This window comes from Nannobrachium achirus (assembly GCF_963921795.1).
Source record: "Nannobrachium achirus genome assembly, chromosome: 8".
In the NCBI taxonomy this organism is placed as follows: Eukaryota; Metazoa; Chordata; class Actinopteri; order Myctophiformes; family Myctophidae; genus Nannobrachium; species Nannobrachium achirus.
The window spans coordinates 8,081,839-8,153,927 of record NC_137817.1 but is presented as its reverse complement, the minus strand read 5'-3'; the positions used below and the strand labels follow the sequence as shown (position 1 = coordinate 8,153,927).

Here is a 72,089-nt window from a genome sequence, read left to right as displayed (position 1 = left end):
TGTGGGGGTTATATCATTTTCTTTCTTTTCCTGTTGGTAGTCATGGTTGCCAGTTCCCACCTGATGTCATGTGGGAGTCCAGACTGCTCCAGACCATGCTGAGTGACTGCTAGCTTGCATAACATCTTCAGGCTGGGATTTAAGTCTAGGATGTACAGATCACCAGAAGTGAGGTTGTTTACTGTGTCTCCTCCATGGATGATGATACAATCTTCCACCATGCAACAGCACATCCCATACATCCTACAGGGGTCTTTCCCTTTGGGTTCAACCTGCTTCCAGGAAAAGGTCTCTGGACGGAATTTCCACAGATCATTGAAGCACTGGTTCCCGTTGTAGCCACCAAATATGTACATCTCTCCATTGTAGGCAAAGGCTGAATGACTCCAACGTTCTTCTGGGAGAAGGTGTCCAGAAGGCGTGCTCAGCCAGCAGTTGGTCTCTGTTTCAAACACTCTGATGATGCTGTTGTAGTAGCCGTCACAATGGCCCCCAAATACAAACATCTTTGTCCCGATGATGGTGGCAGAGTGTCCTTCTGTAGCAGGTAGTGGAGTTCCTCTGGTGTTAATTAAAGACCAGACCATTATGCTGGTGTCCAACTTGTAGATGTCATTAGTATATCCAGTCAGCTGGGTGCATCCACCGTACACATACATGGCCTTCTCCAGGACAGAGGCTGAGTGGAGGACCTTTGCTCTTGGAATAGACCCAGAAATATTGGGTTTGAACCAGCTGTGGGTGTCAACATCAAAGGCATAAAGCACATTGCAGTAAGGATAGTATCCTCCCCAGGTGTATGGTCCAATAAATCATTTCACACAGCAGCACCACCTTGAATTAGTGCAACTAATTTACAGGATAAGTTATCCTGTAAATTAGTTGCACTAATTCAAGGTGGTGCTGCTGTGTGAAATGATTTATTGGACCATACATCTGAAAGATTAGGGGGCGGGGCAGACACATTAGCTTGGCTAGGGGGAGGGGCAGCACTTTGTAAAGCGGTACTGAAAAGCACATTGGCATGGGCAGGTGAAGGGGAAACACTGTTTAAAGGGGTACTGGCAGATGGGCTGAGGTGAGAAATAATGTCCTGTGCCACTCTCTGGCTGACCTGCTGAATCAACACGTCACCCATCTGATTCACAATACTGGCAGCAATAACATCAGGGGCGGGGGTAGAACTTTGGAAGGCTGGGGTGGGGGAATATGTGCTTTGACTCACAGGGGCAGGGGGACCTGTGTTCTGAATGGCCTGGGCAGGGGGCGCTGTGATCTGGTTGGGGGGAGGGGCAACATTCGTACTGTGTAAAGGGGCCCCTGGTGTACTCTGATCACCCAACATCACAATACCACCACCCCCCCGAACTGGACTGTTAAACTCTAATGTCACAGGAGGCTTAAAACCTCTACCTCTGCCAACACCAAAAGGAGTCACAAAATATCCCCCCTTAGAATCACTCATGTTAAAAAAATAAATCAAATCAATTGATTAGCATACAACAGTATCACAAAATAATGTAATACTGAAACCATAAAAGGCTAATTGCTCGGTTAACTGGAAAGAACAAATAAAACTAGAAAATATTGTTCCTTCGAAACAATTGTGGGCTTGCTTCAAGCCAAAACTACAATGCAAACAAGCAGTGTTATTACATTAACTTAACGGTATGATTTGAGGCATTTTGTTCCAAAAATGTGTTATGCTAAAGTTGACCCACTGGTGGTGCTATAACAGGCCAATGTGAGAAGGGTGGCATCTGTTCCTTGACCAAGGGGGAATGTATGTGCAAAGTTTCACACACATCGCAGGCTGTGTTCATGACTTGAGGTGTTTTTGGCCACTTTATCACTGCTTGCAGCTATATTTATTTATATTATTATTATAAAAAGGCATGTTAGATAAAGGTCCTTAGATTGCGTGTATAATGTTCATGCAAATTTCTCAAAAATTCTAGGATAATAAACAGGTTTAAGCGTTTTACAAACTGTTCAAAATGATATAGCGCCGCCCTTTGGCCAATTGGGGTAAGATTGGTTTTAGTGATATTTGGACTAACCCTCTACAGTATTTCATCATGAAAATGTGACTTTGCATGTATGTTTTAAAGGCAGGAGAATAATTTGCATAAAACTAAAACATTCATTGGATTATTAAAAAAGAATGTTTAAATTTAAGAAGAACCTGCAAAAAAGGTTCTGTACACGTGACACGAAAATCCCAGGATAAAAACGTGTTTAATTGTTTTACAAACTGCTCAAAAGGGTGTCAAATCTAAGGGCGGAGCTTACTTGACAAAGACACAGATGTGTTCCTCTTGAGTCAAGGCATGCGTGTAAGCAAGTTGCATGTCTTCAAGCCAAACGAGGCATGACTTATGCCCATTTAAAGTTTGAATTTTCAAACGCTTCGTATAGCGCCCCCCCTTTGGCCAAATGGAATGAGATTGGTTTCAGTGCCCTCTACATATTTGCAAAATGTCATGAACACGTGACTTTGCATGTATGATTTAGAGGCAGAAGAATAATTTGCATAAAACCGCAATATTCATGGCCATGGGTGGATTTTATAGCTGCTATGTCTCCCCTTAAATGGCCTGTCTTGGTTTAAAGCCCACTCACCACGACAAGGTGCAGGCCGAGAGTGGGGGACACACAGGGGAGGGGGGGACACAGGACAGAACACATGGGGAGGGGTGAAAAGACAAGACAAACTCTGACGAGACAACATGAAACAGATAATATAAATATAGATGTGTATACAACATGGTTACAATAAGATCAATATTTCATATTTACACACATCCATCCAAACATTCATGTACATGAGATTTCAAGGAAGCTGACAAACAATAAAAACAATGAACTTAAGAGGCTGTCTCACAGATGAGGCACACCTTGTCCACAGATTTCTCCAGTGTGGTTTGTCTTTGTATTGTCCTGTGCACATCTGAGACACCCCTTTGCATCAGGTATCATCTGTGTGACTACTACTCCATCTCTTCCAAAACAAGTCAGCAAGACACTTCACTTGCTTCCAACTTTAGTGTGCATCCTTTGAGAACTGTCCAAGTGGCATGACAGTCTGTTCCTTCATTAGCAATATCGGTCATTTAATATTGAATCCACTGCACAAAACAATGTTAATAAACATTCAATGTTGACGGTTTGCTCCTTCAGAACAGACTATTATTTTCCTCAAAGAACAAATCTGTCTCTCCCAGATCGCTCCAAAGTGATACCTGGCAGGTGGATTGAACACAGTGAGACCTGACAGGAGGATTGAACAGCCACTGTATTGCTTTTTGCATCATGAGTGCGTCCCAGATCTTCCGCTGGTTCCACTGATGAAGGGTTTTTTGCAGCTCACACTTGGCCGTGTTCGATTAGTTTGATTATCGGAACGCATGATGGATACCTCGTCTGCACAGAAAGTGACGGACAGCGTTCGGTCAAGAATCAGTGTCCAATGTGTGTGCTACTTCCAGATGTACTGCTCTGGTCGAGAGGCATGTGAACAGAACTCTGCACCCTTTCACTGTACCGCGACGCTGCTTCACATCTAATGGTCCAAAATAGTCCAAAATAGTCCACGTCCATGTTTGTGAACGGTGGCATGCAGGTAATAGCGTGTCTTTAGGAAGGTTTGCCATGTTCAATCCTAGTGCCTTGCCTTTGATTATTCTCCAGGTACTAGATCCTGGTTGCCGGAACCTCCTCACTACAGAGTTTGCTGAAGGGGACATATATCTCTGACGCTGTTGTGCAAGTGTTTCAGAATATTGGCTGGATGCTTTCCATGTTGGCATGGCATATGGATGGAGAGTCTCCAACTCTTAAGAATCCATCTTGGATTATTAGACCAAGCTCCGTCAATGGATAACTCTTCGCATGACTTCCTCTTTTCGAACTTGAGTCAAACACTCAGTGTAAGAGCATTTCTTCAGGGCTGACTGGTCACGTCTTTTCTGCATCTGAGTTGTCGTTTGAAAGCTGGGATCTGTCTGAATATCTCCATGATTTGTTCTGCAACATCGTAGAAGCAGACTCTAGACACAGAATCCAGGCCACAGCTCTCAACAGGCACCAACTGGAGTAATGGTTGATGAGATTGCTCACAACATCCGTCTTCAGCTGCATGTGCGACATGCATGTAGGCCTATTGTCTCACCTCGCGGTCAACTTCAATTTGAACTTGTCAGGTCTATTTGGCCACCAACTCTTGTTCCTGCAGGAGAGGTGGACGTTGTAATCAGCTCAGGATATTCATTGACTTAGAAAGCATCAGTCCTCTTGGTGCACAGTCAGATGGTCAGAAGCTCGGGGGCTCTTTTGGGTCAAACAGCCTCTAGAAGCCCATTGGCTCTGTGTCTCTACATTTTCTGATGTTTGGCTGAATCACAAATCCAGTTGAAGTCCCCTGCATAGATGGCAGTTGCATGTACCAGTGGGAGTGGCGAGTTCACATTGTCATGCGTCTTCTAAAGACAATCTTCCACCACCTCCTTCTAAGACCTCATGGTAAGAGGTGGTTTTAGGAGGTGGTGTTAGGTGGTGTTAGAAAGAGGTGTTAGAAGGAGGTGGTGTTAGAAAGAAGTGTTAGAAGGTGGTGTTAGAAAGAGATGTTAGAAGGAGATGGTGTTAGAACGAGGTGTTAGAAGGTGGTGGTGGAAGCTGATCTGTAGAAGACGCATGACAATTTCAGCCAAACATCAGCAAATGTAGAGATAACAAAATAGCATTATCTATTCAATCTTCCCACTCCCACTCCTGCTTCCAGGCTGCTGCCAACCATGCATCTCTGGAGATGTCCTCAGAGGTGGATTTGAGCATCTCATGTCAAATGATCATTACAGAATGACACACAAACAACATTCATCATGAAAACCTTGGTTCGAAGTGGAGCGGTGAATCAGATGACATATCTTGTCCACGGGTCTTTCCAGTGTGGTTTTGACTGTCCAGCACACATCTGACACGCCCCTTTGCATCAGGTATCATCTGTGTGACTACACCATCTCTTCCAAAACAAGTCAGCAAGACACTTCACTTGCTTCCAACTTCAGCGTGCATCATTTTTGAACGTTCCAAGTGGTGTGACTGTCCGTTCCTTCATTAGCAATAGTTGTTAGAAGTCAATGGCTCAAGATCTGTTGGATCATCTGATGACTTGGTAAGTGGTCTGTCATTTAATATTGATTCCACTACACAAAACCATGTTCATAAACGTTCATCATCGACAGTTTTCTCCTTCAGAACAGACTATTATTTTCCTCACAGAACAAATCTGTCTCTCCCAGATCCCTCCAAAGTGAGACCTGGCAGGTGGATTGAACACAGTGATACATGGCAGGAGGATTGAACAGCCACTGTATTGCTTTTTCATCATGAGTGCGTCCCGGATCTTCCACTGGTTCCACTGATGAAGAGTTTCTCGCGGCTCACACTCAGCCACGTTCGATTAGTTTGATTATCGAAATGCATGATGGATACTTACCTCGTCTCCAAGAAAGTGACGGATAGTGTGAATCTGTGTCCAATGTATGTGCTACTTCCAGATGTACTGCTCTGGTCGAGAGGCATGTTTAAAGAACTCTGATCCCTTTCACAGTACCGCAACGCTGCTTCACATCCAAAGGTCCAAAATAGTCCACCTCCATGTTTGTGAATGGTGGCATACAAGTAATAATGCGTCGTGAGGTAAGTTTGCCATTTTCAATCCTAGTGCCTTGCCTTTGATTATTTTCCAGGTAATACATCCTGGTTGCCGGAACCTCCTCACAACAGAGTTTGCTGAGGGGGACATATATCTCTGACGCAGTTGTGAGAGCATAATGGTTGTCATCTCTTCTTTTGTGAACAGTCAAGTTCCATGATTGGCTTCTTCTTCAAGTCCGTAGCAATTGCAGATTTCGTGCTGTCAATATTGGGCACAAGCCACAGCTGATGGAGTAGGTTCAGCCAGGTATTCTTGACTGCACATTCCAGTAGGTGGGTCCACAGCTGCACGTGTTGTATGGTTCCAGACTTTCATGGGTTGCACCTCCCTTGTTCACACACAGTCTATTAAGTGACTTCCAGACTGTCCAGCCAAGGTTGTGGCCACTATAGAGAGGCTTTCTGTTGGGGTGATTCCCCTGTCCAACCATTCAGGAGCTTGCGTGTCCTTGATTTGCCATTCATCTTCCCAGATGTTGTCCCTTGCTTCTTTGGTTGTGTGGAGGGTAGGACTGTCTGCATTAAGTGAGGGCGAGGGCTAACAGTTAAATGACCTCAGCTACAAAAATTATTTCCTTTGCTGACACACGGCATAGGCCATTCTGCGTTGGTATGGGTGTTGCATTGTGCAGTGAAGAAGCTTGGGGGCATCTTTTGGGTCAAACAACAGCCGCTAGAGGCCCATGGACTCTGTATCTCTACATTTGATGTTTAGCTGTAACCCCAATCCTTGTGTTAGCAGTTGAAGTCCCCTGCATAGATGGCAAGTGCAAGTACCAGTGGGAGAAGCAAGTTCACATTGTCATGCATCTTCTACAGATCAGCTTCCATCACCACCACTAAGACCTCACGGAAAGAGGTGTTGTTAGGAGGTGGTGTTAGAAGGTGGTGTTAGAAAGAGTTGTTAGAAGGGTTAGAAAGAGGTGTTAGAAGGAGGTGGTGGAAGCCGATCTGTTGAAGACACATGACAATGTGAACTCACCAATCCCACTGGTACCTGCACCTGCCGTCTATGCAGGGAACTTCAATTGCTAACACAAAGATTGGGGTTACAGCTAAACATCAAATGTATTAATACAAAGCCCATGGGCCTCTAGAGGCTGTTGTTTGACCCAGAAGAGCCACACAGACTTCTTCACTGCACAATGTAACACCCATATCAAAGACTAATATGCCAGTAAAGTATTGTTTGATATTATTTGCGATTTAAGCTTAACATAAAGCCTATTCTGGACTGCACATTCCAGTAGGTGGGACCTTGTGTGCACTGATCCACAGCTGCATGTGTCTTCTGTTGTGTAGTTCCAGACTTTCATGCGTTGCACCTCCCTTGTTCACATGCAGTCTATTACGTGACTTCCAGACTGCCCAGCCAAGGTTGTTGGCCACTAAAGCAAGGCTTTCTGTTGGAATGATTCTCTTGTCCAACCATTCAGGAGCTTGTGTGTCATTGATTTGACACTCATCTTCCCAGATGTTGGCCATTGCCTCTTCTTTGGTTGTCTGGAGGGCAGGAGTGTCTGCATAAAACCGAGCCTGCATGGGGGTGCTACCTGGCAATGCAAGAGGGATTTAATGTCCCTCTCCTGTGTTCTCTGTTCATCTTGAGTGATATGCAGTCTTCTGATGTGTAGGGGTTTTGTGACCCTGCGCATACAGACAGATGTGAGCCAATCAGCTGCTCCGAGTCTCGGGACAAACAGACAAAGCCAGATGTGGGGAAAAAAATGAAATCTTGGTTCGAAGTAGAGCGGTGAATCAGATGAGAAACATCTTGTCCACAGGCCTTTCCAGTGTGGTTTTTTCTTTGTATTGTCCAGCACACATCTTACACGCCCCTTTGCATCAGGCATCATCTGTGTGACTACTCCATGTCTTCCAAAACAAGTCAGCAAGACACTTCACTTGCTTCCAACTTCAGCGTGCATCCTTTGTGAACGGTCCAAGTGATAAGACTATCCGTTCCTTCATTAGCAATAGTTGTTAGAAGTCAATGGCTCAAGATCTGTTGGATCATCTGATGACTTGGTAAGTGGTTGTCATTAAATATTGATTCCACTACACAAAACCATGTTCATAAACGTTCATCATCGACAGTTTTCTCCTTCAGAACAGACTATTATTTTCCTCATAGAACAAATATGTCTCCCAGATCCCTCCAAAGTGAGACCTGGCAGGTGGATTGAACACAGTGATACATGGCAGGAGGATTGAACAGCCACTGTATTGTTTTTTCATCATGAGTGCGTCCCGGATCTTACGCTGGTTCCACTGATGAAGAGTTTCTCGCGGCTCACACTCAGCCACGTTCGATTAGTTTGATTATCGAAATGCATGATGGATACTTACCTCGTCTCCAAGAAAGTGACGGATAGTGTGAATCTGTGTCCAATGTGTGTGCTACTTCCAGATGTACTGCTCTGGTCGAGAGGCATGTTTAAAGAACTCTGATCCCTTTCACAGTACCGCAACGCTGCTTCACATCCAAAGGTCCAAAATAGTCCACCTCCATGTTTGTGAATGGTGGCATGCAAGTAATAATGCGTCGTGAGGTAAGTTTGCCATTTTCAATCCTAGTGCCTTGCCTTTGATTATTTTCCAGGTAATACATCCTGGTTGCCGGAACCTCCTCACAACAGAGTTTGCTGAGGGGGACATATATCTCTGACGCAGTTGTGAGAGCATAATGGTTGTCATCTCTTCTTTTGTGAACAGTCAAGTTCCATGATTGGCTTCTTCTTCAAGTCCGTAGCAATTGCAGATGTCGTGCTGTCAATATTGGGCACAAGCCACAGCTGATGGAGTAGGTTCAGCCAGGTATTCTTGACTGCACATTCCAGTAGGTGGGTCCACAGCTGCACGTGTTGTATGGTTCCAGACTTTCATGGGTTGCACCTCCCTTGTTCACACACAATCTATTAAGTGACTTCCAGACTGTCCAGCCAAGGTTGTGGCCACTATAGAGAGGCTTTCTGTTGGGGTGATTCCCCTGTCCAACCATTCAGGAGCTTGCGTGTCGTTGATTTGCCATTCATCTTCCCAGATGTTGTCCCTTGCTTCTTCTTTGGTTGTGTGGAGGGTAGGACTGTCTGCATTAAGTGAGGGCGAGGGCTAACAGTTAAATGACCTCAGCTACAAAAATTATTTCCTTTGCTGACACACGGCATAGGCCATTCTGCGTTGGCATGGGTGTTGCATTGTGCAGTGAAGAAGCTTGGGGGCTCTTTTGGGTCAAACAACAGCCGCTAGAGGCCCATGGGCTCTGTATCTCTACATTTGATGTTTAGCTGTAACCCCAATCCTTGTGTTAGCAGTTGAAGTCCCCTGCATAGATGGCAAGTGCAAGTACCAGTGGGAGAAGCAAGTTCACATTGTCATGCATCTTCTACAGATCAGCTTCCATCACCACCACTAAGACCTCACGGAAAGAGGTGTTGTTAGGAGGTGGTGTTAGAAGGTGGTGTTAGAAAGAGTTGTTAGAAGGGTTAGAAAGAGGTGTTAGAAGGAGGTGGTGGAAGCCGATCTGTTGAAGACACATGACAATGTGAACTCGCCAATCCCACTGGTACCTGCACCTGCCGTCTATGCAGGGAACTTCAATTGCTAACACAAAGATTGGGGTTACAGCTAAACATCAAATGTATTAATACAAAGACCATGGGCCTCTAGAGGCTGTTGTTTGACCCAGAAGAGCCACACAGACTTCTTCACTGCACAATGTAACACCCATATCAAAGACTAATATGCCAGTAAAGTATTGTTTGATATTATTTGCGATTTAAGCTTAACATAAAGCCTATTCTGGACTGCACATTCCAGTAGGTGGGACCTTGTGTGCACTGATCCACAGCTGCATGTGTCTTCTGTTGTGTAGTTCCAGACTTTCATGCGTTGCACCTCCCTTGTTCACATGCAGTCTATTACGTGACTTCCAGACTGCCCAGCCAAGGTTGTTGGCCACTAAAGCAAGGCTTTCTGTTGGAATGATTCTCTTGTCCAACCATTCAGGAGCTTGTGTGTCATTGATTTGACACTCATCTTCCCAGATGTTGGCCATTGCCTCTTCTTTGGTTGTCTGGAGGGCAGGAGTGTCTGCATAAAACTGAGCCTGCGTGGGGGTGCTACCTGGCAATGCAAGAGGGATTTAATGTCCCTCTCCTGTGTTCTCTGTTCATCTTGAGTGATATGCAGTCTTCTGATGTGTGGGGGTTTTGTGACCCTGCGCATACAGATAGATGGCGCGGACCACTCCTGACGCCGTCAGGTTGCTCTAAGAGATAGTGTTTTTAAGTGACAACTGGCCAAAAGGCTTTTAAGTTTAAGTTTTAGGTTTAGTTTTTAAAGTTTAGGTTTAGTTTTTTTAAAGTTTATTGTTCAAGTTGCATCGCAGAAATGGCATATGATCGACAAACATTGGTGGACATTGGGACTCACCACTACTCCCATGATCTACCACTCGACTCCTCTTCATGGCCAGCTGAACTTCTGAGAAGACCCAGAACGAGAAGGAAACATCGAGGCAGTCGTGGAGGTGTAAAACAGAGTGTGAGGAAGCGGGCACACAGGCTTTCTCTGCCCTCCATTCTACTTGCAAACGTTCGGTCCTTGAAGAATGAGATTCAGCTGAATGATCTCCGGGGACGAGTAAAATATCAGAGAGACATTAGGAATTGTAACATCCTCTGTTTCGTGGAGACTTTCCTGACATCTGATAATCTGGATCATGAGATTAGGCCCTCGGATGCTTTTACTGTGTATCGCCAGGACAGAACAGCAGAATCGGAAAGAGAGACGGGAGGGGGTGTCTGCTGTATGATCAACAAGGAATGGTGTGACTCTAGAAGTGTCACAACGCTTGCCAGCTCTTGCTCACCCGATCTGGAACAATTGTCAATTAAATGTAGACCCTTTTTTCTCCCACGGGAATTCTCCTCGGTGATATTTACAGCTGTTTATATTCCACCACACGCGAGAAAGGAGACCGCTCTGTCGTTACTCCATAACAGCCTAAGTGGTCTACAGACAAAGAACCCCGATTCTGTTTGTATCGTAGCGGGCGATTTCAACCACGCTAATTTAAAGAAAGTGTTGCCTAACTTTTATCAACACATTGATTTCGCCACGCGAGGTAAAAATACCTTGGATCATTGTTATTCTCTCGTAAAGGGAGGGTATAAACCACAGTCTCTTCCTGCTATCGGGGGGAGTGACCACGCTGCCATCATGCTGAGACCAGCGTATGTAAACAAACGACGGGGGCGCGCACCGGAGACGCGCACTGTCGCACGCTGGACAGAACAGTCCGCAGCTGCTCTCCAGGTCGCTCTGCATGATGCGGTCTGGAGTGAATATAGCAGCTCAACCCCCATAAGTGACATTAATGACTTTACTGTGACTTTAGTAGACACCATTAATAAAACAACAGAAGCTGTAATTCCCAAGTCCACCATCAGGGTATTTTCTAATCAGAAACCATGGATAAATACAAATATCCGTGAGGCTCTGAAAAAGAGAGCAGCAGCTTACAAGTTAGGGCTGAGGACAGGCGACATGGGTGTCTATAAAGCAGCATGTTATGATGTGAGGAGAGCAGTGAGAGATGCCAAAAGGCAATATGGAGAGAAGGTGGAGCTACAGTTTCAACAGGGAGACTCTAGGAGTTTGTGGAAAGGGCTGAGGGAGATGACAGATTATAAAACACCTCCCCCCTCCTTAGAGAGTGCTGACATGTCTCTCGCAAATGAACTTAACAACTTTTATGCTCGCTTTGAGGCTCCTGGTAGCAGGCAGCACAGCGCAGACAGAGCGGAGATGGACAGAGACGAAGAGGATAGTCCTCTCACATTATCTGAGCACTCTGTGAGGAGGATGTTCAACAAGGTGAACATCAGGAAGGCTGCAGGACCAGATGGTATTGCCGGTCGAGTGCTCAAAACATGTGCCGACCAACTTGCACCAGTATTCACCGCAATATTCAACCAATCACTGGCCCAGTCTGTCATTCCCACATGCTTTAAGGAGTCCATTATTATACCGGTACCCAAGATCCCAAAACCTAGTGGCCTAAATGACTATCGCCCAGTAGCACTAACATCAGTAGTGATGAAGTGCTTTGAAAAGTTGATCAAAGGCCACATTTCCTCCTTACTGCCTGGGTCATTTGACAACCTACAGTTTGCCTATCGTCCCAATAGATCCACTGATGATGCCATTGCACATATTCTTCACACTACTCTTGCCCATCTAGGCGACAAGAAGAAGAAGAATACTTACGTGAGGCTATTATTCATTGATTATAGCTCCGCATTTAACACCATCATTCCATCCAGGCTCATCAGTAAACTTAGGGACATAGGAATCAGCAGTACACTGTGTCGATGGATTTATGACTTCCTGTCTGGTAGACCTCAAGCTGTAAAAGCCGGAAGACATACTTCATCCACCATCACTCTCAACACAGGTGCACCACAAGGCTGTGTATTGAGTCCACTGCTGTACTCGCTGTATACATACGACTGCATAGCTACCCAGGCATCCAACTCCATCATCAAGTTTGCTGATGATACGGCTGTGATTGGACTGATTACTGGTGAGGACGAGTCCCGCTATCTGGAGGAAGTGGAGAGACTGACTCACTGGTGTCAGGACAATAGCCTCCTCCTGAACACCAGCAAGACCAAGGAGATGATAGTGGACTTCCGGTTAAAGGGCAATAAGAACTACGCCCCCCTCAACATCAGTGGGACCACGGTGGAGAGGGTAACCGGGTTCAAATATCTCGGTGTCCATCTGACTGAAGACCTGTCATGGTCTATACACACAGACGCTCTGGTGAAGAAGTCCCGACAGAGGTTGTACCATCTCAGACGCCTGAGGACCTTTGGAGTGTCTCCTCTTGCACTAAAGAACTTCTACTCATGCACCATAGAGAGCGTCCTGACAGGAAGCATGACAGCCTGGTATGGGAACTGCACTGTGCAAGACCAGGAAGCCTTGCAGAGAGTAGTCAGGACAGCAGGGCGGATCACAGGAGGTGCCCTCCCGGCCATCCAGGACATCTATACCAGGCGGTGCAGGTCAAAGACCAAGCGGATACTGGAGGACAATAGCCACCCGGCACATGGGCTGTTCGAGCTGCTGAAGTCCGGGAAAAGATACAGTATACTCACGGCTACTCTGGAGAGACATAGAAAAAGTTTCTATCCTTACGCCATTCGGCTCCTGAATGACGATATGGACAGAGACAGACGTCAGAGACTGGGCTACCCTTCACGCGCTTAGGAATGCGCGGGAGGAGGGGCAGTCGCACAGGCGCACGCATGCACGTGTGCACACGCACACCTATACATGGACATGACGTTAGTTATACGTTAGCTATATGGACACCTAAATGGTTTTCTCATGTGGACTGAAGTAACTTTAGTGGTTGATTATTTTTATATTTTTATTATCTTATCTTCCTAGTCTAGTCCTATTGTCTTTTTATTGATTACTATCTCTGAGCTAACCTGAATACATTTCACTGCTTTTTAGAACTTGTTTTTAAATTGTATGTGACAAATAAAGGTTGATTGATTCTGATGTGTGGGGGTTTTGTGACCCTGCGCATACAGACAGATGTGAGCCAATCAGCTGCTCCGAGTCTTGGGACAAACAGACAAAGCCAGATGTGGGGAAAAAAATGAAATCTTGGTTCGAAGTAGAGCGGTGAATCAGATGAGAAACATCTTGTCCACAGGCCTTTCCAGTGTGGTTTGTCTTTGTATTGTCCAGCACACATCTTACACGCCCCTTTGCATCAGGCATCATCTGTGTGACTACTCCATGTCTTCCAAAACAAGTCAGCAAGACACTTCACTTGCTTCCAACTTCAGCGTGCATCCTTTGTGAACGGTCCAAGTGGTAAGACTGTCCGTTCCTTCATTAGCAATAGTTGTTAGAAGTCAATGGCTCAAGATCTGTTGGATCATCTGATGACTTGGTAAGTGGTTGTCATATATTGATTCCACTACACAAAACCATGTTCATAAACGTTCATCATCGACAGTTTTCTCCTTCAGAACAGACTATTATTTTCCTCATAGAACAAATATCTCTCCCAGATCCCTCCAAAGTGAGACCTGGCAGGTGGATTGAACACAGTGATACATGGCAGGAGGATTGAACAGCCACTGTATTGTTTTTTCATCATGAGTGCGTCCCGGATCTTACGCTGGTTCCACTGATGAAGAGTTTCTCGCGGCTCACACTCAGCCACGTTCGATTAGTTTGATTATCGAAATGCATGATGGATACTTACCTCGTCTCCAAGAAAGTGACGGATAGTGTGAATCTGTGTCCAATGTGTGTGCTACTTCCAGATGTACTGCTCTGGTCGAGAGGCATGTTTAAAGAACTCTGATCCCTTTCACAGTACCGCAACGCTGCTTCACATCCAAAGGTCCAAAATAGTCAACCTCCATGTTTGTGAATGGTGGCATGCAAGTAATAATGCGTCGTGAGGTAAGTTTGCCATTTTCAATCCTAGTGCCTTGCCTTTGATTATTTTCCAGGTAATACATCCTGGTTGCCGGAACCTCCTCACAACAGAGTTTGCTGAGGGGGACATATATCTCTGACGCAGTTGTGAGAGCATAATGGTTGTCATCTCTTCTTTTGTGAACAGTCAAGTTCCATGATTGGCTTCTTCTTCAAGTCCGTAGCAATTGCAGATGTCGTGCTGTCAATATTGGGCACAAGCCACAGCTGATGGAGTAGGTTCAGCCAGGTATTCTTGACTGCACATTCCAGTAGGTGGGTCCACAGCTGCACGTGTTGTATGGTTCCAGACTTTCATGGGTTGCACCTCCCTTGTTCACACACAGTCTATTAAGTGACTTCCAGACTGTCCAGCCAAGGTTGTGGCCACTATAGAGAGGCTTTCTGTTGGGGTGATTCCCCTGTCCAACCATTCAGGAGCTTGCGTGTCGTTGATTTGCCATTCATCTTCCCAGATGTTGTCCCTTGCTTCTTCTTTGGTTGTGTGGAGGGCAGGACTGTCTGCATAAAGTGAGGGCGAGGGCTAACAGTTAAATGACCTCAGCTACACAAATTATTTCCTTTGCTGACACACGGCATAGGCCATTCTGCGTTGGTATGGGTGTTGCATTGTGCAGTGAAGAAGCTTGGGGGCTCTTTTGGGTCAAACAACAGCCGCTAGAGGCCCATGGGCTCTGTATCTCTACATTTGATGTTTAGCTGTAACCCCAATCCTTGTGTTAGCAGTTGAAGTCCCCTGCATAGATGGCAAGTGCAAGTACCAATGGGAGAAGTGAGTTCACATTGTCATGAATCTTCTACAGATCAGCTTCCATCACCACCACTAAGACCTCACGGAAAGAGGTGTTGTTAGGAGGTGGTGTTAGAAGGTGGTGTTAGAAAGAGTTGTTAGAAGGGTTAGAAAGAGGTGTTAGGAGGTGGTGGAAGCCGATCTGTTGAAGACACATGACAATGTGAATCGCCACTCCCACTTGTACCTGCACCTGCCGTCTATGCAGGGAACTTCAATTGCTAACACAAAGATTGGGGTTACAGCTAAACATCAAATGTATTGATAAAAAGCCCACGGGCCTCTAGAGGCTGTTGTTTGACCCAGAAGAGCCACACAGGCTTCTTCACTGCACAATGTAACACCCATATCAAAGACTAATATATGCCAGTAAAGTATTGTTTGATATTATTTGCGATTTAAGCTTAACATAAAGCCTATTCTGGACTGCACATTCCAGTAGGTGGGACCTTGTGTGCACTGATCCACAGCTGCATGTGTCTTCTGTTGTGTAGTTCCAGACTTTCATGCGTTGCACCTCCCTTGTTCACATGCAGTCTATTACGTGACTTCCAGACTGCCCAGCCAAGGTTGTTGGCCACTATAGCAAGGCTTTCTGTTGGAATGATTCTCCTGTCCAACCATTCAGGATTTGTGTGCCATTGATTTGACACTCATCTTCCCAGATGTTGGCCATTGCCTCTTCTTTGGTTGTCTGGAGGGCAGGAGTGTCTGCATAAAACTGAGCCTGCGTGGGGGTGCTACCTGGCAATGCAAGAGGGGTTTAATCTCTGTTCATCTTGAGTGATATGCAGTCTTCTGATGTGTGGGGGTTTTGTGACCCTGCGCGTACAGACAGATGTGAGCCAATCAGCTGCTCCGAGTCTCGGGACAAACAGACAAAGCCAGATGTGGGGGAAAAAAAATGAAATCTTGGTTCGAAGTAGAGCGGTGAATCAGATGAGAAACATCTTGTCCACAGGCCTTTCCAGTGTGGTTTGTCTTTGTATTGTCCAGCACACATCTGACACGCCCCTTTGCATCAGGCATCATCTGTGTGACTACTCCATGTCTTCCAAAACAAGTCAGCAAGACACTTCAATTGCTTCCAACTTCAGCGTGCATCCTTTGTGAACGGTCCAAGTGGCAAGACTGTCCGTTCCTTCATTAGCGATAGTTGTTAGAAGTCAATGGCTCAAGATCTGTTGGATCATCTGATGACTTGGTAAGTGGTCTGTCATTTAATATTGATTCCACTACACAAAACAATGTTCATAAATGTTCACTGTTGACAGTTTGCTCCTTCAGAACAGACTATTATTTTCCTCACAGAATGAACTGTCTCTCCCAGATCCCTCCAAAGTGAGACCTGGCAGGTCGATTGAACACAGTGATACATGGCAGAACGACTGAACTGCCACTGTATTGCTTTTTGCATCATGAGTGTGTCCCGGATCTTACGCTGGTTCCTAGGATGAAGGGTTTCTCACAGCTCACACTCGGCCGCGTTTGATTAGTTTTATTGTCGGAACGCATGATGGATACTTACCTCGTCTGCACAGAAAGGATCAGTGTCCAATGTGTGTGCAACTTCCAGTACTGCTCTGGTCGAGAGGTATGTGAACAGAACTCTGCAGCCTTTCACAGTACCGCGATGCTGCTTCACATCTAATGGTCCAAAATAGTGCACCTCCATGTTTGTGAACAGTGGCATACAGGTAATAATGTGTCTTGAGGTGGTTTGCCATTTTCAATCCTAGTGCCTTGCCTTTGATTATTCTCCAGGTAATACATCCTGGTTGCCGGAACCTCCTCACTACAGTTTGCTGAGGGGGACATATATCTCTGACACAGTTGTGAGAGCATATAGTTCCTTACCCAAAGTCTGATATTCTCATGATTTCTTGCAGACTCATTATTGTGATGTGCAAGTCTTTCGGAATGATAGCTGGATGCTTTCCACGTTGGCATGGCATATGCATGGAGAGTCTCCAACTCTCAATACTCCATCTTGGATTATTAGACCAGGCTCCATCAATGGATGACTCTTCGCATGACTTCCTCTTTTCGAACTCGAGTCAAACACTCAGTGTAAGAGCATTTCTTCAGGGCTGACTCAACAGGCACCAACTGGAGTAATTGTTGATGAGCTTGCTCACAACATCCATCTTCAGCTGCATGTGCAACATGTATGTAGGCCTATTGTCTCACCTCGCGGTCATCTTCAATTTGAACTTGTCAGGTCTATTTGGCCACCAACTCTCTGGTTCCTGCAGGAGAGGTGGACGTTTGAATCAGCTCAGGATATTCATTGACTTAGAAGGCATTAGTCCTCTTGGTGCACAGTCAGATGGATTTTTGGACGTATTTCCGTCTTAGTTTATATGGGTGTTACATTGTGCAGTGAAGAAGCTTGGGGGCTCTTTTGGGTAAAACAGCCTCTAGCAGCCTATTGGTTTTGTATCTCTACATTTGCTGATGTTTGGCTGAAACACAAATCCTTGTGTTGGCAGTTGAAGTCCCCTGCATAGATGGCAGTTGCAGCCAGGTACCAGTGGGAGTGGCGAGTTCACATTGTCATGCGTCTTCTACAGACCATCTTCCACCACCTCCTTCTAAGACCTCATGGAAAGAGGTGGTGTTAAGAGGTAATTTTAGAAGGTGGTGTTAGAAAGAGGTGTTAGAAGGAGGTGGTGTTAGAAAGAGGTGTTAGGTGGTGGTGGTGGAAGCTGATCTTTAGAAGACACATGACAATGACAATTTCAGCCAAACATCAGCAAATGTAGAGATAACAAAATAACAGCATTATATATTCAATCTTCTTTCGTGTAACGTCAGAGGTCCAACTCTGTGTCGCGTAGCCATACCAACATCTCGGGTCCTAGGTTGAAGAGGCTTGTTTCCGAGGGTGGTCATTATAAGGGGCATGTGGTGATCATCTGGTCGGCAGTTTGCTCAGGGTCACCGCACTCGCATGCTGCACTGTCCGCCAGGCCCCACTACTTCATTGATGTTTTAAAGCGACCAACCCCAGTTCCTAGGCGGTTCAGTGTGGTCCATTGCCGGCGTGGTAGGTCGTCTCCTCCAATGGCGCCATCTCCTGGGTCCCGGATGTAGCGATGGATGCGGGAGGGCCTGGCTGGCTCCCACTCCTGCTTCCAAGCTGCTGCCAACCATGCATCTCTGGAGATGTCCTCAGAGGTGGAGTTGAGCATCTCATGTCAGATGATCATTACAGAATGACACACAAACAGCCTTCATCATGAAATCAATCAACTTAAGTGTCTGTCTCACAGATGAGGCATAGCTTGTAAACAAGTCTTTCCAGTGTGCCATCGTTGGCTTGTCCTGCACACATCTGACAAGCTCAGGTTTCATCGGTGTGACTCTACCCCATTTCTTCTTTTGTGAACAGTCCAAGTTCCATGACTGGCTTCTTTTAGTCCGTAGCAATCGCAGATGTCGTGTTGTCAATATTGGGCACAAGCCACAGCTGATGGGGTAGGTTCTGCCAGGTATTCTGGACTGCACATTCCAGTAGGGGGGACCTTGCGTGCAGTGATCCACAGCTGCACGTGTCTTATGTTGGTTAGTTCCAGACTTTCATGCGTTGCACCTCTCTTGTTCACACGCTGTCTATTAAGTGACTTCCAGACTGTCCAGCCAAGGTTGTGGCCAATATAGCGAAGCTTTCTGTTGGGGTGATTCCCCTGTCCAACCATTCAGGAGCCTTGTGTGTCGTTGATTTGCCGTTCATCTTACCAGATGAATGTGTGGGGGAGAGATGCCGGATATTCCCAACCGGCCCTTCTTCACTTTCCTCCTGTTCATTTTACAAAGGGTTTTCACTCCACCCTAACCACCTCTCACACCAGAACCTCCAATCCGGAAAAGAAATAAACAATGCTGATGTGAAATCTCCTCTTGTATCTGTACAAGAAGGGGGTTGCAGGTGATTTGAGACATTTGGGAGGGCAACCATGATGGTTTCCATGTGCACTTCCATAGTGTGGGTCCAGACTTCCTGAAGCTTGAGGTTTGGATTGCTGAAAACAGCTGATCCATCCTGTCTCTGTCGGATATCTATGGCCATGTTCATTCCAGTAGGTCAGTCAGGGTCAAACGTATTCGCTGACAGCTTCCGCATGTGGTTACACCACTCACTTATGAATGAACCCGTCATGCAAATTAATTCCTGAAAGCAAAATCTCATGGATCTCCCCCACCAATCAATATGAACAAACAACTAGAAAGCAACACTTTTGCGCTGCTTTTCATTCCAAATAAAAGCTGCACAACGCACAGCTTACCTCAGCTACACAAATTTAGAACGCAATTGCACAGTTGCACAACCGCAAAACATTGTTCACTAAGTAATGGAGGCCTAAAATTACTAAAATGCCGCTTGCACAGTTGTGCAATGGCTGGTAGGTGAGGGCGAACAGTTAAATTACCTCAGCTACACAAATTATTTCCTTTGCTGACACACGGCATAAGCCATTTCTGGGTTGGTATGGGTGTTACAATGTGCAGTGAAGAAGCTTGGGGGCTCTTTTGGGTCAAACAACAGCCACTAGAGGCCCATGGGCTCTGTATCTCTACATTTGATGTTTAGCTGTAACCCCAATCCTTGTATTAGCAGTTGAAGTCCGCTGCATAGATGGCAAGTACAAGTACCAGTGGGAGTGGCAAGTTCACATTGTCATGCTTCTTCTACAGATCAGCTTCCACCACCACCACTAAGACCTCACGGAAAGAGGTTGTGTTAGGAGGTGGTGTTAGAAGGAGGTGTTGTTAGAAAGAGGTGTTAGAAGGAGGTGGTGTTAGAAGGTGGTGTTAGAAGGAGGTGTTGTTAGAAAGAGGTGTTAGAAGGAGGTGGTGGAAGCCAATCTGTTGAAGACACATAACAATGTGAATCGCCACTCCCACTCGTACCTGCACCTGCCGTCTATGCAGGGAACTTCAACTGCTAACACAAGGACTGGGGTTACAGCTAAACATCAAATGTAGAGATACAGAGCCCATGGGCCTCTAGAGGCTGTTGTTTGACCCAGAAGAGCCACACAAGCTTCTTCACTGCACAATGTAACACCCATACCAAAGAGTAATATATGCCAGTAAAGCATTGTTTGATATTATTTGCGATTTAAGTTTAACGTAAAGCCAGTCCAAGGTCTGTTGTGCCTAATGACATTGCTGGAGTCAAATTGGATTTGATTACAGGTTTGAAAGATAATGCTAATGTATGGAGGCCTAAAAATGCCTCTTGCACAGTTGCGCAATGGCTGGTAGGTGAGGGCTAACAGTTAACAGTTAAATGACCTCAGCTACACAAATTTAGAATGCATTCACACAGTTGCGCAAATGCAAAAATAAAATCCTATAAGCCTAAAGTGACTAAACTTCCTCTTGCACAGTTGCGCAATGGCTGGTACTGGTAGTTGAGGGCTAACAGTTAAATATAATGTACTTATATAATGTAAAAAAGACCGGTCTTCCATTTGTTAAAATTGCATGACGGGCTGAATTCATTCATCCCACGCAGACCAATCCACGGTTGGAGAGAGATCTCCAGATCTCCATCTCTAAGGGCATCCTCGGGTGTAGTGGATACATCTTATTCGCTCTGTAGTGGCACATCCTCCTTGCTCTGGCTGCGGCCACACAGTAAGATTTGTAAAGAGTGGATCTCTGCTTTGTACAGATGCAATTCCTGCCGTACCTTTGAACTTTGACTCTTGAGCGGCTGATGGGAGTCTCAACAAAGTGCCAGTTCTTATACCGGCGTTTAGGTCTGTCCCATTGGTTAGCGTCTATAACTGCAGACTGACAGTGTGACAGTTGAGCTGTGCTGTATTCAACCCTTGTGTATGTGGACCCTGTAACGGCAAAATGACGCTCCGGTCGTCGTCCTAAACCACTTCCGGGTTATCTCCACCGCACAGATGACTTCTTCTTGTCAACTTCATGTTCTGTAAAGAAAAAAAAAGAAGGAAGAACTAAGCGTTTGAGTCGTGTCGGCTTGGACAGGGTGACATTTTGTTATTGTTATCATTATAACCTGGTGGTCACGGACTGTGTCACCATTGTCACATTTTACCATTGTCACAAATAATTTTGATCAACAATTTAAATTGTTTGGCATCAGGTCAAGGTGAAGGTACACTTTATTGTCCACAAGGGAAATCTTGCTTGGGTTTTCACCCCTACTGCAGCCACACATAAAACATCAATGACAAAATACATACTAGAGATACAAACAGAGGGGGGACACAACAATACACAAGTGCACAGAAGTAGTTATTCAAATCTCATGCAGTTTCAGAGCCTCGTTCAACATTTTAGTTGACCTGATATAGTGCCATATAGGTTCAGTGTACCTTGGAATGGAACATTTGCATCATTGATGTCAGAACAGGTCAGTGCAAATTAATTCTGTCTTGGCCATTCATTTGCAACATCAGTGTTTTCTCAGAAAAGCATGAGGTGTGACAGACAGGCGGACGGAAGGACGGACGGACGGACGGACGGACGGACGGACAGACATGAGCTGGAGGTTTTCATACTAAACAGTATCCATATCCAACCAATATGCCCATAAAAGGGGATCCTGACCACTAATTGAAGCCAAGGCCGAATTGGCCCGAATCGCATGAAAGAGGTTTCACAGCACATGGTTGGTTCTACAGACCCCAACCCCAATTTTTGGTGTGTGTGGACGGACGGACGGACGGACGGACGGACAGACAGACAGACAGATCGATCTTTTTGGATTTACCAGACTGTAAACCACAAACTAGTCATTTTTAATCTGTTAAATTGTTAATGCACTCCCCCCTCATTTTGTTCAATTGTCTGTTTTAATGTTATCTGCTCCCTTTCTCTGCTGAATATTGCTTGTATGGACTTATACTGTTGTTGCACAAACTGTTAGAGTGTGGAGAAGAGGGGTGCAGCGCACAACTTGGTTGGTGAGTTGGTGAGACGAAGGAGAACTCCAGGCAGGAATAACCCCACAGTACTGGAGAACTCTACGCACCTGTGTCACCTCAAGACCTCAGGAGGGACCCACCCAATACCTCCCCAGAGGAGCCTCTTGTTGGGAAAAAAACAAATAGAGCAGGAGAGGGGAGTTTAGCCTTGGCCAGGAGGAGGAGATGGGCAGTGATTTGGCCACCACGGCCGACCCGGCCATCAGGAGGGTGTAGCGGAGGCGGGTCGAAATACCTGATGATCGATGGTTACCGCCTGAAGATATCAAATTTTCCTGGCCAAGGCTACATTCACCAAACGTGAATGGAGGAGAAGCATCGTTAGATGTAATTATAATCATAGAGAATTACTGTTGTTCCACTCTCCATAAGTATTATGTCTTATAATTCCTAATATATGAGTTAAAGTATATGAGTTATAAGTAAAAAAAAAATCGAATTCTACGGGGAGTACATTAAGAATTTAACAGATTTAAAACAGTCTGGTAAATGAAAATATATCTAAATCCAAAAATTTAAAATACGGACTTAAGCTGCATTCACACTGCAGATATATAGTTGAACGTTTAGCTTGCTTGGTCAATGTTATCTCAATGGAAACCAGCTTTAAAGCTTTCAAAGCTTCGTTCTTTGTGTGTCCTGTATCTTTAAAGCTGGTTTCCATTGAGATTACATTGACCAAGCAAGCAAAACGTTCAACTATATATCTGCAGTGTGAATGCAGCTTTGACTGTTTTTCGTCTCAGGTATTCAATTGTCTTTTCCTGAAGTCGATGGGACAGTGAATATACAAATGACCATAACCTTTTTCCGCGATGTTTATGGCAGAGCAGGTCTCTCATTCTGTGTACCTTGTTGACCAAATTAATAGAATTCCCCGGCTATTGGGAAAACACACAGTGACGTCATCCAATGGGAAAACCCTTGAAAAAACCGAGGATGACGTCATCAATCGGGTGATGACATCATCATCACCATAAAAGCAAATGAGGGACCAGCAGTCTTGGTGACGTCACCATCAATAAGTGTGACCTGATATAAATCTTTATGGTGCTGTCATAATATTGAGGCATACAATATAAGGGCCATGAGAGGGGCCGTCTATGCCCACAGTATGGGGAGATTGTGATGTCTTATTGGCTGAAAGTTACACGGGATGATGAGTAAAAACGCAGGGAACAATAGTGTGTTGCCCTGCGGGACAACTACACTAATTGTGGGCTCTGTTACAGATGTTGTCCAAAAATCATGCAGATCGGTACACAGTATCTCTGTAGCCATTAAACGAAACGGGTATTTCTTACATTGATGCTCCTACATATTATCATGCAAGCACCAGTTAAAGTTACTTTCCATCCCTCATATACTGTGTGCACAGTGCACACCCCATAACCCACACACTGCACATCATTTCAGAGCTCATATCTTTGAACGGGTAAGGGCTAGTCTTCATTATTTATCATTCAAGTTCTCCTCGACAGTACAAAGGCAGGGCCCTTAGCCAATGAGGTGCAGCCAAAGGGTAGATCTTTGTGCCCATACATGGTGTTACATGCGAGCCCACACTGTTTCGTAGGAACAGTATTTCTAATTTTGTGGGCTCACTGAAAGCGAGCACACGTATGTTATCTTCATTATTTATCTATCAAGTTCTCCTAAAAAATGACGTAATCTATCAGTCTTCTCCTCAAAATGACTTAAGACACTGCCTTTGTACCGACAGTACAAAGGCAGCCAATGAGGAGCAGCCAAAGGGTAGATCTTTGTGCCCATACATGGTGTTACATGCGAGCACTGTTTCGTAGGAACAGTATTTCTAGTTAGAAAGTTGCAATTCTGGGAAATTGCAAGTGTGGTTGCCTGACCAACATGACCAACAGCTTAACCTTACAACCCGGATAACATCACTCAAAAAGTTTACAAAAAACAGGTTTTCACTTTGCTGGCAAAACATTCTTGGACTGAATACAATAGTGTGTTGCCTATAGCAGGGGTCTTCAACAGTTAGCCTGGGGTGCGGGGAGGGGGGGGCGACCCCTCACTTCCAAAACTAGGATTTGGTCAGTTGATTCAGTTAGTCTTCATATTACACTCTAGGCTCTATCAGTCTGGGGTGATGAGCTCTCACCACAGTAGTCTTTTAAAAACAGAAAACTACAACATTACGTAATTCGCCGCAGTGAAGGGCTTTCGCCGCGAACCCCCGAAATCTCTCCTCTGTTTTTACCTTCAGACATCTCCCCATCACCCCCGTTCACTGATTGGTCAAGATCGACCAATCAGTGTGCCCCCTGGTTTTTATATTTCCACACTCACTCCAGAGGGCCACTATATTTCCACACTCTCTCCAGAAAGCCACTATATGTCCACGCTCACTCCAGAGGGCCACTATATTTCCACTATCACTCCAGAGGGCCACTATATTTCCACACTCACTCCAGAGGGCCACTATATTTCCACACTCACTCCAGAGGGCCACTATATTTCCACACTCTCTCCAGAAAGCCACTATATTTCCACGCTCACTCCAGAGGGCCACTATATTTCCACACTCACTCCAGAGGGCCACTATATTTCCACACTCACTCCAGAGGGCCACTATATTTCCACACTCACTCCAGAGGGCCACTATATTTCCACACTCACTCCAGAGGACCACTATATTTCCACACTCACTCCAGAGGACCACTATATTTCCACTCTCACTCCAGAGGACCTCTATATTTCCACACTCACTCCAGAGGACCACTATATTTCCACACTCACTCCAGAGGACCACTATATTTCCACTCTCACTCCAGAGGACCACTATATTTCCACACTCACTCCAGAGGACCACTATATTTCCACACTCACTCCAGAGGACCACTATATTTCCACTCTCACTCCAGAGGACCACTATATTTCCACTCACTCCAGAGGACCACTATATTTCCACTCTCACTCCAGAGGACCACTATATTTCCACACTCACTCCAGAGGACCACTATATTTCCACTCTCACTCCAGAGGACCACTATATTTCCACTCTCACTCCAGAGGACCACTATATTTCCACTCTCACTCCAGAGGACCTCATTGCATATACCTTTTCGTAATTAATGCCCTACTGCCCTACTTCCTTACTCTATGGGCCCTATTTTTGCCAAGCTAAACCCTAAACCCCTAAACTTCTTTGCCTTGTGTTACTATTTAGAAAAACCTTTTTAAATATATTCAATTAGCCAATCTACTTCGACACGTCGTGAGCTTGTAGATCAGCTATTTGAATGATTTCAAAATGTTTTTTTTTTTTTTTTTTAATAGTAAAAAAAGGCAAAGAGGTTTAGGGGTTTAGGGTTTAGCATGGACGAGAATAGTGCCCTTTCTCACATAAGTAGCGATATTTTAAACTGTAATCCTGAAAAGTAACATTTTTAAGCGAGTGCAACTAATATAGACTGAAGTAATTAAAGTGGGTCTTGTGTGTAGCTGAAAACAATAATATATCACTAGAAATACTGTTCCTTCGAAACAGTGTGGGCTCGCTTCCAACCCAACAAATAGGATACTTTAAGGTACTGTAAGGTTATTAAATAATAATTTTATTAAATAAAATAATAAAATAAAATACATTGTCTCTCAAAATAATATATCAATTCAATCTGGCTCAATTACAACACAAATACAGAACAACCATTTCCCCTCTAAAGCTCCAGTTTTTTATATTCTGCAAAATGACAGAGAAAAGGAACATTGACTTTAACGCTTCCCTGCTGGCATAAATGGAAATTGCAGGTAGGCCTCTGTCTGAAATAATCAACAGCATACTGTACAAAATAATATAACAATCCCCCAAATAGAAAAGATTACACACACACACACACTGTACAGCATGACATACCTGGAACATAAAGTTGGGACACACAACCACAGCTCAGACACAGTACTCTCTTTGGTCACCTGTTTAGAGACAGCAGGCCTCCATGTTAGTGTTTACACAGTGAGTTAGCAGCTAACATGCTAATCGTTTTTTACTATATCAAAGAAGCATTCTCTTACAATGAACTATAAAAACGAATGCTGCTAGACAACAAGTATGGACAATGAGTGCATGCTTAGCTACTCAAATGCATTTTAATGAGGCATAGATATGTTTAATGAATTAATGTCTGTCTCAGCAGAAAGGTGACCTTCTTACCAGCAGTGTGGGCTTCCTCTGTACTGAGGCCCCACAATGCAACAGGAAACTAAAAGTGCAGCTTCAAAATAAAAGTGCATGACATAAAACACTAAATAAACTAAAAAATAACCATGGTTGTGTCCCAAGTTTAACATAATTGAACCAAAAATAAAGTATTTGTTAACACTGTATATATATATATATATATATATATATATATATATATATATATATATATATATATATATATATATATACATACATACATACATACATACATACACACACACACACACACACACACACACACACACACACACACACACACACACACACACACACACACACAGTGGGCAGCATGTTCCAGCACTACAAACAGATCAATTACCTCTTTTTTAACAACATACTGTTTTCGGCAATCGTATCACGATGTATCAGGTTGAGGAAATGCATCTCAGGTTCATAATATTAAGTGAATAAAGCTATATTTTCCTACATTTTATTTAATTCCACTTTGTCAACACTTGTCATTTATTCCAAAGGGTTTGAGTTACATGTGAGCCTGTAGTGTATTGAAAAGGGCTTTGTTCCTTTTGGAGGTGGTGAGCAGGGACGTGCTGGCCATTGGGAAAAGCGGGACAACTCCCGAATGGCCGGTTAAAAAAAAATAAACTGTTTGCACAAAAGTAGTGAAAACAGCAGATCTACAAGCACACAACGCCTCGCACCGCGAGGCGTTGTGTGCTTGTAGATCGGCTGTTTTCACTAGTTTAAATCATTTTTTAAATGATAAATACAAAACAAACGGTTTTGGACATATAAGGTTTCCACCCAACAACAATGAAATATAGGCCTAATTCATGTAGCCTAATTAGCCCATTGGCTTGTCACTTGTCACTTGTCTGAAATGGCAAATCTTTGAGTAGCAGCAGCGCTATAGAGAGAGATCTCTCTCTATAGCGTGCAATGATGGCCTCTACAACTCTTTTTCCCGGGCTGAATCAGGGGCCCAGCACGTCCCTGGTGGTGATCGAGTATATAAGACGGCTGTGTGCTGTCACTGAAGTTAGCTTGGTGCTGTGTCTCTGGACAGTGGGTGAAGTTAGCTTGGTGCTGTGTCTCTGGACAGTGGGTGAAGTTAGCTTGGTGCTGTGTCTCTGGACAGTGGGTGAAGTTAGCTTGGTGCTGTGTCTCTGGACAGTGGGTGAAGTTAGCTTTGTGCTGTGTCTCTGGACAGTGGGTGAAGTTAGCAATTGTGCTAAGTCAACTGTAGTTCAGAATGAAGGCTGCTGGTGCTTTGCTGTTTGTCCTCTTCTGTGTGTGTGAGGCTGACCCTGATGATGTCCATTTCCATCTGACCCTGGACCATCACCCTGACCAGGGAACAGAGTTGGAGGTGAGCCTCGACCATCACGATGACCATGGAGCGGTAAACACAGAAGACACAGGTGAGGATGATTGATGTGCTTTTACAACACTTGATTTTCAGGCTTATCTATGCAGCATTCATGTATGCAGCATTTATTTAGTAGAGGCCTCGTATACAAGCCCTTCTGGCTTCTTGCCTCATGGCACTTTCCTTTTTATATTCTGTGTCGTGTTTTTTGTATTGTTTTTACATTGTGCTAATAGTCGGGTGGGATTTCAGAAAAAAAGGCCTTCTGGGTTAGAGGTATTTGGGGGTAAAAGTGGGGTACTAGGCCATTTTACATATAATTCAAGGCTGCTGAATCTGAAAAACCTGGTACCCAAGCAAGTACCCAAGTGAGTTTTTAACCTTCTAATTTGCATATCAAAATGGCTGCAGATTTTGCACTGTTTCTTCAATAACTCTATAACAAAGCAAGCAAAACTGACAAATAAAATGTACATATCCATGTTCTGAGGGTTAGACAATGCTTGTAAAGTATTCTTAGTGGTAAGCTTACACCTAAATATGCAAATTAGAGGCCACCATTAGAGAAAACGGTTTAGTACTCAAGGGGTCCATACGCATCCTCCTTATTTCATTTTCTTTGCTACTTATCTGTATTTTTAGCATCATTAAGACATCTAAAATACAGATTTAGATGACAGTTAGTTTAATTAAATTTTTTGATATTTGATTTTGATACATTTGATTAGACATATGGAGTGGTATATTTTGGGGGTAGTGAGGAGACTATAACTCGGCCCAGGAACCACTCACTGTTGTATCTGTAACTCATTCTAGGGGTGAGTTAAACAAGGCAGAAATCACCATATGACACTACAGTATTTATAGACTGTCACTCCATTCACTTCCATGTGTTTTGGGTCATCAGGGGTCAGGGGTCAACTGGATAGCCTGCTCTCTATGTGATCATATACTTTTGTATTTTAGATGTGCTAGGGTGTGACTAGACCAGGGGTTCCCAAACCTTTTTGTCTCAGGGCACCCCATAAATATTTTTTTCATCCGAGGCACCCCTACATTATATCGTCATTGACGGGTGGAAACCTTGTATGTCCAAAAACGTCTCTTTTTGTATTATTTTAAAAACGATTTAAAATAGTGAAATTAGCCGATCTACAAGCACACAACGCCTCGCATCGCAAGGCGTTGTGTGCTTGTAGATCGGCTATTTTCACTACTTGTGTGAGACTTTTGTATGATGAAATGGGGCTCTTATTTTACCAAAAAACACATTTGAAACTTGGAGATACGAGGTTTTTGCCTGACAGTGACGATATTGATAATTTTCACTCCCAGCACCTTATATTTATAGCATATTTTAGCCATTATTTGTGAGGAAAACATTGAGATAATAGCCATTTTGGTTAGAACTGACTGAAAATAACTTTGTACTTCAAGTTTAAAATGATACTAAATATTTTTTCAAGTGTACAAATAAATTCCAAATATTATCAAATGATCTCGCGGCACCCCTGGACTGCCATCGCGGCACCCCAGGGTGCCCCGTCACCCACTTTGAAACCCCCTGGACTAGACCCAGCAGGTGCCACTATCATCCAGCACTTAGACACCACTAAACCTCCAGACACACGCCTATGACACTCCACCCCTGCTCCAGTTTTGTGTTTGTGCAAGAGTGAGTCCACGACGATCTGTTACAAAGTTACATAGATAGATCAGATGAGTAGAAAAGAAAAGAAAAAATCAAACCTCGGTTCGAATTGAAGCGGTGGACAGATAAAACTTCTATTCTGAATGTATTTGGAGAGCTGGTTTGACAGTTGGTATAATAGGTTTAAAAAATAAAATAGATTAAAACACATACATTAAAATAAGAATTTGTAATTAAATAAATACATAAATAAATATAAAGTGTTTAAATAAGACAGATAAACCCTGAAGGCCAAATTATCATGTGAAGCTTGACCAATCCTCAAAGTATCCATTCATCTGACCGGGAGGGACACCGCACAGGCGCACACATATTCTAGATGTACAGGACATATAAAGCCTATTCATTCTGAACTCAAATGACCATATATGGACATGGGACACACATTTTGCTTTTTGAAAAAGCCTATTCATTCTGGACTGATATTTTACACGTACGGGACAGGAAAAACCTGTTCATTCTGGCCTGGAGTGACCATATATGGACATAAGGCAGGGGTCCTCAAATACAAATCTTGAAGGTCCAGAAATATTTTTTTGAAACAGGTCCGGGTCCGGAAAAAAAAAGGCGAAGGCGAAATAGGGCGGATACATTAATACAGTATGTACTGTATGTATGTATGTTTATTATAATCATTAGAATTGTTTATTTTAATTATTATTATTATTATTTGAACTTTGGAAATCTCAGTTGGAACTGTTACCCCTGCTACCCGATGCTGGATAAGCGGTTGAAGATGGATGGATGGATGAATGGATAATTATTTATGCATGTAGAGTAGTCTACATTATTTACATTTATTGTGTAGCAATAAAACACTGGCTTATAGTTTAATTATTGGAAACTAAAGAGCATAAATGCAATATTAGGCTTGTCGTTCAGAATGGAAAATAAAGTGAAACTTAGCGTGAGGGGGAGAGGATTACTTGACATTCAGTTGACACACGTACTGCACAAGCCAGACTGTGCTGTCAAATGGCCAGTCAAATCAGGGTCAACGAGTCATAGTTATTAACCTAACACAGCCTAGGATAGCTGGCAATAATATGCGACGACACATCACATTGTTAAAGACGCATGATCACGCATCGCGAGTTTCGCGACCATTTCTCGTCTAATGCAAGCAGTTGGAGCCTTACATCGTGGATATTAATGTGTTGCTGTTGTCCTCTCCAATTGAACAGCCAAAGGTAGAAGATCTCTAAGTTATTAATCCAGTGGGAGCAATGGTTTCCAAGAGGTTTTAGCAACTTTTTCAGGCAGCGAGCGGCATGAGTGTGTGGGGAGGGGAGGGGGGAGCAGCATGGAGAGCAGACTGCTTCGGAGGGAAGGAAAACCTTTGATCTACAAGCCCACAGCACGTTGCACCCGCGACGCTTTGTGGGCTTGCAAATTGGCGTAGGGGACGGGGTGTGTCTTGTGAGCCTGTGTATGTGTTTGAGCGAATGAGCACATACACACCCACGCACACACAAACACAAATCACACACAGTCAGTCCGATCGTCAGATACAACTGTGCGGAGATTTCTCAGAAATGTGCCGCGGTCCGGACGGAGGTGCGCCTGGGTCCGGACATGGACCGCGGTCCGCCTATTGAGGACCCCTGACATAAGGTAACGGACATTCTGTTTTTGATAAACCCTGTTCATTCTGGACTGAGATCACCATATATGGTAATTAAACGGACATTCTGTTTTTGAAAAAGCCTGTTCATTCTGGACTGAAATGACCATATATGGGCGTGATACACACAAAGCCATTCATTGGAAGCGGTTTCCACCGCTTCAAAAATAGGGGAAGTGTGTGGACCCCTTTGAGTACTAAACCGTTTTCTGTAATGTTGACCACTATTTTGCATATCTTGGAATAGACTTAACCCTGATTACATAAAAAATGCCTTAATCACATTGTCTGACCTTCAGAACATAGAAATGGACAATTTATTTGTCAGTTTTGTTTGACTTGTTACAGAGTTATTGAAAGGGATATTTCAATTAAAAAAAATAAAATAAAATTAACCATGATAGATTAAATGAAAACACCTATCCTTTTTTCTGGTGACTCCTGACGCCTTTCTAATACACGAATAGGTAGCATTTTTTGATACCTTTTTTCGTTTATTTTTAAAATGTATACAATAAAATAATTAATAAAAATAAATGAAAAAAGTTTTCGGATAAACACAAACTGCTCAGGTATTAGGAGGGCGTCAGGAGTCACCAGAAAAAAGGATGGGTGTTTTCATTAAATCTATCATGGTTAAAATGTAGTTTGAAGTTACAATGGGTTTGTATAGGAAGGGGGTGTGGCTGATAAAACGAATATCAAATATCTAAATCTAAACTGAACCAAGCAACTGAAAAACGGTCCTCGGTGTTCCTAAAATTACCAAAAGTTTTTTGAAAGAGAAATATCCCTTAAAATAAATAGTACAAAATGTATAATGTGGCAGCCACTTTGATGTGCAAATTAAATGGTCAAAAACTCAATTTTGCTTGGGTACCAGGTTTTTCGGATTTGGCACCCTTGAATTATGTAAAATGGCCTGGTACCCCACTTTTACCCCCAAATGCCTCTAACAATCACATCTTTCTGAAATCCCACCCGACTATAAATACATCAAGTCAAATCAAATACATAAATTGCAGTTCAGTCAGGTAACTCACGATATATTGAACAATGTTTATTATTAATGAGTATACAAGTGTGTATGTCACATTTAATTTGGCATTTGGCTCTGCTAAATTTTCTCCCTGCTCAGCAGCAAGCAGCACAGAAGCAGAACATCATTAACTAGTCCCCCAAGGAATCCGCAGAGAAAAAGTCTTGATTCTGCGGAGAACAATCCTGATTCTGCAGAATTCTGTGGAGAACAATTCTTGATTCCGCGGACATTAAAAAACAACCTAAAATGACCAGTTATCAAGCTAAAAAGGATATGGTTCTAATAATCAAGTAAAGCCCTTCATGAATAAATAGCTACAATTAATTGTAATTAGTGGTTAGAATAATATAATATTTTTGAGAATAAAAATCTGATATTAAATCTATTCTTTTTTTAATTGTTATTGTTTTTAATAATAACTTTCTGTTGCAAAGACTACATTGTCATCCAGACCATGCCCATAGTAACCACATTTTAGAGGATAGCCTACCTAGTATGGGTGTAATATTTGTGTATTCTCTTCTGCATTAGCATTGTTATTGCCAGGCATAGAAAGGAACTATAGTTCAGGTCAGGACACAGTTTCTGTCAGGAATGTGGAGACAGTGGGACCATCCAGCGTCAGTGCAACTAGCAGGAGGGAAGCTAAGCCATTCCCCCAGGCTCTGTATGAGGTGGCCACTGGACAGACCATGTACACATGACTACTCCCGCCGCTCTGCCACCACTTGCGACTGCGGACGTCAGAAAAGTCTGCGAATGGCCTTGAAATCCGCGGGTGGTCGCAAATTCCGCGATAAATTCCTTGATCGCGGAATCGCAGATTCCTGGGGGGACTAACTAACCATAATGAGCAGGGAGATATATAGATATATAAACAACCCCCCCCATGGGGAACAGAGTTAGCACAGCCTACTGGTGGTGCTGGGGAGGCGGTGGGGCCAAGCAAACAAAAGCAACAGTCCGGGCAAGAGCAGCAGGTAGAATGACAGACTGGGCGGGCTTAAGTAGTTGTCAAATGATCAGCTGACTGCCATGTTGGCCAATGACGTATAGGGTCTGGCATAATGGTGAGTATTAGTGTCCTTATACAAATGCAATGCAATGTACCCTCTCGAGTATACCAGCCTGAACTAACTTGGCGGGCTACGTATCATTTAGAACTGCACACTCACTCCCAATCTTCCCCTGTAACCTGAAATCTCTTCAGACCTCTTGATCCTATAGATTTCTATGCGTTGGAATAATGTAAATCGCTCTGGATTAAGCGAGTCTGCTAAATAAATACATTTTAAATTGCGTGTGTACGTGTTATAGAGTTTATAATGTTATTATGTAGATATAGAGTCTATAATGTCTTTCATTTAGATATAGAGTCATAGAGTTTATAATGTGTTATCTGTAGACATGATATAAGAGAGAGACTGGGTCAAACCCGGTTTATGCATATATGCCATTTCCACATATTACTTGGGAAGTGCACGTTCTTGTTCTGTACCAACTGTGGCTGTATTGTCTCCCTATCAAACAAGATCAAGCTAATACGTGACTGATGGGGCTTTCTTATCCATGCACGCTTCAAATGGATCCATGCATCTGTGCGCTCAACGAACCATGACCCATAGGTCAATTCTGAACCATTTATTTTTTTTAAATAAAGAAAATAGCCCCATACTACTTGGAATACCAACTGTACTTTCCTTTTCGATAGAGTAAAAAATATTAATAATAATAATTATTAATATTATTTTAATTATTTTAGATCTCTTTGGTGATCTTGATGCCTTTGGCCGTTTTCAATGTCGACGCTGTTTGGAACATCATCCTTTGGCTGACTGTCAGGCGATGAGACTCTGCCCCCACATCTCCTCCGCGACCTCCGGTAAGCACTCAAGCTGATTTCATGGCATCTTAAATTGATTAAAATGTTACAAAAATGTTTTGAGACAAGCTCAGAGAAGAGGAACTTTTTGATCATGTAATTTATATTTGATCCATACAATGGATACGCACTAGTGGAACTGTATGGACAAATTTTTTTGAGCGGTGCAAACCGCTCCTATATTTCACTTTCGGTTTATTTAGCTAAAACATATTAGCACGGGACGATTCTTTCATTCTTCATCGATTGGCTAGTTGATTAACTAAACATTAGAATCGACCAATCAGAAACCGTTCTACTCGTGACGACATGTGTTAGCCAAACAGAACAGACCAATCAAATGCTGTGTTGTTCATGCTAATTTAGATCTGTCTTGGCCATTACACTTGCACTTGAGACCGGTTTAAAGTTCATGAAAGGTCCAGGCGTAATGGCCAGGTTGTTTCATATCCTGGACTTTTCCTAAACCCCCTCTCCGTTCTGCCCTCTGTCTGTTTTGTTTGAGCTTCTGGTCTGGACTGCATATTATTTTTCGCTTCTATTCACTCTTTGACTGCCACCAGGCTGTTAATGGCCAGGCTGTTTGTCTGACCTCCTGTCTGTTCTCCCTCTGTCTCCCCCTTGCTTTATAACCCACAAGAAGCTCTATTTGGCTCTATCTGGTTTCAGACAGCGACAATTAGGAGTTTCTCCTGCATCTCGGCTACTCAAAATGGTGTTTCTGGTGACAAATAAATGTGCACATGAATGTGCACGATAAATTGTTATTAGCCTTTGGTCTGGTCAAGGATACTAACAAACCTGGCTGGTATGTTGCGCATAATATACTCCCGACATAATCTGTTTCCAAGAGGCAACCCAGCACTTCTTGGCGTTGGCCGTCAGTCAAAGTTAGAGGGAAAAAGTCTGACCAACCGCATATCCTGGACCTTTCTGGCGCAAATCGACCCCCACCCAGGATTCAAGACAGCGACCACGCTACATTAAACCCTGCAGTCTATGGTTGCTGTTTCGAATCCTGGGAGGTGTTCGTTTTGAGCCGGTGTAAAGGTCAGGACACACGAAAACCTTATATAGTCTGACAAGGAAAAGGAGAGGGGAAAACCTTACCTGCCGGAACCCAGAAAGCCACAACTAGCGATCCCAATTATTTGAGTAATACTCACCTCCCTTTACAAATCTTGTATTCCTCCAACCATTCACCGGCCCTAGGCCCCCTTATGCCCCTTTTATGATTTTTTTTACGCTAGAGTGAATGGTTTGGTTTTGGTGTGAAGTGGCGCCCCTGTAAACTCCCCCCCCCCCCCCCCCCACCATACTCACCTTAAAACCTGTGGGGAAAAAGAAGTTAAACCTACCTCATGCTTACCTGAACCCTGTGGACCCCTAGCTAAACCCCATACTCAACTCCATCCTGGATGTTCTGCCCACTATTGGTGTGAATTATTGCCACCTAGTGGTGGTTTTGAAGATCGTTTTTGTTTGCACCATGTGGTGTATTTTGACCCTTTGAGCTTGCTGTAGTTTCCCAGTATGTGTTCAGTGTGTACAAGACAGCAGAGAGCTATGCCAGAAGCTACTCTTTTGACAAGCCTTGGAAAATATATGACTGTAAGCACATTCTGTTGGTTTTCTTGAAGTTATGCCTTCCTTTAGTTTTAGTCTATTTTGTGATGTTTATCCAATACTATTGAAACTACATGAAGCTAAATTTGATGTTAATGTTTGAAGCTGGCTGAAACTAAATTAAGATAATCACTGCTTGCTAGCCTACAGCTACTTGTCATTTAAGTCCAGTACAGTGTGACAGCAGTTTGATTATTTTCTTTTTCATGTCTATTGCATAATTATGTTCTATTTGTTTTTCACAATATTAATACAGAATGCATATTTCTTCTGTATTTTCTGTATTGCAGTTTTACAACTTTTCCAGTGGCATTAAACAGCCTTAACTACAAACCGTTTGTGCTCATTGGGAAGACTGTTCGCTATCTGCCAAACTAGCCTGTCAGTTTACCTAGGGAGGGCAGAATACTGGACCTGTGAAGAAAAGAAGGCAGCCCCCAACCGGGGAGGAACATTATTTACAGTTTATTTAGATTGTGTTTGCATCATTCAGTACTGTTCTGCATTACTTACAATTTGATTTAACTGCCTGTAAAGAGAAAAAGGAAATAAATGCCCTGTTTTGGCAACATTTGATTTTGCTCTCTTGTGTCCCGGTTTGGCTCAGTCCCCACAATATAAATATATACACACATCGATATTTGACCTGAGAAGCATTTTTTTTCAAGTAAAACACACACTTGTACGAGTGAATGAACGAGTGAGTTTTTTTAAATCTAAATTTCACATCCACTGGGCCAAGCGAAGCGCTCTGATCGGCTACTTCTCCCTTTGCGTTTGTTGTCTCTTCTTGGTTGGTGCATCGCTTATATATACACACACACACACACACACACACACACACACACACACACACACACACACACACACACACACACGCACACATATATATTAGGAAGCACACGGCAGCTCACAGAAATATTGCAATAAGTACATTAATGACTAAATTGTAAATTGTTCCCAACTTTTCAGTGACCCAGCCCCCTCACTCTGCTGAGAACCTGACCGTGACCGATTGTCTGATAGATAAGGACTACCAGGAGTTGCTGGACATCGCTGAGAAGGGGCTTCCCCATGCAAAGCAGCCCAAACACATTGTCATAGTGGGGGCAGGAATATCTGGCCTGACTGCTGCTTATCTGCTGGAAAATGCTGGACACACGGTACAGTAGTCATCACTAAACTGCTACTGCTTAAATACTTCAAATGCTGGGGTGTCAGTGGCTCTGGAGGGCGCACTTCATGGGACCCCCAAATGTATATGTAGGCCTAATTAGTCACAGAACCCCTTCTCAAAATAGTTTGTGCCAGCCAGGGACCCACATAGACCACCAAGATTATTCCAGATTTTTACACTTTTTGAAAAAAATAGATCAAGCTCATAGCTTGTAGATCAGCTATTTTCTAATATAGTGTAAAATAGGTTGAAAGTTGTTTAATTAAGACCGGGTACCCCCTTTATTTATGCAACCAAATACACTTTATTGTAATTATTGTATTTTATAATAGGCCTACACTGTATATATTTTTTGCAATTATTCCAGATTTAAATTGTCCCAATTGAAATCTAATCCACACGACTGACATATCAGAAATAACTAGAAGCAGGCACCTACCTGATGCAGGTATACACCAGGTAGGTTATCGTGGCCTCCTGATGGCGCTATAATAGGCTAAAGTGAAAAGGGTGCCATCTCTTCTTCAGCCTTTCACTGCAAATGAGACGCTGCATTCATGATTTGAGGCTTTGTTTTGCAAAAGTTGACCTACTGGTGGTGCTATAACAGGCCAATGTGAAAAGGATGGCATTTGTTCTTTGACCTAGTGGGAATGTGTGTGCAAAACTTCACACAAATTCCACACTGCGTTCATGATTTGAGGCATTTTGTTCAAAACGGACCAATCCCCCAAACGTTGGTTGGCAATCTTAGCCAATTAGGATGGAATTTGAAAAAGCAAAGATATCCATCTTCATCACAAGACTATAGAGGTCATGTGTTGCAAGTTGCGTGAAATGTGGATAAGATCTAAATGGGGCCCCACCATGCTTTTCAAAATATACATTTGATATAAATATTGGTCCATAATATGGTTTTATACAGGTTTTAGCCTAAACAACCACTCGGATATGTAAATGTTCTGTCTGTCTCTAATTCCAAGCCGTTTCAGATGCAATACCAAAATGCCCTTTGTTGGCGCTGTCTTTGAGCTAAAATTTCAACGATACAGAGAAGATTAGCATGGTACGAACAATGAGAACCATGTAGAGTCAATCCAATTCAAGCCAATTTTAGTACCACTTTACCTTATGGTTCCACCCAAAGCCTCCCAAAAAGTACCGCCCCCTTCTTGAGGAGGCCCAATAGGAAATGAGCCCCTTTGTAACATTAGCAAGGGGCCGATTTCAAAAGAGTACCGTACCATTCAGACAATCACTGAAATGAAAGGCAAGGCTTAGAGTTAATGAAATGGGTCATATATCATTTGGGCTAGAAGAGACACTGGGAAGACCAAAAAAAACGGGGAAAAAAGTTTTTTTTTTAATTCATGGTGTAGTCCCTTTAAGAACTTCAAAATAGGGCCATTCATGTCTTATGTTGTAAATAGATTCCGTTGGACAATAAAGCTCACATTACACATTGGAACAGCTTCTCATGGGCCACCACAAAGTATCCATTTGCTTATGAACAGAAAACATTATGAATTAACTTTCTGTAACCGGCCCATGTTCATGCAACAGTGCCTTGCATGGTTTCCTCTACTGTGACCGTGTGAATGGGTGAATGTAATTACTTTGGGATAAAGGCGCTGTATAAATGCAACATTTAGTTAAACCATTTTATGGCTTAATGCTTAATACGGCTTAATCACGGATGGTAACCATAGTGATGATGTTACAAAGGTAAACCTATAGTGATGGTGTTTGATGGTTTACTATATGGTAACAGGTTACCATCGTGGAGGCCAGCGATCGTATCGGAGGAAGGATCCTCACGCACAGGAATGAATCAGAAGGATGGTATGTGGACCTGGGAGCCATGAGGATCCCAGACACCCAAAAGTGAGTCATTTCTGTCTGTCTGTCATCCACCATCCATCCATCCATCTGCCCTCATATCATTTATAATGTATTCTCTCTCTCTCTCTCTCTCTCTCTCTCTCTCTCTCTCTCTCTCTCTCTCTCTCTCTCCCCCTCTGTGTGTGTGTGTGCATGTTTTTCCATTCAGAATTCTGCTCTTCTACATGGATAAGTTGAATGTTTCGCGTAATGAGTTCTTCATGGTGAACAATAACACGTTCTACCTGGTGAACAACGTGCGTGCTAAGACCTCCACTGTCAACGTCAGGCCAGGCATCCTGAAATACAACCTGAACACAAACGAGAGGAAGAAGTCTGCATCTGAGCTCTTCAACGACGCCATCAAGCAGGTTATTGTGGGCTCGCTGAAAGGCGAGACCAGTATGTTATACCGAATCTTTATAGGTCAAGTTTATTCTCCTCAAAAGAATTACCGACAGTACAAAGGCAGGGCCCTTGGCCAATGAGGAGCAGCGTTCTTGGAGACATCACCACCAACAAGTGCGACCTGATATAAATAACAACATGTGGGCTCGAGACTAGTATGTTATATCAGTATGTTATATCAGTATGTTATATCAGTATGTTATATCATTATGTTATATCATTATGTTATATCAGTATGTTATATCAGTATGTTATATCAGTATGTTATATCACTATGTTATATCACTATGTTATATCAGTATGTTATATCAGTATGTTATATCATGTTATACCAAAACTTTATAGACCAAGGTTATTCTCCTAAAAAAAAAAAAAAATACCGAAGCAGGGCCCTTAGCCAATGAGGAGCAGCCAAAGGGTAGATCTTTGTGCCAATACAAGGTGTTCCATGCGAGCCCACACTGTTTCGTAGGAACAGTATTTCTAGTTATTATTAGCAGCCTAGCATGTAGTGCGGGTCCTTCTTTGAAAGTGTATGTTTTATTATTATTCTCACGCCGTTTTACGAATAATTGCCACGTTATCTATACCTTGTAGTCAGCTTTTATGGAACTCTGCGAATGGTAGTGGACTATGTCAAGTTGCCAAGACACTGAACCCAAAACCATTGGCCAAAGGGTGGTGCTACAGCGATAAAATCTTTGAACTTTACCTACAGTCATGAAAACTCGAGTCGATACACATCTCGTCATGCCGAACATCTTTTTTTTTTTACATACTTTTTATTGAATTTTGTCAGTTTTTTAAAATTACAGGACATACATGGACACAGACAAAACAATACAATACGAGCAATACACATACTAAACAAAACAGCACAACATCTACCCGCCCACCCACAGCCCTTAGGGGAGAAGAATTGAATTAAACACAATTGTGTAAAAAAATAAAATATAAGATAAGATAAAGATAAGATACATCGAACATCTGACTTTTGACCTCATGCCTGTAGATCTTTACTAGTTACTAGTTACTTTCTAGTGCGTTGTAAGTCACCCTGGATAAGATAGTCTTCTAAATATTGTGTTTCCAGTGAGGAAATAGTGATCATTTTAAAATGTTCTGTTGTCAGATTGATGATGATGTGAAGAAAGGCGGTTGTGAGGCCATGTTCAAGAAGTATGATTCATATTCTGCCAAGGTAAACACATAGCTAACATTGTTCTTTTAATTCGTTTTATACCACCCACGCAAATCTCTCTCTCTCTCTCACACACACACACACACACACACACACACACACAGACACACACACACACACACACACACACACACACACACACACACACACACACACACACACACACACACACACACACACACACACATTGCAGACATGAGAGCCAATCAGCGACACGCGACAGTCCCATGTGAGTGAGAACCTGCATTCACACTGAGAAAAAATGCACGCCGTCTTAACGCATAGGAAAGCAATTCTGTGCCCCTCCAGTCCGTCTCGGCTGTTGTTGACACACCTACACGCAGAGCAGCACTACTTTCATTGGCTTCAAGAGCTCACGCATGCACAGGATTTGAATAATGTTGGTCGAGACGAACTTCATTCAAATGTCTCCGTCGGTCTGATGTGTGTGCTCAGCGTGAAATTGGGCATTTTTTTCCGTATCGCTAGACGGGCTGCATGCAATTCTCCATTGGAAATGAATGGGACAACACACACGCAACACACGCCCGTTTTGGTAACAGGGTCCTGGCGGTCACAATCAATTAATCATGGGATATACAGTATGTGCAGTGAAGAAAAAGAGATGGCCCGCACACTGTCTGAATGCTGCCAAAATAATGAATTAATAGAGCAGTAAAACAAATACGTTTTGGACTCTGGTCTTTTTCAGATATACTCCGGGGAAGCCAAAACCGTTTTCTATTTTTAGGCCTATTTTTTGGGATCCAGCACCTGTCAAAATCTTTGGATGTGTGTGCACCTCTTGACCGCCATATAGGCCTACAGTATTATGCAACCAGACATTAACATTACATACGATTTACACATTTGTTCAAAATTATACTGTAAGTGAGAAATGATCCCAGTCTGTCATGTATTCTGTGTAGAATATGTAGCATGTTACACTGGCTCTGTCGGCCCAGCTGCACTGGTGAGTCCTGTTGTTACATCATTTTCTTTTCTTAAAACTGTTTCTTTTCAAGAAATGGAAAAGAAGAACCTGTGTTCCATACTTGTCATTGGTTCAACAGTTTTAAAATACGTAGACATGTTTTAACCACTTCCAAAAACTGTCAAAACTATGGCGGACAAAGCAAATCCCCAGTAAAAGCTCACATCACATCACAAAAACACATCTTGCTTGCAATCAACATGCTGTTTGTCTATGGCAGGGGTACTTGGTGGAACAGGGAAATCTCAGTACTGGAGCCATCAAGATGATTGGAGATCTGCTAGGTGTGAGCGCCATCTTCCACGAGGGTATGCCCAACAAAGATTGACAGACAGATGGACTATATATATGTATATATATATATATATATATATATATATATATATATATATATATATATATATATGTATATATATATGTAGCTGCCATAGTTCAATATAAGGTCCACGCATCATACAGATGTCTTTCTGAGTATTTATTTTCACACAAACGACTCCCAACAGACATAGACACCAAGACACTGTGAAAACTACAAAGAAAAATAATACATTTCATTCCATAATCATAGTGAAACCGACCTCAGCTCACACAGGTGCATTAATTATCCACACAGTCTCTCAATAAAGTTTACGTTTTACAATAATACAGAAATCAATACCAGACACAATAAAAAGCATTGACCGTGTGCGCCTTTGAACCATGTGCAGAATCTGTAGCAAAGTTAATCTCTCTCTTTCTCTGTTTCTCTCTGGAGTTTTTCTGTAGCTCTGCTCTGCTTTGATCTGATCTGACAGGCTTCACTCTGACCAGGTGTAACTCCGTGCTCTAATTACCGTACACCCTCTTGATGACAGGCACATCAGTTTTTACCTTAGATCCATGTAATATATAACCATTTAACATATTTATTTGTCATTTTTAATACCAATTATGTATCATGAAATTAACCTTTTTAATTCCAAAATGTATATGAATTATAAACCAAACAAAACACATATTTATATCAATTAAATCACTGTCTCGACCTCTGGGACAGTTACTATATATATATTAGGGCTGGGATGCGATTAAAATGTTTAATCTAATTCATTACAGGCTCTGTGATTAATTAATTGCAATTAATCACATTTTAATCGCACACCGATATTCGACCTGAGAAGCATTTTTTTCTCATTTTGTTGTACGAGTGAATCAACGAGTGAGTTTTAAAATCTAAATTTCTCATCCACTGGGCCAAGCAAAGCGCTCTGATCGGCTACTTCTCCCTTTGCGTTTGTTGTCTCTTCTTGGTTGGTGCATCGCTATGATCGGAATGCCCGAAACTGAAGGTTCTGTGGTGCAAAAACTAAGTGTGATTAAAATGCGTACATTTTTTAAATCGCGTTAATTTTCTGTAATTAATTAATCGCAATTAACTCATACCCTGCCAAAAAATATGTTTCTATGATAAAAACGTCTTTAAAACGTCTTTTTCACTATGGACCTCCCTGCCAGACGTCTTCTGAACGTCTTTTTTGGACCTCCAACAGTGTACTAGGCATGATTGCGATCGCGAAATCGCATGTTTAACCCCCATACCAACCCCATCTTTCAAACATGGCAGCCACGTTTGTTTACATTTGAAGAAAACATAAGGGCTCCTTTCTCCTGAACGCCTGAACGGATTTCCAAGCGGATTTTTTTGTTTGAAAGCTGTGAAAAGCATGCACATGCATAGTGCATGATCTGTGCACGAATGTGTGCACCAGCGTGCACACTATTTTTTTAACCCTTTGTTGGCGAACCGGCAATATAAGAGGTCATCCCACTTTAAATATGGCACCGACTGAGTTAATCAGTTAAAGTCGCAGCCTTAATATATATATATATATATATAAAATTTGGAGATGCACCGATATGGAAATTCTTGGCCGATACCGATACCGATGTTAAAAATAACAATATAGCCGATAATGATGTTTGTTATTTCGTTTTTGGTGTTATTATATCTTCTTTGGGGCCAGGGAACAAATAAAGCAACATTGTAAGAAATAACTGTTCAGAATATACTCTCTTGGTAGGCTGCAAATAACCAAAACACCAACATAGCCAACGCAAAATGTATGCTTATCAACAACCGATAAATATACCGATAATGGCAAACATCGGCCGATACCGATGTGTGGCCGATATATCGGTACATCCCTATATATGCTATATATATAAAAATACATACACATACACACACACAGACACAGACACACAGACACCTTGAAATTAATGGACACCACTGCTCAGTTCACACTGGTGTGATTTTTTTCTGTTGATTACTCACACCGAGACTTGAGTTAAATAATATTTTTAGTTTTACGTCACATTCCTAAGACAAAAATGTAGGCCTACTACAATAAATGTACCCCCATTGATTCCAGATGGGGACCCAAATGCTCACCTAAATGCAATTCAACCCTCATTAATGTTATTACTTCCACCTGTGACTTTCCTGCAATGACAAGTCAAAATATAGTAGAGCTTAGTGTTTTCTGCACTCTGGTGGTGAAATACCATACACATTATGTAGACCTATTATGTACCAAATACGAACGTCATAGGCGTTATTTGTTTTCAAGCTATGCAGCGAGCAAGATATGGCCACATACTGTAGGCCTACAGTACATACCTACCCACATATTATCCACCTACCCAGACAACTATCATCACCCGGCCTACTTGCATGCGGATGACGCAAGTAATGAGTGAGACTGAGACCCATTATGTATCATGTATCTTTTCCCACAGCTCTGATAGAGACACTGTATGATCAGCATGACATTAACGACTTCACCAAGTAAGTTGTATTTTTATGATTATACTTGCTTAATTGCGACCGTCAGGTCACAGTTACTACCAAAAACTCCACTGGCTGTCTGTCTGTCAGTCTGTCAGTCTGTCCGTCACACTTTTCCCCAATAGTGGGAGAAATATGTGAAAAAGGTGTTCACTTCCGGCAGAAAGCGTGAAAATTTGCACCTAGGGGTATTTTTGTGCGCTGAATTCAAAAATTGACTGTCCCAAGCACTTTTCTCAAATTCACTTTTCTCTAATTCACTTACCATAGGGTTAGGGTTAGGAAAAAAAGACCCCCAAAAATCTTCTTTAAGTAGCATGTTAAGAGTTAAGATCTGTTTATTTGACAGGGACCTTGCTCATTAATGGACATGTCAGTTTTCACTTCAATGTAAATGAGCCAGAGTTAGCCCGCCGTGGGCTAATTTTCATCTGCAGTCCCTGGACCCCCATTGGTGGTGATCAACCCCCCCAATCCAACCCTTGATGCTGAGTGCCAAGCAGGGAGGCATTGGGTCCCATTTTTATAGTCTTTGGTATGACCCGGCCGGGGAATTGAACCCCCGACCTCCCAGTCTCAGGGCGGACACTCTAACCACAAGGCCACTGAGCTGGTCAGACAGACAGACAGACAGACAGACAGACAGACAGGATCCCCATTGGTGGTGGTGATCAACCCCCCCAATCCAACCCTTGACGCTGAGTGCCAAGCAGGGAGGCATTGGGTCCCATTTTTATAGTCTTTGGTATGACCCGGCCGGGGAATTGAACCCCCGACCTCCCAGTCTCAGGGCGGACACTCTAACCACAAGGCCACTGAGTGAGGGGTCTATCTAGGGGGTTTTCATGATTCTGAATCCATTCCAAACATTCGTTTTGCACAAAAACATTCCTTGGGCAAGAAATGGACCCCACAAAACTATGGTACTTTTCACAGTTGTGTAGGGTCCATTTTTAGCCCAAGGAATGTTTTTCGTGCAAAACAAATGCTTGCAATGGATTCAGAATCATGAAAACCCCCTAGATAGACCCCTCACATGCTATTTAAAGAAGATGTTTTCCCTAGTATGGTAAGTGAATTAGAGCCACCAGATCCCATGGGAAAAGTGCTTGGGACCGTCAATTTTTGAATTCGGCGCACAAAAATACCCCTAGGTGCAAATTTTCACGCTTTCTGCCGGAAGTGAACACATTAGCCTATTTTTGTTACACATTTCTCCCACTACAATGGGCTAAAAGAGATCCAAAATAAGAGTCAAATCAATTCAAATGAATCACTGATCTATTCTAGCTTCTACTCTTGTCTTTTGTTCTGACCTTTGACCTCTGTGTGTTTCAGGTACTATGAGGCGACAGGAGGGATGGACCACATCTCCAACGCCTTCGCCAGAGTCCTGAACGCCACCTTCCTCCTCAACTCCAAGGTCAAGAAAATCAACCAAACAAGCGAGGGCGTGACTGTGTCCTACCAGGAAACAGGTAAACACAGCTGGTGATTGGTTGACTTTGGTCACTGTCTTTTGTCAGAAATGTTATCTATCTATCTATCTATCTATTATCCACCCACCCATCCACCCACCCATCCACCCACCCATCCATCCATCCATCCATCCATCCATCCATCCATCCATCCATCTATCTATCATGCAGGTCCGAGCAGACTCCATACATCCATCGATCCATCCATCGATCTGACTGAGTTGAAAGCAGACTATGTGTTGGTGACAGCTACGGCCAAGGCTACACAACTAATTGAGTTCCAGCCCCCTCTGTCCCTGAATAAGAGCTACGCTCTGAGGATGGTGCACTACGAAAGCTCTACCAAGGTGCGCACACACGCACGCACGCACGCACGCACGCACGCACGTACACACGCACGCACGTACGCATGCTGAGCATTAACGACTTGTGATTTTTGCTAGTCGACTCGACACAGTAAAAACTTTAGTTGAAGTCGACTTTATCGTTTGATGACGGGGGACAAAACCCGGAAATGTGTTACCTCAGGGCTTCATAGATCCTCCTAAAGCCATCCTTTCTCCCTTAATATGCCCTTTGTTTTGATGTTAATATTATAGATTCCTATATAATGTTACAGGATAAAGTTGGTGGCTACTGTTACGTCTTCTGACTGCAGTCAATGTACTGTCTGTCCAGCCTGTCAATGTGACAGAGGGGAGAGCACAATACAAATAGTAGCACAAGCACAGCTGACATTTTATTTATTTTTTTATTCTTTTTCGACTTTAGACTTTCCCTGGTGGGAGTCGACTTGTTTAGTTGTTTTGTATCACCCTGGCCACAATATGACTCCCGGTTGGTTCTAGCGGAAGTGGCGGAAGTGCTGTGTTTAACGGAAGTTACGTCATGCGTTGTAGTCTTCCGTTGAAATTCTCACGGCGGAAGTTGAACAGTCTCTGCTTGATATTGTCACCAGGCTTTTCTCTTCGCAGATGAGTAAGCCTGGCTACGCGAGGCTAGTTTTGTATGTGTCTATGAAGTTAACATTATTCTAATAGGCCACCTTGTGAGGTTATAATGTGCAGATTTGTCTTCCCTGTGTATTTGTGTTTACTTCCTGAAAGCTTAAAGCCTCTTTGGGTGAATTTTACGATTCACCCAACACTGTGGGTGTAGCGAACTACAGCTGGGTCACCACCCACATAAAAACACAATTTTATCTCTTTCTGTACACTTTCTTTTTTTTTTCTATGGTATTTATTGATGTATTGCAGGTTGCCCTCACCTTCAGTGAGAAGTTCTGGGAGAAGGACGGCATTACGGGAGGGAAGAGTATCACAGACCTTCCTGCCAGGTCCATCTACTACCCAAGGTTTTGAAATGTCCTATTTCTTTAACGTTGTTTTGTTTTTTCAATATCAGTTTATTTTTTTATTCATTTTTAAGTGGGCTTGATCGTTTAGTTTGTTAATCTGTTTTATTTATTATAATAATGGCCTATTCCTACCATATAGCACTACTTTCGTTAAACCTTGACCCCTCTGTCCTATAATCTGGTCGTTATCACCAAAAACAGGCGCTCCTTTCCCTTGCATCTCCTATACGGATACAATAATAGCTTGCTGTAGGTATGGCCATTTTTCTCGATTTTATTTTGTTTTAATTGTTTATTTGGAAAGCCTGTCTTTATGTTTTCATTTCAATTAACTAAATAGTTTCTGTTTGGTTGGTTGACTAATTCCTGCCAATTTCCCACGCAGCCACAACTTCACAAACAACCCGGACATGGGTGTGCTGGTGACCTCCTACACCTGGTCTGATGACTCCAACCTCCTGCAGGGCATGAGTGACGAGGACCTGAAGGAGGCCATGCTGAATGACCTGGTGAAGATTCATGGGGAAGACATCAGGTGATTTATTATTATTATTACCAGTAAGACACCTAAAAGACACCTAAAGGGCGAGGTTGCGAAGGACGGAATTCCCACAGGACGGAATTCATTTTCAAGTGTGATTCGAGTTGCGGTTGGTTGTTTAAGTTGAACAATTATTTTTTCTCCAAAATATGGATATGACTTGCGTCTGACGTAGATGTCATATAGAGACTCACACAATATGTCCATATATGGGTATTCCAAGCTACTGTATGGGCTTAATATTGATGACATCAGGGATCTCTATATGGGCATACAAGGGACAAGGACGGATGATGTGATGTCACAACAATGTAATGTCATAGGTCAGCTATAGACATATATGGAGATCAGGGATCCCCCCCAATATAATCAATATTTTCTATATTCATACAAATAGTAGGAGGAAAAAAATATCCATCAAATTAATACTGACCTTTTCTGATGTTTATTAAAGGGGATGACCTCCCATTTTCAGTAATCAACTATATATTTTATATATGTTAATATTGATGAGTGAACATTAGCCCAAGTGCCCCCCCTCCTTTTGAAAGGGGAACGGAGTTGTGACGATTTGGGGGTCACGTGACCAGTGACGTAGGCTCTCTGGTAAATGCAGCCTGCATTCCTTACACTCCAGTGGGACAGTTCCAACTCGGCAGAAACAGCGCGACTTCAATTGAAATACAGAGCATTTTCAGCCATGTCAGTTGTATTGTGTACAAGGGCTGTGTCTTGTGAGCTAGAATATGTATCCATATGCCATCCAAAACGAGCAGGATCTACTCCTTCTGCTATTATTACTTTGTTTACACACGGACTAGGGAAGTAGGGCGGAAATACATGCCCATATTTGGCGGAACGTGATAACGTCTTTCAACGAGCGACGGACGGCCGCATCGGCGCTTTCGGAGCTCAGTTGGAGGAAACGAGACGGACAGAGAGAGAAACAAGCACAGACAAATTGAGAGAGAAACCCACTTTCTCCAAAAAAAAGTCACAGTCTGTCTGTCTCACTCTCGTGTTGTTTTGTTTTTATTTCCCTCCTTGTGAGCTCCGAGCGAGTAGCGCGCCGCGCTGCCCGTCGCTTGTTGAAAGACGTCATCACGTTCCACCAAATATGGGCATGTATTTCTGCCCTACTTCTCTAGTTCCGTGTAAACAAAGTAATAATAGCAGAAGGAGTAGATCCTGCTCGTTTTGGATGGCATATGGATACATATTCTAGCTCACAAGACACAGCCCTTGTACACAATACAACTGACATGGCTGAAAATGCTCTGTATTTCAATTGAAGTCGCGCTGTTTCTGCCGAGTTGGAACTGTCCCACTGGAGTGTAAGGAATGCAGGCTGCATTTACCAGAGAGCCTACGTCACTGGTCACGTGACCCCCAAATCGTCACAACTCCGTTCCCCTTTCCAAAGGAGGGGGGGCACTTGGGCTAATGTTCACTCATCAATATTAACATATATAAAATATATAGTTGATTACTGAAAATGGGAGGTCATCCCCTTTAAAAGAGTAGTTCACCCTCCGAGTAGTTGACCCATCCAGAATCAATGGGGGTAACTTTATTGTAATCAAATTACTGTCGTGTGTGTGTGTGTGTGTGTGTGTGTGTGTGTGTGTGTGTGTGTGTGTGTGTGTGTGTGTGTGTGTGTGTGTGTGTGTGTGTGTGTGTGTGTGTGTGTGTGTGTGTGTGTGTGTGTGTGTGTGTGTGTGTGTGTGTGTGTGTGTGTGTGTGTGTGTGTGTGTGTGTGTGTGTAAAAGTGAGAGAGAGCCTGCACAGTAGGCAAGGTTGCTAACCTAACCTTGCTCTGGTCTCAGGTCCCTGTGTACTGGGGTGGTGGTTGCTAACCTAACCTTGCTCTGGTCTCAGGTCCCTGTGTACTGGGGTGGTGGTTGCTAACCTAACCTTGCTCTGGTCTCAGGTCCCTGTGTACTGGGGTGGTGGTTGCTAACCTAACCTTGCTCTGGTCTCAGGTCCCTGTGTACTGGGGTGGTGGTTGCTAACCTAACCTTGCTCTGGTCTCAGGTCCCTGTGTACTGGGGTGGTGGTGAAGAAATGGGGCTCAGATCCCTACAGCCTGGGGGCGTTTGCCTACTTCACCCCCTTCCAGTTCCTGGAATTCGCCGAGGAGATGTCTGCCAGCGAGGGCAGGGTGCACTTCGCCGGGGAGCACACCGCCTATCCCCACGGCTGGATAGATACCTCCATGAAGTCTGCCATCAGGGCCTCCATGAACATCAACCTCCCAGAAATTGAATCTAACGTGTGATGTCATCATGTTTAATAGAACATAATGTACTGTAGTGTAAACTAAATAGAACAAAAACATACATTTTTACCCAAAACATTTAGGAACAATAAAGCATCATTCCTCTCTTCTAATTTTCTGTCTTGTGTTCAGGGGTCAAAGGTCATGCTTTACCACACCCTCACTATTAGGGTCACATTTGTGTGTGTGTGTGTGTGTGTGTGTGTGTGTGTGTGTGTGTGTGTGTGTGTGTGTGTGTGTGTGTGTGTGTGTGTGTGTGTGTGTGTGTGTGTGTGTGTGTGTGTGTGTGTGTGTGTGTGTGTGTGTGTATGCTTGGCACTCAGCCTCAAGGGTTGGATTTGGAATAAGTCCCTGCAACATACTAGCGTCATGTCCAGGGGGTGTACTTGTAGCCCACATCAAGCTGCCTCACGCTACAGAAACATGTGGGCCTCATGGCTCGACAAGGCTTACTTGTGTGTTGATGAAAAGCTCCCCTCTTCATTTTAGGGTGTGTTGATAAAACAAAATCTTTCCTCTTCCATTCTGAAGTTATTCGTTTTCAAAATTACAATTGACACATCTAAAATTGCCCACGTGGCGTTGCAGCCAAGACGACTTGTAAGCAAGTAGATCCTCACAAGTTTATTTTAAGGTGAGGGCAGTGCTGCCTACGGAACTCGCTATCGGCTCATTCCTGCAGCAACGCAGGCGTGCCGATAATCATGATAACGCACACCATATTGCTTAACTGAACAATGAGTCCCCCGTTGATCTGATGTGATCTGATGCAGAGGAGCATGAGATTTACCCAAATGATTTACTCTGGAGCAGAGAGAAACATGGTATACGAATACACGCCTCAACCTGTGTATATCATACTCGGGGGTAGTGGTGGGTAGTATGTTTGGTTTTTATGGTTTTAAATGTTATAAATGCTTCACTTTTGCTCTGTAAAGCACTTTGTATTTGTATAGCACAAAGGTGCTATACAAATACATTTATCATTATCAGTTTATTATCATTGTATCAAATACTCTGTACTGTCGTACTTTTGGGGTTTTGGGGTTACTCTATATAAAGTTGGGGTTTGGGGTTACTTCGGCAAGTTGGGCAAGAACTATAGTGTGTTGCCTTTAGTGTCGTCACAAGAACGCTGCTTCCTCATTGGCTAAAATTTACTCTATAAAGAATAAAGTTGGGTGAGTACTATAGTGTGTTTGCCCTTTGGCAACCACACTAATGATGAATGGGCACATATCCATACATCATCATACTGTCCTTAGCGTGCTACTCAAACCTGCACTATTTCTTCAGGAACAGTATTTTTGGACCGTGTGCAAAGCACATGAGCTCCCAGTGCACAGCTTTTGTCCCATCTAGTGGGAAAAGGTTGTTTCGTTGAGTTCGAACAGTACCTTTTATGACCACACATGTTAAGGGAGGGGCGCTGTTTTCAGGCCAGGCACACACACACACACACACACACACACACACACACACACACACACACACACACACACACACACACACACACACACACACACACACACACACACACAGGGGGGGAACACATAGAATCAAAAACATAGATCTGGAAGTGCTCAAATTCAGGGCTCCACTTCGAACCAAGGTTTGATTTTTTTTAGTGTGAAGTGTGACCTGAGCAGGGCTCACTTTCACATGGGTGTGATTTTTCTATTCTAAGCATGTTTAATAAACAGCATTCAATTTGTGAAAGTGAAAAAACGGGCATCGCAGTCTGGCGCATAATGGTCAATGCCTGTGTGTAAATTCTGATCAATTGCTCCAATTGTATTGGGGTGCACTGCTGTGCACTGGTTCTTGTGAAACAGAATTTACTTTACAAAAAATTAAAGTGATTCCATGTTTGTACTTTATAAGCACATTTTCAAATACATTTTGGTCAGGATAATTGTGTGAAAAATATGGGGGAAAAATTATAATCATATTGTCATGTATATTGTATAAGATCTGCGTGCATGAATGTGTCAAGAACAGGTGTTAGTAGGACACAAGTGCAGGAACTCAAAACAGGCACCGACAATAGCCCCTTCCCAATTCAGAGTGCACACCCTTCAAAGTGCGAGCCTAGCTAGGGTAGGGTAGGGTATTGCCCTGTGGAGTGCGCATAGGACACATTTTGCCTGTGAAATGGGACAGCACTGCTGAGTGCGGAACCGAGCCGAGGGCTTCCGAATGGAAACAAAAAAATCAAACCTCGGTTCGAATTGAAGCGGTGGACAGATAAAACTTCTATTCTGAATGTATTTGGAGAGCTGGTATGACAGTTGGTATAATAGGTTTAAAAAATAAAATAGATTAAAACACATACATTAAAATAAGAATTTGTAATTAAATAAATACATAAATAAATATAAAGTGTTTAAATAAGACAGATAAACCCTGAAGGCCAAATTATCATGTGAAGCTTGACCAATCCTCAAAGTATCCATTCATCTGACCGGGAGGGACACCGCACACATATTCTAGATGTACAGGACATATAAAGCCTATTCATTCTGAACTGAAATGGAGGGACAGCAAATGCATTTTCCGGCAGCGGCACCTGCCGCGACGTCGCCGGAACTGCCGACAACAGCCGCGGCAATGATTCCTATGCCGTGGCAATTATACCCAATCCGTGGCAACGCCGGACAGACCGACAATGGAGCTGCGTCAGCCGCTGTTGCCGAACCTATCCCCCTCCGTCTGTACCACCCTTTCCTTAGTAGCCTAGTAGTAGTAGAAATAATAATAATAATCTGTGTCTATCAATGTCCCTCCCTCCACCTCCTCGCCTCTCCACTTCTATCTATCCATTTTACGCACAGCTGTTTTGCGCTGCACGTATCCCGCCACACACACACACACACACACACACACACACACACACACACACACACACACACACACTGACAAGCGCTGTGGGATTACTTGATTATTTTTAAACCAACACCACTTTCTATTATCTGTATTTATTTTGTTACAATTTCCCCCCCAATGCCCATCTATCTTTTCCCTTCGTTTTTACCCCTCCCTAGTCCCAAATATACAGTATAGGCTTATGCCTTATTGTATTCATTTTATTGTAGGCTATATAATAGTTAACGGATGGGCGCCTCGCCGCCACCGCGAAATTTTGGCCGTAGCGTGCCGGGAACGACCCACGGAGCGAGCAACGAACACCGTCTCGCCGCCCCGCGATCCTATACGGCCGGAGCTATACGGTCGTTTTACTTTTCAGCCAAAGTAGCCTATAGCCGAAAAGACGCGCGGCGGGCAACAGAGTGTCTCTTTTATTAAATAAAATAAACATTTCATCTGTATGTCTCATATGTGTAGGCCTATTTGAAACCAAACAGCACTGCTTTCTTTTTTTCGTCTCCAATTAAATTTGGATTCGGTTTTAACCCAGTCCCAGCACTTCAATTTCAATATAGCCTATCTGAAGTTATGATTTGATAAACCACTCAATAAAATGCTATAACCTATGCTGAAATGTGGTATAACTCTGTACTTCTCACTTCTACAAGCTCTCAACGCATCACAGACGCCTGTGAACTGGGATATTTACTTAGCCCTATATAGGACCAGGTGATACAGCTAATTGCCTATATCCGGTCACCATTGATGCACATTGACAAACAATTGTATTGATGGGCCAATGAATTGACTTCAAAGGAGTGGGATGATGGCGCGCCAGGCGCGGGATCCACCGCAGACTGTCTGTCTGTCTGTCCGGTGAGGCCCGGCAGGTGACGGCGGCTATCGGCGGCTGCCGGTGAGGCCCGGCAGGTGACGGCGGCTATCGGTGGCGGCCGGTGAGGCCCGGCAGGTGACGGCAGCTATCGACGGCGGCTATCGGCGGCGGCCGGTCAGGCCCGGCAGGTGACGGCGGCTACCGGCGGCGGCCGGTGAGGCCCGGCAGGTGACGGCGGCTATCGGCGGCTGCCGTTGAGGCCCGGCGGTCCCGGCGGTCCCGGCAGGTGCTCCCGGTGGTCCACCAGCAGATCCGGAAGGTCGGCAAGCGACCACCATAGAGAGCAGACATGACTGTTTAATACTTCATTCATTCGGGCGGCCCAGCGTCTAGTCGGCGACCTGGCCAACTCGGGAACGATGTAAATAGGGAATGAATGCCCCGCCCTTTAATGCAAACCCCATTATACCTGTTGTCATAGGACCCGTTTTGACCATCTGTTTGCCTGTGTCCATTTTATGTCCATATATGGAGATCACTGCAGATATAGTTCTGGGTCCATTTTATGCCCATATGCCCATATATGGAGATATCTGTCTATTTGCGTCCATTTTATGCCCATATATGGAGATCTCTGTATCTGTCTGTCTGTGTCCCTTTATGCCCGTATATGGAGATATCTGTTTATCTGCGTCCATTTTATGCCCATATATGAGATCTCTGTCGCTTTTTGTTTGTTTCTTCTTTAAGCAGAATACACAGCCTGCTTGAATCTGCATCATTCAAGATGCCCATATATGGAGATATCTGTCTATTTGCGTCCATTTTATGCCCATATATGGAGATCTCTGTATCTGTCTGTCTGTGTCCCTTTATGCCCGTATATGGAGATATCTGTTTATCTGCGTCCATTTTATGCCCATATATGAGATCTCTGTCGCTTTTTGTTTGTTTCTTCTTTAATTAAGCAGAATACACAGCCTGCTTAAATCTGCATCATTCAAGTCATCCTCCCAGTCCCACGCTTTGTCGCTTGTCTTATGTTTGTCTTTGTCTCTTTTATTTTCTTTTTTGGAGCGGACCCCATGAATGCCCCACCCTTTAATGCAAACCCCAATATACCTGTTGTCATAGGACCCGTTTTGACCATCTGTTAGCCTTTGTCCCCACCCTTTAATGCAAACCCCAATATACCTGTTGTCATAGGACCCGTTTTGACCATCTGTTTGCCTTTGTCCCCTTATGCCCATATATGGAGATCTCTGCACACACAGTACCGGTTGCGGAAAACTCTGATGTCAGACATCAGCTCCCCATTCGGGGATTCATTTTATGCCCATATCTGGAGAACGCGCGTGCCGGTGGAAGAACGGTTCTCGAGATTCACATACACATTCACCGAGATTTTTTGTTGACTCATGTGGCGTACGTGATGTCAGAGCCTTTTATGAAGTGATGTCACAATGAGTCAGCGATTGTGCCGATTTCCTCAGGAACAGCCTGATGTCAACAATCAGCTCCGCATAAGGAGATTCCGAACGTTTCGCGCCGTTTCGGAAAACCGCACATCGGGTCGGGTCGAGGCCCGGCACTGCACTCCGCGCCACGGCGGAACGTGCCGAATCTGAAGCCGGTGGGACGAACGGTTCTCGAGATACGCGGATTACATACACGCAGACACGCAGAGACTTCTCGCATTTATAGATAGATGAGCACGGTCCACTGCTGATCATGGTGCGTGCTTGTTTGATAGACACAGATTATTATTATTATTTCTACTACTACTAGGCTACTAAGGAAAGGGTGGTACAGACAGACAGACAGACAGACAGACAGACAGACAGACAGACCCATCTCTGGCAGCACTGTGGCCGCCAGATGGACCGGCGGATCGGGTATAGAAGCGGCGGGTGACGGCAGCTATCGGCGGCTGCCGGTGAGGCCCGGCAGGTGACGGCGGCTCTCTGCGGCTGCCGGTGAGGCCCGGCAGGTGACGGCGGCTATCGGCGGCTGCCGGTGAGGCCCGGCAGGTGACGGCGGCTATCGGCGGCGGCCGGTGAGGCCCGGCAGGTGACGGCAGCTATCGACGGCGGCTATCGACGGCGGCTATCGGCGGCGGCCGGTGAGGCCCGGCAGGTGACGGCGGCTACCGGCGGCGGCCGGTGAGGCCCGGCAGGTGACGGCGGCTATCGGCGGCTGCCGTTGAGGCCCGGCGGTCCCGGCGGTCCCGGCAGGTGCTCCCGGTGGTCCACCAGCAGATCCGGAAGGTCGGCAAGCGACCACCATAGAGAGCAGACATGACTGTTTAATACTTCATTCATTTATTTATACATAATTGACTATATGAGCACGGTCCACTGCTGATCATGGTGCGTGCTTGTGTGCATGCTGCGTGCGTGCGTGCGTGCGTGCGTGCGTGCGCGTGCGTGCCTGCGTGTGTGTGTGTGTGTGTGTGTGTGGGGGGGGGATAGGTTCGGCAACAACGGCTGACGCAGCTCCATTGTCGGTCTGTCCGGCGTTGCCACGGATTAGGTATAATTGCCACGGCAGAGGAATCATTGCCGCGGCTGTTGTCGGCAGTTCTGGCGACGTCGCGGCAGGTGCCGCTGCCGGGAAGTGTATTCGCTCCTTCTGGTTTTTATTACATGTTTTTATTACATTATGAGTTGCTACACACCCTGCCAACTGTGTTGATGGAGAATGGAGCAACTATCTGCTAAACATGCAGCAAATGAATACATATGGGGATCATTTAGCTGTACAAAGAGCATCCACAATGTTCAACATACAGTTCGTGATTGTATCGACACTGGGTGTTGATGCAACATTGATAATACCCCATGTGGTCAGTATGACGACAGTCTGCCATTGCTAGTTCTGGGCCACTTTGCCGAAGGTCATGGGGACCATTATGTAAGCCTTGATGGACCAGTCACACACTTGATTCAAAGAGTCCAGGAAGCATAGGAGAGTGCAGCACTTCAATCTGTCCCTCACTCTGGCCCTAAGTCTAGCCCTCACTCTGGCCCTGACTCGGTACCTCATTCAATAGGGCTTGACGTGCTGAAGCTAAGCTAAGCTAAGCTAACGTCGCTGTCTGTAATGACTGGTTACACTTAAGGGTTTTGAAGAAACGTTAGGTGGATACTAGTATGCACAACTCTAAAAGAACTGGTGCAATATTGTGTTGGAGTGCCTCAGTGCGGCTGCAGAGTTAAGGTGCTATCTATCCCTGATTGATTGATTGATTGATTGATTGATTGATTGATTGATTGAAGACTTTATTAGAAGTTTGCATAGGAAAAGGTTCATGACAGTGCAGTTCACTGGTACAAGGTCAACTAAAGGGAGATCCTAGTAAGTTTTCAGCTTATTTGCACAGGAAACCTTCATGTATCTCATATAACAACTGAGACCACACTATTAAGTAGGGTGACCAGACATCCCGGTTTGGCCGGGACTGTTAGTTTTTAAGCTGCGTGTCCCTGTGTCCGGACAAATATCTCAACTAAATATCACTAATGTCCCGCTTTTCAACATTCACTACAAAATTGTGCCAATAATATCTGTTTTTAGTGGTTGCATAGACATTTATCATGTTCTTTTCACGAAAATATGCTCAACTAACCAATCAGAAAACATGTACAAATTCATTGCGCGTCTGAATTCAATGCTGAGGCTGTTTTTCAATCCTGTTTGCAACCCTGCGGTGTATGTGCGCTTGCACAAATGTGTCCCAGCACCCCCAGCAGCTAGTCATCTCGGGGACTGTCATTATTCCCTGTAGCCAAAATGATTTTTTTTTTTTTTTTGCTCTTTTTTTTTTTATGCCACAACAGCATCTCATAATATCTAGGCTACATTTCACTTAAACGCCAGAGCTTAACTCTGCATGTAAATAAGACTTTTTTTAATTAATGTGAGAGATCGGTACATAATTCTGTTAGTCCTCCCAGTTTATATTAGCTAAAATGCTAACTAGCCAGCCTTTGTTAGCCGTTTGTAGCCAAATGCGGTAATATCGGGACTCCATTACTTAGCGAAGCAACCCACAGTATTTATCCCATTAATTTAATGCCACGTGTGTTCCAAATGAACAATTATTAACCACGTAATGTATGATTTTGTGTATTATTATTTATTATTCTTCCGCCGTTCTTGACTTCCGCTGTTTCTTCTTCTACGCTGGTGAAATGATCCTGGAGCGGCCTGGAGACGTCTGTGACGTATGCTCCGGTGCGGAAGCTTCCTTTGTCACTGAGTTAGCTTAGCATTGAATAGATCAGTGTCGTCCTAAACTATCTAATTCTAACGTTCAGGGTGTTTGTTTTTTTGGACAATAAATTGACAGCCAAGAAAACATGGATGGAATGCAATCGTTCACTCGCCGTCGGAAAGTTGACTTTAGAGTAGACTATTCTGGTTGACTGGCTATGAGTGGCTAACGGCTAACGCTAGCTAGCGTTAGCTAGCGCTAGCTGCAGCGCTAGCTGCAGGCTATAAACAAATAAAACGTGACCCAACTCTATTGTTGCTCTCTTCTACAAGCTCACAACGCGAGGCGGTTAAGCCTGTAGATTGTGTTTTATTATCAGGTCAAATAATCCTTCTGGCTGAAGTTACACAAACACTGATTATGCTACATTTAGCACAGTTAGCCCTGTTGCACACGTAATAGGTTCACTTCAACCTCGTGTTGAGCAGTTAATCCTATTTGCTACGTACGTCTACAAAAACCTTCATATTTCAAAGATAACGTGCTTACTGAAGTCTCACAGATGTCACAGTATGGTACGCTCAAGCAGAATTACCCGTATCTTTCGTATTGTTTAATAAACTGCATTTTAATCCGATCAGATGCCATTTTCTGTTGTTTTTCAGCCATGCGACCCCATCGGTTGCGAGGTGTACTGCACTTAGATACATTAATACCTTTTTAAGGAAACGACGACCGATCGGATTAAAATGCTCCTCATTAAATAATACGATCATTACGGGACATTCTGCTGGAGCGTACCCTATGGTGACATCTGTGAGCCTTCACTAAGCAATTTATCTTTGTAATCTGACCGTTTGTGTAGACGTATGTAGCAAATTGGTTAAACTGCTTCACGGTTGGCGCACTGTAGCGTCTTTACATTTAGCCCAATAATGCTTGAGATGCTGTTGTGGCATTATCTTTTTAGAGAGCAATAACTAAAGTTTAAAACATACATAAACCACTTTAGCCCTATGTTATACCAAGGCTATTTGAAAATAGACGATCTACAAGCTCACAACGCATTGCGGTGCGACGCGTTGTGAGCTTGTAGATCTGCTATTTTCAAACATTTTGTACTTTTACTTTTGGTACTTTAAGTACATTTGGATACCAATACTTTTGTACTTTTACTCAAGTACATTTTTTATTCTGGACTTTTACTTGTAACAGAGTGATTCTACATTGCAGAATTGATACTTTACTTTATTATAAAATGTTGGTACTTTTTCCACCACTGTGTAAACGTTTGTGTTCTCATGCCAATAAAGCTTCTTTGAATTGAAGATTGAATTGAAGATTGCTCCCCATGTGGCGGAGTCAGGTCATTGCAGGTTAGAAATTTATTTAAAACTTGAATATCTCAAAAGTACTATTTCAGCATGGCATCATTCTATAAGCCATATCTTCAAAACTGTTGGGTCAATCTCCACAACCAATATATCATTTTGTAGCTATGATCCCCAGCTTTCAAATGAAATGAAAAAATGAAAATGAAAAAAATTGCAATGACTGGCTCCTGGGGAGATTGGGACACAAATGTTAGAGAATGGGCACGCACGTGTGCAATAACGTGCACATTGCTTTTAGGGTCTCGGTTTTAGGCAACAGTGGTTCGCGTCCCGGTTTGAGCGGCTGAAAATATGGTCACCTTACTATTAAGTCATTATGCTAATGTATGGACGTCTCTGTTGTTTCAAACACCATCTTTGGGCATATTCTACACTATTGTTATTTATAATTTGAGCTTGACTGTGATACATGTGGCTACCTGTTTGATTGATGTTTTTGTGGGATAGAGAAGCCAGGGCTTGTAGTTACTGGACTGTCAAAATTGTAGCTACCTGATACTGTATGCTGGTGGGGGAAAAAAAGTGAGAGGTGGTGCTTGTGTCTCATAATGACATTATCCGTTCCTATCTCCTGCCCTGCTCTGCCCTCACTCTGGCCCTGACCCGGTACCTCACTCTGGCCCTAAGTCTGGACAGATCGAAGAAGTGCGCTCTTTGAATCAAGTGTGTGACTGGTCCATCAAGGCTTACATAATGGTCCCCATGACTTTCGGCAAAGTGGCCCAGAACTAGCAATGGCAGACTGTCGTCATACTGACCACATGGGGATATTATCGATGTTGCATCAACACCCAGTGTCGATACAATCACGAACTGTATGTTAACAACATTGTGGATGCTCTTTGTACAGCTAAATGATCCCCATATGTATTAATTTCCTGCATGTTTAGCAGATAGTTGCTCCATTCTTCATCAACAAAGCTGGCAGGGTGTGTAGCAACTCATAATGTAATAAGGGCTCATAATGTAATAAAAACATGTAATAAAAACTCATAATGTAATAATCAGCTCATAATGTAATAAAAAATACATTATTACATTATGAAGTTTTATTACATTATGAGCCTCCTATGTGGAGGTTCTTAATGTAACACATTATTACATTATTACATTATTGAAAAATCCATTATTACGTTATGCGCTTGTTTTTTTATTACATTATGAGCTGATTATTACATTATGAGTTTTTATTACATTTTTCTTATTACATTATGAGCCCTTATTACATTATGAGCAGTTATTACATTATGAGTTGCTACACACGCACATACAGGTCAAAGGTCAATAACATATAGGTATACCACACCTAATCAGTAAAAATTAGAAGAAAAAAATAATAACGATAATAATAAAACCAGTACTGTACATTTAAGGGATATTTCACTTTCAAACATACACTATACCTGCACACTTGTATGTACTTGAATACACACGCTATATGAACACTAGGGATGGGTATCGTTCACCTTTGAATCGATACGATACCTTTTTCGATACCTGGGAATCGATACAATACCCTTTTCGATACCATTTTCGATACTTTTTATTTAAGTTTAACTTCAAAACGGAAAGAGTGGTGACTCGCTGCTGCGGTAGAGCAGAGGTAATGATGATGATCACACAGTGTGGCGGAGCGGAGAGTATAGACGTTGGATAATCATCATAATAATAATAGGCTATTGTCGGCTATTTTCCACAGTAACGAGTGTAGCCTAGTAAAGCAGTCATTAAACTCTCAGTAGCCCAACTGTTACAGATGCGACTGGCCAGGGGTGCATTCCAGAGTGTCGAAACGAGGTATCGTACGTTTTTACGTGAACCGATACCCGATAGTATCGACGTCATGCGATTGATACCATTAAAAGTATCGCAGACGATACCCATCCCTAATGAACACAAACATGCACATTTCAGGGCAGCACTACCTGATGTCGGTCCCATCCTAATTTACAGTACACTTTAAGACAGAATAAGACATTATAAAGCCATAATAAGAAATAATGTGTTGGTAATTAGAACTAATATTATGTTATTAGACAGAAACAAAGACAGAATTGCAGAAAGACATTCTCTGGCACTGCGGCAGGTACCGCCACATGACCGGCAGTTCAAGCGTCAGTCGCGCTGCATCGCCGGTGATAGGACCGTTGGCCGCCGCATGGAACGGTAGCCACCACCACACGGACCGGCAGTTTACCACGACGGGACCTGCCGGTCCGTGGGGCCGCCGCCGGTCCTACTGCCAGGACTGCCGGTCGAACTGCCAGTCGTGCGGCGGTGCCTGCCTGGGCAGTTCCGCGGCAGGTGCCGGTGCCAGAGAATGTATCCGCTCTTTCTGCTATTCTGTCTTTGTTTTTGTCTAATAAAACATATTAGTTCTAATTACCAACACATTATTTCTTATGGCTTTATTATGTCTTATTCTGTCTTAAAGTGTACTGTAAATTAGGATGGGACCCTGATGTCTGTATGGGACTTAAAGTTCTCATTTTGAGTTCACAAATGCACCACCCTTCCCAGGCATTGTACTCATACATAATACATATCGTCTATGGACAGGTAGAGGTGTGTGTTTGAGCATGCAGAATGAACAGAACAGTGGTGCATGTCTTGTCTTTCTCCAGGCCCCTTCCGAGATGTGAGTGTCTCTCCCCGTACATTTTAAACATCAAGCGCTCTATTCAGCAGGCCAGCAATTTCGTAATTTTAGGGGCAAGGCCACTGTGTCCATTTTTTTGAGGGCACAAAGGCCAAATGCCAGGGCAGGAAGGCCATCAAATAAAACAAGATTTTAGGCCATTGAAAGAATTTGTTGAATTTAAGGGTTAGGGATGATAACCTAATCTGCAGTGAAATAGATAAATTATGGTATTTACAATCTGATCCATGCTCAGCCCTGCACCAATCAAAGTCACTGGACTGGTTTAAAGATGGGGACTCGGGGGAGTTACGATTTCAGAACCTCAACAAAAGACACTGCAGTGTCTACATGACAAGAAAGAGATACTTGTGTCTACTGTCTACATATTAACAAGAAAGAGACAGAGGAGAAAGTGGTACAGTCAGCTGGGGCATTAAGGCCACTGTGGCCTCAGGTCATGCCATTGGTTTGAGGGGCACAAGGCCAAACTGAGGGGCAACGGCGGCCATATGGCCTTCATGGCCTTCACGCCTTCTACAAAAGCAGGTGTGTAGTATGAACGCACGCACGCACGGCATTTTTAACTTAACTAAAAGCCTAGAACCGAAAGCCGCAACTATGTGTAGCCTAAACCATTTATTTACTGTTGATTCCAACCCCTAAATCTAACCTCTCAATATCTGCTCTGATACTAATAACCCCAACCTGAATCTTAACCCTAACCCTAATTGGGAGTTAAGCGACCGCCACGTCGATACACAAACTTTAGAAGGCAATCGTAGCCGATCAGGAGGGAATACGGGAAATGGGACAGATCCATGTCGATGACATGACTTTAGAGATACTGTGTACCGCTTTGCGTGCTTTCAGGCCAAAATCTGTTGGAGCAGTGTCCAAAAATGTGTTTTGCAAAAATCGGCCTGATGGTGGCGTTAGAAGAGGGCCATGTGAGAAATCAGGGGCGGAGGTTGTGGTTTGCCAGCCAAGGAGTGTGTGTGCAAAGTTTGGCATATAGCGCCAACGGTGCCAGAGATAAGTGTTGCCAACTCCCCAGTAACAGAAGTAGCTATAGTGGCTCTCCCAGAAGTAGCTAGAATTCGCTAGGGGTGGGGTGCACGCGCGCTGCGCGCACATGCACACAAAAGCGTGTGTGAACAGATACGCGTGCACGTTTGTGTGTCACTGAGGAGCAGGCAAGCAGTAAATGGAGGCAGAGAGAGGGAAAAGGAAGGAAAAATAGGGTTTTAACTCGGGCTCCTGTAAACAATATGTATCCCCAAATCAGCAGAAAAAGTAGCCAGATTTGTCTCTAGAAGCTTTTCACTAATTAAGTCTCTAGGGGCGTCTGGAAAGTAGCTAAATCTAGCGACAAATCCCCTAGGTTGGCAAAACTGAAAGTGTGGCGTGACAGACAGACGGACAGACGGTCGGTGGAGCTTTTCATAGTAACTTGCGACCTACTTGTGGGAACATCAGGTCCTCACACAGGTAGTAATACAAGTATGGTGTGTGTGGTCTACAAAGCGTGTCAAAGGGAAAGTGTGCACATACATATGCATGAGTGGGTCACACAGTGTCGAAGGGACAGCATTAAAACAACCCTGTGCACGCGCGCACACACACACACACACACACACACACACACACACACACACACACACACACACACACACACACACACACTCACACTAACACACACACACACACACACACACACTCACACTCACACTCACACTCACACTCACACACACCCTCGCTGGCTATCTTTCAGTCACAGTTGCCCCCCTCCTCGACGAGCAGCGGACCCTCTCGGCTCGTCTCCCGCTGACATTTCCCAGTGGATCCAATCAGGCGCTGAGCGCTGCCCTGACATATCATACCCTTCAGCAAGCCCTCACTGCCTGGGCGAGCTGATGGGAGAGAGAGAGAGAGAGAGAGAGAGAGAGAGAGAGAGAGAGAGAGAGAGAGAGAGAGAGAGAGAGAGAGAGAGAGAGAGAGAGAGAGAGAGAGAGAGAGAGAGAGAGAGAGAGAGAGAGGGCAAGGTGTCAGGACAGGGGTGTCACTCGCATCAAATTCTGGGCCCTGGGTACAAGGATTCACTGAGTTATTTTGTGCTTTTAACTATTGAAAAATAGCAGATATAGATTTGCTATTTTTGAAAAGTCGTTAACGGGGCTGTTTTTAGCTATAGGCGGTATAGGCGGCCGCCTAGAGTGCCATCCTAGAGGGGGCGCCGAAATGGAGGGAGCGGACCCAAACCAGCCCCAAACCGGCCCAAAACCGGCCCAAAACCGACTAAAATCACGGCAAAACCCGCAAAAAGCGTGCGCGCGAGTGGAGAGAGGCGCATTCGAGAGAGCTCGCCTAGAGCGCTGATCAGACGCACTACCGCCCTGACTCGTTAAAATGTGTGCAAGAAACTATGTTTCTATGTCAGTGGTGCTCAAACCTTTTCATGTGAAGGACCCCCAAAATGATATGTATTTGGACACAGACCCCCAACTCAAAATATTTAGTTCCAGGGACCCCCCAGGAAGCAAAATTTGAGTTACAAATGTTCGCTTAAAAAATTACATATATATTCAAAGATTTGCACACATTTTCACGACTAAAAAAAAAGCAGATCTACAAGCTTGCAGCGCGGCACTCGGTGCCGCGCTGTGAGCTTGTATATCTGCTATTTTTCAATAGCTAAAGTATAAAATAATTGAGGCCCCTCCACCTCGGGCCCTAGTAACTCAGTCCCACTCCCCCCACCCCCCCTTGTGACGCCCCTGTGGAATGACAGGGGAGGAGTGTGTGGAGAGACTGCAAAATGCCGGAGGACTGTCCGGTAAATCCCTCACCGCTCGTGTGAATACATTGTTTACCTCAGTGGTTCCCAGCACTTTTCTGGACGCAGAGCCTACTTGAAATCCCAAGTGCGTTCGCGGCCAGGGGGCGCCGATTTATCTGGGTGCCACTGGGGGCTAAACCCGACTCGACATGTATAGGGTCTTCTGGGTGAATCTGTTCTTGGCCGGAGGTGGCTTCATATCGTCGTTGTCGGGTGAAAACCTTGTATGTCCAAGTATTTATCGTTTTAAAAATGAACTAAAAATCTACAAGCACACAACGCCTCACACCGCAAAGCGTTGTGTTCTTGTAGATTGGCTGTTTTCACTACTTTTGTGCGTCCGCCTTGTATGATGAAGCAGGGTTTTACTTTGCGAAAAAACCTACAAATTTGAAACTTGGAGATACAAGGTTTCTGCCCGACAACGACGATATCTTGCTGTACAATAATGAGTGCGGTAAGCCCACATGTGCTTTTTTATACTCTAACTGCCAGGTGATGTCTCTGTGAGCTATGGGGGTGCAGGAAAAAATCTATTCCAACTCGAATCGCTTTTCTAACATGGTAAGATTCAGAATCCATTCTCATTTTCAGAAAAATTGATTTATGATTTTTATTACACATTTTTATTTAAGTTAAAAGAATGTGTGCATTCTGTGCAAGCATGAATAAATCAGGCATGTTGTCTTGGATTTACCTTTGTGTGTTTAAATTATTGCAATAAGTTGATAAAACCTTTACAATTATAAAAGCTACGGAAATGTACTTTTGAATCGAGAATCATTTTTAAATCGGAAAATAATAGTTTCTGAATCGTTTGTATTTGAAAGAATCGAAAAAAAAAAAAAATCAAATCGTGACCCCAAGAATCGATTCTGAATAGAATCGTGGGATACCCAAAGATTCGCAGCCCTTATGTGAGATAGGGATGGGGAAGATACGCAATATTATCGTTTATCGTGATAAAAAAATACTCACAATAATCATATCGTGGAGATTTAATTTCTCGTGAAATCGTCCTCCGTCATGCTGGGACCTTTTATTTGCCAAGCTGCATATCCGGTACCACTTAAACCCTCTATTGGTAAAACGTACTTATAATATACGCACAATATACGACTATACAAGTGGGCCTGTATCGTAAAGCTGAATTTATTTTGGTTCGGTTCGGGGAGTCACAAAATCTCGGTTGGCACCGAACAGCCGAATTAACCGAACCTCTGACGAATGACGTCATATTGTAGTTTGGACAGAGCCGAACTGTAATAAATTCGCCTCTAAAAGTGGAGTATGACTCGGCCCTAACTCAGAGGTAAATGAACCCATTCCACAAATGCCTTCTAAATCAGTGGTTCTCAAACGTCTCTGTTCCAAGGAAGGACCCGCAAAATGATACATATTTGACCGCGGACCCCCACGGCCGCGGCACAAAGTGACTGCACTGCGAGCTTGTACCTCTGCTATTTCTGAATAGCCAATGCCAACATATAAAATGGTATGAAAAGTCACCTTCTGGCTCCCCCCCCCCTTTTTCTGCCATTGTATTTGATGTTATGCATTTTCTGCTTTTGAAATTGATGTTATCCTAGATAAAGTACCATGTTCTATCCGTCTGTCTTTCAATGTTATATGAGCTAGTACATAAAGTGTGGTTCCTGTCCTGTGGAAATAAGCTGTAGTGCTTTCTATAGGATCTCCTTTTAGTTTACCATGTACCAGTGATTTGTGCTGTCATGAAACTGTACTTTTTTTCTATTGCAAACTTCTAATAAATACTTCAATCAATCAATCAATCAAAAGCGGACAGATGCTTTCCCGTTTTTTATTGGTTCAAGTGCATGAGTCACGGAGACGTTGAAGGAGAGGCTCTCGGCGAAGAGATGGCAGCGTGATATTCTTTGAGAAGATAACCACCGTCTGCAAATTACAGGGTCTGCCGGCTGAACCGACGCAATCAAAGTGTCGTGCAGGCATTACCGAGAGACAGGCGAGGTGTTAGAGAGAGAAAAAATATCATCGTTGTCGGGTGAAAACCTTGTATGTCCAAGACCGTTCGTTTTGTATTTATCGTTTTAAAAATGAACTAAAAAACTGAAAATAGCAGATCTACAAGACCGTTGTGTGCTTGTAGATCGGCTATTTTCATTACTTTTGTGCGACAGCCTTTTATGATGAAGCAGGGCTTTACTTCGCAGAAAAACATACAAATTTGAAACTTGGAGATACAAGGTTTCTGCCCGACAACAACGATATACTGTAGCAGCGGAAGACCGGGGAAGGAGCAGGAGGAGACATTATTATTGCAGTCACTCCTCGCGGAGTCGCGGTGTCAGGAGCCACATGTGTAAATGTCACTCTTACACTGAGAGGACGGCCAATGCGTGTAACCATCGGTCAACTTGAGACCAGAGGTGGAAAAAGCACTCAAGTATTTTACTTAAGTACTAGTAAGACAGTGACACCTCAGGGCGACAAGCGACCTCGATATCGCGCCATGTCTTGGCCATCTGGCCAGTGATGTATATCGGACCAGTTACCCATATATGGAGACCCCTGGTACCCATATATGGAGATCCATGGAGATATGCTATGAGACCCCAAACATGCTTACTCAGTTATTCGTTATGTGAAAATCCTATGACGTCTATTACATCTGACATCATACTAATCCCTTTTATGCCCATACATGGACATCCCTGTCTGAAACAGCCACACAGATATGGGCTGTCTTCCTCCATATATGGGCATTTCCTTATGAAGTCCTGTTAGATATGGGCTTAATATTGATGACATCAGGGATCTCCATTGTCACGCCCCTTGGCCTTGCCTGTAGGGCCTGTGGAGCATGTGTATGGTGGATCCTGTGCTTGTGCTTCTCCCCACAGAGCCTTCGGGTGTCGGCCAATGAGGTGGCTGATTAGGGGCATTGGGAGCACCTGGCCAGTACTCCCTGGAGCCCTATAAAAGCCTGCATGGCACCCTCATTCTCTCTCCCTCTCTCCAGACGACAGCACCTTTGTTTGAGTTCTCACCCTTTACAACACCCCACACTACACTTACCACACATCCATGCATTGCTGACACTACTGATGACTGACTTACACACTTCATAACCTTTGTATATATTATTTATCCTTTAATTGTTTAATTGTTAATAAATTATTGTTATTATGTATACCACTACCGTGTGTCCTCCTCAGTTTGTCATGGCCTAAGAGCCAGGTCGTGACAAATTGGGGGCTCGTGCCGTTTGCGAAAGTTGGAACTCGGGTTGGCCGTGACATTATTGACAGGTAAAGTAATATTCCTGTTTTGTTTAGAGCTTGTGGGCCTATATTGGCACTGTTGGTCACGGCATTTGGAGGAGGTGCATGGTAGTGTTGGTTTTGATTCATTTTAACTATCTAACAATTTGGGTTTGAATAATTTGGTTTTGTTTGAGTTATTTAAGTAAAGATAATCTTAGTAAGGGTAATCTAAGTAATTGTCTGGGTAAATACAATTGCATTTGGTTATTTTTATATGTGGGTTATTTTTTGGTTTGAGCTGTCTATTAGTTACCAGGTGTGGTAATTGGAACAGGTGAGTCTCGTACAGTCTAGGGGCAGTACTCTGATCCACGTAAGTCAGTGGTGTTTTCCCACAGAGGGACTCACTGTTCTTTTGGTTTGCATGTCTCGCTTGTCTTAATGTGACCGTGACAGAGGGGGAGCATTGGTTCCATTTTGGGAATTTGTTGTTATTTAGTTATTTAAAAATGTCTAATGGCTTTATAAAAGAGAACCTACATGGTATATTGTAAAATAAGTAAGTCATCTTTTGTCTATTGACCAGGTTGATTTTATTGTTTTGAAAGGGCCTGAGATTGAGGGCTTTGAGACGGAAGAGACCTTGGTCTTACTGAGTGCTTTACTGAGGACTAGCGACACCGTAAAAGGGGACTCTTTGGCCGAGTGGTATTTAAACAGTGTATGGCGTGAGATATGCTCGTGTGATTATGGCCTTTGTGGGTCTTGTTGGAGTTGGCATTGTTTGAACATCTACAGTATAATAGCTAGCTAAGTTCTAGCAAATAATAATAATATAATAATCTAGCTAAGTTGGTCACCCGTTATGCTGAATGTGTCATAGCCATGCGTCTGCTAGGAAGTATAGGCAATTTTTTTTTCTTTTTTCCTCTTTTTAAAACAACTGTTAGGGTTTTGTTAATTATGGTGAGTGTTTTTGAGTGTCTCAGTTTTGCTCATTGTTCTTGTGTGGTTCTGCTCTGTCAATATTGACTTGTAACTTTAAAGGATAATAGTAAAAAGGGCTTATTGTCCGTTTCTAAGTAAATGAATAAATCTCCAACAGGTGGCCGGAAAAACTGAGTTGATTTGGTCGGTGGTTTGTAGCATGATGGACTGGTTACACAAAGCAGGGTCAGACAGAGGTTGGTTCCTCAGACGGTTGGTTCCTCAGACGGTTGGTTCCTCAGACGGTTGGTTCCTCCAGACGGATGTGGTCCACCAGACGGATGCGGTCCACCAGACGGTGCGACCCTCCAGACGGTGAGACCCTCCAGACGGTGCGGTCCACCAGACGGGTGGTCCACCAGACGGGTGGTCCACCAGACGAGTGGTCCACCAGACTGAAGCTGGGAGGGGTTATGGGTGGCCGTTGTTCTGGCCCGTCTCAGAGAGGCGGCGCTGAGGCGCATTGGTTGCAGGCTCGGTACACTTCCCCCCCCCCCCCCCCAGCAGACCCTGCTAAAACGATGGCTACAGAGAATCATACGAACCCTCTACCAGGTCATTGCTTTGATGCCACCATTCACCACCAGTCAAACAAGGTGAGATGAAGCCTTATTTTAACGCTGATATGCGTATGGCTATTAGATGACTAGAGAAATGTGGAGCTTGCGGGGGTAGTGTTAAAGTTACTTTTTCAATGTATGGACCAGAGCATGAATTGCAAGTGTTAAAGTTACTTTTTCGGGCAGAACTTTATCTTTTTGGTGTCAGCGGCGTTTTGCCGTAAAGAAATTGGTTAACTGAGAAAAGCACTCACCAAATATGTAGTAGGGGAGTAAACAGTGTTTTTTTTCCTGTGGGTAAAACGTGGAGGTTTTAATTCTATTGAAATTGCACTGGGTAACTCAGCTGGTGGGTTGCCTGGGTACGTTTGGTTAATGCACTGTAAAACAACGCGTAGTGTACTTAAGTGTTGGTTTTTATTGGTGTGTTTTAACCAATTAATTGGGTTTTGCTCATGAGGAATTAAATGTAAGAAGTAAAACTTGGACAGAAAAGCTGATCAGGGAGCATTGTGTGGGAAGAGTGGTCTGTTCTGTTCTCCAGATTCCTGATTCAGGCTTCTTTACAATGTTTGTTGGCAGGTCTGTATGTGAGTAGAATAAGTCCTGGTCTGGTGGTATTTTTAAAGATTTTCAAATTCGTTTTTGGATGTGTTTAAGGCACTGCTGATCTTATTGTGTTGGGTCCCACAAATGGTTTAATGTTTACAGCACTGCTGATCTTATAGTGTGGAGTCCCGCAAATGGTTTCATGACCTGTGTTTTTACCCAAGATGTCGTCTTTCTTCTTCCATTATAGGCCATCCTGTTCGTCAGTCTCTTAAAGTGCTCCTGTATACAAGGCTGCTGTGGCTGTGGACAGGAGGGTGTGGCAAGGTGGAGGGGAGGTTAGAGTAGATATCAGGTGGTATTTTGGTTACAGGTGGGGATTGCTAAATGTTATTTGCTAGTAAGGTGGATAATGTGACAATTTCCCTTTGGACATTCAAGAGGATGGTTTTTTTTTAACCTATTGAAGACTTCTCCTCATTCTTCTTTGTTAGCTGCTGCATGGGTGCCTCCTGCACTTATGGTGTTGGCCCCTGCAGGGTTTTGATCAACAAAATAATTAATTAGGTTGCAAGCTTTGACCTGTCGGTGGGTTTGTTATACTTTGTTCTAACTTCTCGCCCTACTTTTGTTCAGGAATTTCTACAGGGACCAAGCCAGACGTGGTTGGTACTGTTTGTTGGACAAAATGTCTGAAGTGTTACAGGGACCAGGCCAGAGTTGGGTGGTACTCTTTGTCAGACAAAAACGGTAAAGTAATGGCGATAGGCTCCTTTGCGCCAGTGGCCCTCTTGGCCGGTCACTCATACCTTAAATGCATCAGTTGCTGGGGTGGTGGCTGGTGATAGGGGGGGGTTAACCATTGGAGGAGCAGTTAGGTGTGTTTGTCTTTGGTTCCAATTGGCGGAACAAGTTTGTATTTTTGTGTCTTTGGTTCCATTGGCGGAACAGTTTTTGTCCTTTGTTATATGTTGTTTGTACTGATTAGTGACCTTTTCTCAATGTTTTCCCTACAGTGTATAAACTGAGGGTTGTGGTCCTACTCGTCGGACATTCTCCGTGGGTCCTCATCTTGCCTCTGTCTTTCACCCCTATGCTCCTTGGGTAATAGGTTGCTGGGGTGGAGGCCTGTGACAGGGTGCGGGTGGCCATCGGAGTAGAGGTGGTATAATAGATATAGTATGTTGAATGTGTAATGTATTTACCGGTAGTATATTTCATATTTAATATATTTAGTATTTAGAGTAATTGTAGGCAAGAAAGTGACATGTGTTTTTTTTGTTCCTTTAGGCCGTTTCTCTCTGCTCCTGCCTCCTGATCTCCTCCTCTTAGATTCTCCAGGAATCCTTGGCAATCTTGGTTGCTGAGGGGGGGGCCGGGTGTGCTGGTTGTAGACGGGACGGCTTGGATTGAAATTTAATTGGGGCATATGGTATATTTAATGGTAATTATGGTATTCAATAATATTGATATTTGCAAAGTTACACGTGTGGTTTTTCTTTATTATTCAATATATTGTACATATTGTTGACTGATTCGTTTGAATTTGGTAATATTATTTAAGTTAGTTATTTAGTTGATTATTTATACTGTCTCGGGCCCATACGGTCCCTCATTTTGAAGGGGGAGGGTGTCACGCCCCTTGGCCTTGCCTGTAGGGCCTGTGGAGCATGTGTATGGTGGATCCTGTGCTTGTGCTTCTCCCCACAGAGCCTTCGGGTGTCGGCCAATGAGGTGGCTGATTAGGGGCATTGGGAGCACCTGGCCAGTACTCCCTGGAGCCCTATAAAAGCCTGCATGGCACCCTCATTCTCTCTCCCTCTCTCCAGACGACAGCACCTTTGTTTGAGTTCTCACCCTTTACAACACCCCACACTACACTTACCACACATCCATGCATTGCTGACACTACTGATGACTGACTTACACACTTCATAACCTTTGTATATATTATTTATCCTTTAATTGTTTAATTGTTAATAAATTATTGTTATTATGTATACCACTACCGTGTGTCCTCCTCAGTTTGTCATGGCCTAAGAGCCAGGTCGTGACACCATATATGTGCATAAAGGGGATTCTGTTAGAGTGGTTCCCATGACATCACAGTGATGTCAAAGCGTGATGTCAGAGCGGCAAACCCATAGACCGTAAAAAAGTTTTTAAAACCTAAACATGCTACAGTATTTAGCTCCATGTATGGTCATTGAGGGAAGGCAAAATTGTACTCAAGTACAGTACTTGAGTACATGTACTGTATTTACTCAATCTGGAATTCAAGCATGTTTTGTGTGAACAAGTGATTGACGGCTATAGGTTTTCCCCCTGCATGTTACATTACATGTCTTTGTCC

General features: G+C 43.6%; 1 protein-coding gene across 1 annotated transcript; it reads left to right on the top strand.

Annotated features, from left to right (window-relative positions):
* Positions 1 to 27,458: 27,458 nt before the first annotated feature.
* Positions 27,459 to 49,602, top strand: LOC308289377 (L-amino-acid oxidase-like; the record flags this gene model as incomplete). Its single annotated transcript, XM_080731072.1, has 12 exons — positions 27,459 to 27,627; positions 36,433 to 36,623; positions 38,409 to 38,521; positions 38,688 to 38,889; positions 40,059 to 40,127; positions 41,342 to 41,429; positions 43,900 to 43,948; positions 45,287 to 45,426; positions 45,598 to 45,773; positions 46,683 to 46,780; positions 47,169 to 47,318; positions 49,359 to 49,602. The coding sequence occupies 12 exons, from the start codon at positions 27,459 to 27,461 to the stop codon at positions 49,600 to 49,602; spliced, it is 1,689 nt and encodes a 562-aa protein (XP_080587198.1).
* Between the last annotated feature and the right edge of the window lie 22,487 nt (positions 49,603 to 72,089).